The sequence below is a fragment of the Phaethon aethereus genome, assembly GCF_964289735.1.
Source record: "Phaethon aethereus genome assembly, chromosome: 2".
NCBI lineage: Eukaryota > Metazoa > Chordata > Aves > Phaethontiformes > Phaethontidae > Phaethon > Phaethon aethereus.
Genome location: NC_138582.1, coordinates 20,720,009 through 20,780,956, shown reverse-complemented (window position 1 = coordinate 20,780,956; position 60,948 = coordinate 20,720,009). Strand labels below are relative to the sequence as shown.

Sequence of the window (60,948 nt, the reverse complement as noted above, 5' to 3'; positions counted from 1 at the left end):
GTGTTCAGTCAAGCACATACACATCAAGCACATACACATCAAGTATAGAGCAGTCATAAATTCACAATAATTTCCAATGAAAATAAAATGCGTATGAAACCGTTGCTTTTCATCGGCCAAAGCTTTTAACAAACTATTCATTGTAAAACAGATGGGTACAGCTATTCAAGATTTTCAAACCTAGGGATCTAAAGCTGAGGGCAAAGTCATCCAATTGTATTGTACCTGTGACAGTGGCTTCTTGGGCTGGGACTTACTGGTTGCATCACTGACTAGTTACTTTTGGAAACTGGAACTATTAAATGCACACAGTAATCAAGATACTGAATTTCTGTAGTAGATTAGTGGCCCGTGGAGTTCAAAATGAAACAAAAAATCTCACAAAAGAAAAATATCAAGTAAATCTGTTCTCTACAAGTGAAATATTGCAAAAGCGCATTGTAACCGTGGAGCGACTGAAACTGAAAACACGGCGTTACCACGGCAGTGCTGGTGGGGTGGTACGTGTGTGCTCCCTTGTGTTCTGCACACGTTGCTCTCGCAGAACACACAGGCACGACGAGGCCAAGGTGATGCTGTAACCACACTGCTTCTTGTGCATACTAACCTTTTCAAATGTTCGCTGTGTAGTCCAGCACCTGACTAACTGCATTCAGCTCCTGCAGGATTTTCCACCCTCTCCCTCAGGGTAAGGCAACAATTTGGGGAAGAAATTTGTTGTGAACATAGCAACGAGGCATTTGCAATCTTCTTTACACAACTGCTTTTTCAGTCTCGGTTTTATCAAACTCAGCAGATAAATAATACATGCCCTTCCCATTTCCTATGTGAGATCATGAGTGAGGAGGTGCTTCTTGACAGATGTCCAGTGAGTATTTTCAGAAGTGATTTTTCAGTCAAATGTAACCGTTAGAGCTGTCTAGTCAATTTAGCAGTGGCATCTCAGTTTTCAAACTTCAGCCAAGTTTTCTCATAGCTGTGACTAAGGAAGTCCAGTTAGAATTTCCTAACAGGACAAAAGAGCTCTTTTTGTCTCCTTAAAATTACTTCAATACAACTTTTTTTACCTTCAGAAAGCTAAAAGGTGATGTCTCCCAACTAGGGAAGGAAAAACATCAGGATGTTTTGATAGTCTGAAGAGAGGAATGTAAAATGAAAGTAAGCATGGCACAAATCCTAAGGTCTTAGAATTATTACAGACATTTAGGTACAAATTCTTTTGGTATCCATGGGATATCAGTACTCTTTTGGTTCTCCAAAGGATTTTGGGCAGATCCTCTCGCACAAAAACAAAAGGCCCTCATGCTATCGAATAAAGATGGAAAATGTGAACAGTAAAAAGACACTGGAAGAATATCAATGCATAGAAGTTTCAGTTATGTTTGCTAAGAACTCATATCATTGACTGTATGTAAAAATACAAGGAGTAAATCCACACAAATTGCAAACTCTCGAGTTCGTAACTCAAGAGTTACAAACAGCTCTCATACCATCTCCAGCACCCTAAGCTGTTATTTCTAAGGAACTTAGACATTCCTTGATTTTCACAGTTTTGAAAATGTTAATTGTCTTGTTTACTAACAGGAAGTATCAATACAGTAAAACATTCTATCAAAAAATTGCCCACTTTAATATTTGACATGAACTCCCTACAAATGCCTAAATATACCATTCCATCATTGTATTAGTACATAAACTGTACTTGATGCATCAGGATCACAGCAGAACAAAGTGTGACCCATAGGATGACTTCAGAAACTACCTGTGCTGGTAATATAACATGTTCTCTCTTCATAACAAAAATATGGAATACAAATTGTCTGAGGTAGAAATAGCACACTCTATAGCTTTAAATGACTTAATATTAACAGTTTGGGCAGTATCAACATATTGCCTCTTGCTTCTGATTTACTGGAAAAATATATTGCAGTATACTGCAAACTCTTGCCATTTATAGAAGTAGAAATTACATTTATTAAGAGTAGGATCAAGTCCAGTAAATTCAGGACCAAATGCATCACACACATTGTCTGTGGATCTCCTCAATACACTGGTGAACATCAATTATTTCATGAGATAACTAGTGTGTCATCAGATTGTAAAACATTTTACCTAAACTGTCAGTAAATGTAAACCAAAATAATTACTGAGTAAAATGAGAGATGATACTGAAGCTAATGACAAATTCCCTTCATCAGTAGAGACTTTTTCTTTCATTCTGATTTTCAGAAGTAAAATATTTTTCAAGCAACAGCCTGAACTACTCAGCCGAGAAGTGATCCAGTTACAACACTTTATGTATGGTGTGGTTCACAGTAGCTACTTTTTTGACAACTTTTGCACATTTTTAGTTCAGAAATAGTTTGTGGTTCATGTAGTAGAATAAGTTCGTGTTCCTTTCCACTTAATGACCCTAGGGTTTCTAGCAGTGATACCTTCGAGAAGAATGTTGTGGTTGAAACTTTCAATTGGTCTACTAATGTATCTCTGGTACTCATTGTAGAACTACTGTGCAATTGAGGGGAAGACAGTAACAACTATTATTTTTAGCAGCCATCTATTTGCAAAGCAAAGTGCTGATGACTAAATAATTTGTTACACATGTACTGGTCCAGATTCTGCTTGTCTTTTGCAATCAAAGCTCTCCTTGATGCATCTAGGAGAACTGAGAGTGCAAGCATAGCCAATTCATTCCCCAAAACATTGAAGGACACGTTTTTCTACTTTTCTACCCATTGAGTATGAACATACCCTGGAAATAATATTTGTAGGATCAGTCACACAGTAAAAAAAACATTTATTGAAAGTGAAAAATTTTCCCTTATATTTATAACATGCTTGTACAGGCAGAAAACTTATTAAAACTATGAATACTCAAAAAAATTAATTAAAATAAGATAGTGACGATTCATATTATCATCTGTCACAAATCCACTGCAACTCACCGGTCAGTACCTGAGCTCAGTAACTGATTGTCATTCCTTTGATCTCTGCCATATCTCTCAATTTACATCTCCCAGTCGTCTCATTCACTCTTATAAATGGTATCCAATGGCTACGTATAGGTTAGTAAATCAAACATTGTTCCCAGAAGCAGGAAATCAACTGCTTCTACCATTAAATTGCCAAAATAGTCCTTGGGATGACTGTGTCCAAGGCCAGCTAGCAATCTCCAAAGTAGTTCCTGGGTGCAATTCAGGAAAAGGCATAGACCAGAGACCATTGCAGTTCAGACACAGCCACCATGGTTTGGAAGAGAAAAGAGTTTAACAGTAGAGATGCAGACCGTTCAATGTCAGTTTGCTTCAGTACCAAAAAATGGTCCTGTGAACATGGATTTACTTGTATGGGCACAGCCAGTGAGGATCATGTCAGAGCATCGCCTCCAAGACCTCACGTGTGGTAAATGCAGTTCTTTCATCAGGCATGTCAGGATACATAATATGACTGTCTGAATAGCATCACCCACAAGCATGAGCATTTTTGTATTACCAAAGAAGTACATGAAGTTTCAATAACCCTCTTCCTTCTCACTACAAAGGTCATTGACCAGAAAGCTCTCATGTCCTGGCATTTGAGTTTGAGTTCAAGCCCTGTGATTCATTCAATAGAAGCAACTCCACTGCAGGAGTATCATGGAGATCTTTCTCTCCTGACCTCCTGATGGTTGTCATTATTGTTAGAGGTGATCTAGCCATCAGCTCTCACTTCTGTTTCTATATGTCAGTTATTCAAGAGATGTTATGAGTGTAAATGATAACACAGTATGGTTTCTAATGCCTGAGAGAGGCTGTTAAAATGTATATTTATTAAGTGAAGATCAGGTTCGAGACCACCTGAGGAACCTGAACATGCACAAGTCTATGGGACCTGATGAGATGCATCCCACAATCCAGAGGGAATTGGCTGATGTAGTTGCCAAGCCACTTTTAAAAAGGGTAGCAAGGAGGACCCTGGGAACTACCAACCTGTCAGCCTGATCTCTGTGCCTGGGAAGATCATGGAACAGGTCCTCCTAGAAGCTCTGCTAAGGCACATGGAGGACAGGAGGGTGATCTGAGACAGCCAGCATGGCTTCACCAAGGGCAAGTCCTCCCTGATCAACCTAGTGGGCTTCCAGGATGGAGTGACCACATCGGTGGACCAGGGAAGAGCTACAGATGTCGTCTATCTGGACTTCTGTAAGGCCTTTGACACAGTCCCTCACAACATCCTCCTCTCTAAATTGGAGAGATAGGGATTTGATGGGTTGACTGTTGGGTCAACATGAGATGAGGAACTGGTTGGATGTTTGAATCCAGTGGGTAGTGGTCAATGGCTCAATGTCCACATGGAGATGGATGACGAGTGGTGTCTCTCAGGGGTCTGTATCAGGACCAGTACTCTCTAATATCTTCATCAGTGACATAGAGAGTGGGATCAAGTGCACCCGTAGCAAGTTTGCAGATGACACCAAGCTGAGTGGTGCACTTGACACACCGGAGGGATAGGATGCCATCCAGAGGGACCTGGACAGGTTCGAGGAATGGGCCCCTGTGAACCTCATGAGGTTCAACAAGGCCAAGTGCAGGGTCCTGCACCTGGGTCTGGGCAACCCTCATTATCAGTACAGGCTGGGGGATGAAGGGATTGAGAGCAGCCCTGCTGAGAAGGACTTGGGGGTGCTGGTGGATGAAAAGCTGGACATGAGCCGACAATGTGCGCTCACAGGCCTGAAGGCCAAGCATATCCTGGGCTACATCCAAAGCAGCGTGGCCAGCAGGTCGAGGGAGGTGATTCTGCCCCTCTACTCCACTCTGGTGAGATCCCACCTGGAGTCCTGCATCCATATCTGGAGCCCTCTGGAACACCCCTCCTATGAGGACAGGCTGAGAAAGTTGGGATTGTTCAGCATGGAGAAGAGAAGGCTCCGCGGAGATCTTACTGCAGCCTTCCAGTACTTAAAGGGGGCTTCTAAGAAAGATGGGGATGGACTCTTTAGCAGGGACTGTAGCGACAGGACAAGGGGTAATGGTTTTAAACTAAAAGAGGGCAGATTTCAACTAGATATAAGGAAGCAATTTTTCCCAGTGAGGGTGGTGAATCACTGGCACAGGTTGCCCAGAGAGGTGGTAGATGCCCCAGCCCTGGAAACATTCCAGGTCAGGGTGGACGGGGCTCTGAGCAACCAGGTCTGGTTGAAGATGTCCCTGGTTACTGCAGGGGGGTTGGACTGGATGAGCTTTAAAGGTCCCCTCCAACCCAAACTATTCTATGATTCCATGTTTCTATATATTCATCATTTTTTTCCTCTTGTTGTGGAACTAGGCTAAAAACATATGCAGAATATGTTGTTTTGGGTTTCTACAATAAGCAATTTCAGCACATAAGCTGTGTTCCTCCCTGGTCAAAGTTTCCATCTGTGGCTTACTTTCAGAAGCTGGAAGACAAGCAGTTGTTTTTCAAGGAAGGGCTGTTGACATCAAAGCTGTGTTTGAGGCAGATCTGGAGCGCAGCTTGAGATTATAACTTTCCTTATACTTTGGTCCTTTTGAGAAAAGCTGTAGTTAGATGAAAGGCAGTTGATATTTTACATGGTTATAGAAGTGTTTGGGTTCCCTGGTAAGTCTGGAAGCATAGCCAGTCACAATCATCTGGAGATATTAAGATTTAAGACCTGGAGATGAGCAAAGCAGAAATTAGAAAAATCACCATACGCAATTCATTTTGGTGTCCTTCAAAGATGTTAATTTTTACAGATCCTACACCAGCATTCTACTTATCCATCTCTAAGGACACATCATGCCTTATTATATTCACTGCTGCCTTTACAAAAATTGCAGTTCCATAGAACAAAAACAAAATAATAAAAAATATATGAAGAAGAAATATTTAATTTTAAAAAGACAATAGAATTCATCATTGCCCTCAGGATTTAAGGCAGGAAAACTCTCTGTTGGAGAACAGGCAGGAAATTTGGATTATCAGTGTTCCATTTTCATCCTCAACCATTATGGTTATTGCTATTAATGTTTTTGTGGAAGGAAAAGCTCTGCAAATTTGAGATTTGCCATTGTCAAATGTTTTATTTCCAAAGTCAAACATTTCTTTTGACTCAAGGAAACTTAAAACTTAATTTGCCAATAGTGGCGAGTCCGTTAACTAAGGACAACAGCAGGCAGACAGCAGGAGAAGGGAAGGAATTGGGGAGGGTTCTGGTTTTTGTACTTGTTGTGTTGGGTTTTTTACTGGTAAGAGTAGGACATAGGAGAAAAGACAGTATGTGCTAGAGAAATGGAGGGGATCTGGAAAACTGCAGAGATAATGAAGATTATCTGCACACAGCAGTTGTGGGTTGAATGTTTTCCTTGAGCATTCAACAGGAGTCTGTGCCATATCAGGTGACCTGATAGACCCTAGGTAAGAGAAGATCCAGAAATGTGAAGTTGAGAGAGGCACATAATGGAAAAGAGGAGAGAAAAAACAAGATTTGCAGATACATATTGATGAGAAGACCTGAAAAACTGATCTGCAAGTGGTAACAGGAACCCATCATATGACCAGGAGGACAACACAGAAGAAAAAGAATTATTAGTGTATTTGCTCCATGGGAGAATGGAAAGGAAAAAAAAAGGATGGAATAGAAAGGAGAGTCTTTATCAAGAAGTAGAGAAGAAATGTGGTGGAGATAGTTATCAGTCATAACTTAAGCAGAAATCATGATGATATTTAGGAGTTCATCAGAAAGAACAAAAGGTGGACTGATACTGGGAGAACAGAAAAAATGGGACTTAAGATCCACATTAAGAAAAGGCAGGTCTGCCTCACAGAGGAGCCCTTGTTAAAGATTAATAGATGTGCAATGGCAGAGACCAGAAGGATAGGACAGAAAAGTAAGCACACTGTTAGTTTCAAGCCTCGGAAGAGTAGGCCAGCAGGCAAAAGGATCCTTGTGGGACCAAAAAAAGCCCACAATCCATTCTTCACTTTGGGTTAAATATGATGGCGAGGTTCCTGTTACAATAGATATACGACAACTGTATCATCTTAAAGAAAATATTCCCAGGAATGCTGTAAATCAAAGGACAAAAACTAGTCGTGTGGTATGAAGCAACAACCACAGATCCATTAGAAGAACTTCTTAGAATGTGGACCAAATGTTTGTGAGGCAAGCAGATGGTCAGAGAGAAGCTGAATGACTTTGGTGAATTTTCCAAGATGTTCGAGGCCAGAAGATCTGGAACACAGTGACAAAATGTGAGAGATTTGGAACATATGTTGCCCCTAATAATCTCCTATCCCTCACTCAACCTACAAAGTTTACCCATCGCTCTACTGTCGAAGCACACAAATTAGAGGGCTCATGCTAGCAGAAGATCATGACCTGAAAGCATCTGTTCTTGAAAAACCCTTGCGTGTATTAGTACAGATTCGTGATGCTGTTTTAAAATTTGCTAACCTCTGAGTGATAAATCCTGGAGCCTGGCTTTCAGGGGCTTACAAACTGCACTAAGGTCATAGATGGTACAAACTTACTCATTTGCCCTTTCACCAAAGAAGCCAGTGAATAGGTGAACTATAAGAGGTTTTTAAGAGCCCCGAGGACCATGAAGCAAGCTTATGAGCACCAGCCTGGGAGGCATTGGCAAGATATACAACATCTGTGTTTGGAGCAGATAAGACACACAGACTCTTGGACAAGCTGAGATCTTTATTCTCTCCTACTAATAACATTCTCAATAGGGTGCAGGTGCCTCCTGTTATTTTGAGGAATTCCATCTAGCTTCTCCTGCCAGGACTCAAGAAGCCAAATATACACAAAGTGCATCCACCCAGCGCATACTCTTACAGCCTGTAATGGTTGCAGAATGATGGTGGATTATTCACAGGGAAGGCTGGAGGCAAGAAGGCATGGTTTCCAGAGTCACTTAAACGCCAATATTATACATACTATACATATGATGATGACCTGCTTTACCTTTTTGCAACATATGGGAAACTGGAGTTATTTTTTTTTTATTATTATTGGAATAATATCTGGATACTGATGAACTCATTAGCCAATCTGAAAATCTGGAAAGGGCTCCCAAAGGCAATGCAGATCCTAGTTCAAGAGACTAGGGAAATTAGGAAAGTCACACTGGAGCTTTAGTGTATAGTAATTACAAATTTTTCGGGATCACTTTATGGTCAATAGCATTTTTATAGCACCTTTTGTTATTGAAATTCTTCACATTTTTTTCCTGCTTACTTTTTCTGCCTTCACAGAAAAGCATGAGGACAAAAAGTGTTTTACAAAAAAACAACAACACCTGTTTTATTATATGAAATGTAACACATATACTTCTTTCTCCTCTGCATATATACACCAAATAAATATAGCCCATATGGCACTCTGAGTATGTATGTGTTCACATTCATGCCACACATAGTTATCCTTTCAAGAAGTCACCTGCTAACTTATGTGCTATTCTGCAGACTGGAAGTGCTCCTACTGTTGCAATACTGCACTGAAGAAGATACTGATCTGTAGGGCAGATGTTATCCCTGGTAAATTCTAAGTCTGGTTGTGTATAAAACATGGAGTTTTCTGCTGAATTAAGTATTGATTTAATTGGAGCTTTTTCTGCCTGCAATTCTGAGATCACTTTTTCTGAGGCTTGTACATATTGCTTTGTGGTTTGTAATATTTCTGTAATGTCTTGAGCCTTTCTGTTTCATTGCAATTGCATTTACAGCAATAAATTGTTCAACAAACACTGAATTTTATTAAACTGGCAAAATATGTGATAAAGCAAGCTAAAGAAGTCCACAGTCAGCTGTGCCAAAAGCAAACAAGTGTTTTCTTTTAAATGCTAAAATAATGTGCAAATGAGACTCAGCAAAACTGAAATGCAGAATAATCCCAAAATTGAAGTGTGTATAAAATTAAAGTTCAAGAGAAGAATGGCCACACCATCCAGCTGCAGTTCCATAACAGAAGGGATTCATCATTCTATGTGTAAGGAAATTCTTAGCCATTTTTTCCTATCCTTGGCCACAGTGTATTGTTCCTTCAAAATGGTTAACTAAGAGACTAGATTCCTGGCCCTGAGCTGGAGCAAATGATCTTCCTTTTCAAAAGCTCTTTTTGGGTTAATTTTTTCACCTGCCTATATTTGCTGTTTGAGAACCAGCAAACAGTTGTACCAGCACAATTGAGGACACACTGTGTTCTCAGGGATGAGACAAGAGGTTTGGACAGGACAGGCAACTCTTTACACCAGCCTTGCTGCCTAATCTCACATATGGCATAAGCATAGTCCCTCTAGAAGTGATGCCCTCTACCATCTTTTCCCTTTGCTTTATACTTTCCTTCCCACCTTCTCTCTAGTGAACAAGTGTGAAGAAAGAGGGGAGAGCCTTGGCCTCGCAGTTGCTGAGCTTCTTCCGCACCCACGGAGTGACCATTAGGGTTCATCCTCTGGCCATCTGCAGCAGCAGTGCCAAGTTCATGTTGGTCGGCAGGCAGCTCACCCCACAAAACCCTGTGTGAAATAAAATACTTTTCAGTTCATTCAGCGTTTTGTTTTAAATTAAGTACATATAGCTTCTCCTCCTCTCTTATATCCCATCTTGAGTGTTACAAAGCTACAGTTTGCATTTTGTGGTTTTATCATGCCTACACATATCCAAGATAGGTAATTCAGAGGTGAACACTGGAAGGTGAAGCAACTGCAGTCCTATCAGAAGGTAAGTTGTTTTCTTCTTTCTCATACAAATAATACAGGAAGTCATAGAAACATGAAACCCATCCCCTAATGCAATCATTCTTATTTTGTCTGTTCTTACTACCCTTCAGTGACAAGACTCCACAGTCTGCCCAAGCAGTCATTTAGAGCACTTAAATATCTTTAACAATTTTTCCTTGGTGTCCTGTCTTGGTGGATGGAAATTTTCTTATAAGTAGGACACAGTTATGGCTGATAGAAAAGATCTCTTTCACTAGCCTGGGCTCCATTGCTCTCTTTCATGCTGATCATCTTGTTAGGAACATAAATATTTCACACGTTCCTGGCTGGAAAAGCATGGTGGCACTTCACACCAGTGATGAACTTTCTTCAAAGACTCTCTTTTGCAAGCCTTGTGACTGCAAAATATATACATGTACAAAGGGGTATGATTATTTCCTTAACTCACCAACTAGAAGATGTATAAAAACTTGCAAATGTCACTTCTTTACAATGATGAGAGAAAGGAAGAACATTACAGGCGAGAAGAAAGAAGACTCTCAGGAACTTTGTGTTGAGAACTTTAATGACTCATTCCCTACGAGAGAGAGATTTGCTAAAAGCATTGATTTCTCTCTCCCATTTTCCGTGGCTGTAGCAAGGCTCGAGCAAAGACAGGAGATACTCCTCTAGGGAGAATTCATCTATCTAACCATAGACATTGTCAATGAAGACATCTGCAGCTGAGCTAGTCCTCTTGGTTCCCTTTACAGTTAATGGAAAGAGAGTTGCCTATAGGTTCTGGTTTAGCCTATGCCTTGGACATCTACTTTAGGATGAGATGCACCCCACAAATGCATAGTTTGCTCCAATCACTACAAATTGAATCTGAGATAAATAGCTTGTATATAGACATCTAGGCTGTATGCATTTAAAGTGAAGTGAGATGAACCCTTCTGCTGCTGACTTTTAACGTGAACAGTTTCCATGTAAGGAGTCATATTATTTGCAGGCAAAATCAGTCTTGTTTTGATTAATTTTTTTTTTTTGTGAAGCTGCAGTCCATTAACACTCACTCATGCAGATTGTAATGATGCATTGTATATTCTTTTTTAAATCTTATGTAACAGCTCTAGTGTGTAACAATGTCATGGTAATTAGAATCACAGTTTAGATTATTATGAGGCATTTTCTGCTTGGCTCATGCTTTTAAAATGTCATTTCTCTCACTTGGCAGCCACACTGCCAAGGATGTGGCAAGGCGGGGGAGATGTGTAAATCATCCACTAAAGCTTCTATCCCAAGTCAAAGCTAGTGACACACCAGGAAAGTCAGAATTGTCCTTAACTCTGCTTTCATTATCAGTCCATGAGAAAACTTCCTCCCCTCGAAATTTGTCTTCCAAAATCAAGGAAAGAGGGCAGAAATTGAGACTGCCTGGTAACTCGGGGTGCAGCTGAGGCTGCACTACCAAAAGCATCTGCAGAGAACCTCCTGAGGCCATCTCACGGGGTAGGTTCAGAGCAGAACACTCTGCGCTCGCCGAGGGATACCTGCTACTGCAGTGTCCATGTTCTACCACTGCTCTTCTACAGTCTGCTTCTGCCTCCAAAACAAAGCCTTAAGCTGAAGAACTGGACGAAGTAATCAGCAGATTAGTGTTCGGAGAACCAGCAAGTGTCTAATTCAGGTTTTTGTAGCAGTGTATGTAGTCAAGGCATTCTTGGTCTTCTAATGAATTTCTCTTGATTCCCAGCTGAGCTGTTTCATATGTTTGGTGTGCTCATGGCTCTGGTAGAATAAAAACGCAGAGGAGGCTGCTGCCAGTACTGATGTGCATAACTACTGCAGTGGTGGTGTTCACTGTACCCCCTCCAGACATGCGCTGTCCTTTATATACGGACTCTACTTTTCTAACCAGTGACTTGGCATGTGAAGCAATTGGTTGGACTGGCAAAACAGCAGCTACCTGGCAGTGTGGAAACTCATAAACGTTGGCCAAGCAGCCTGGAACAGTTTGTAAGGAAATATGAGGAGTTAGGTGACAAATAACCAAGTATACATTGCTACTAAGCTGCCTAGAAGTCAAGGGAGGAGAAGGGATGGACTACCTAGAAAAATTAATGTTGAATTTTTACACCTCACAAACCTACCCTAATTGCAGCAGGACCTGGCAGCGTACGTTGTGCACATAAAACAAAGGTCTGTGAATACTGAATAGCGATACGGTTAAAAGCAGGAATAAGAACTTTCAAATTGGTCAATTAGACCATGCATGAATAGGGGGTAAGTCCTTTGATTCACTTTAGGAGTTCAGGTAAGTTACATCAGCTCCCTGCATTTTGATTTTCTCATCTCTAATATTGAAATGAGCAATACGTATACAGAGACTTCTTATTTTCCTCAGGATGAGGAGACGCCTCGCTCAAGGAACAGCATGGAAGTAATTTCTGCCTCTGCTGAAGCAAGAATGGATTAGCTACCACTGACAAGCTGTCACCATCATTTTGCCTTGGCAGGTGTGATAACCAGTCCCTGTTTCCACCCCGGTTTACCTTTCTTTTTAAGGGTAGAAACACAAACCACTGTATCCACGAATAAAAGACGCTGCCCTACAAAGAGATCACTTCCCCACCAAGTCCAGTGATTTTCCTGACAAAACCATCTCAGAAACATCGCAAAAATAACGAGATGTAGCTGAACACAGGGAGAGAACTTAGAAAAAGGAAGAAAGTTAATAAATAAAGATTGGGGGAAAGCACAGGAGAATTCTTTGAGCGACAGACACGACATTCAGAAATAAGAAGATTTTTTAAGTGGTCAGGATGTCAGAAGGGTGTTAAAAAAACATTCTGAGAGCAGACTTCAGCCCAGGGAAAGAGCTGTAATTCCCTTAACTTCAGTACAATTTATTTCAAGTCAGTCAAAAAAGACCCCAAATGTATATGACACAGTACTGCAGCTATGAGGAGGTGAGTAACCGGGCTGGGAGCTGGAGAGGAGAGTGCGGGAGGGAACATCCGACTGCTCTCGGCCGCAGGCCTACAGGCATACAGCTGCCTGTCTGGTGGCCCCCACCACCCTTGAAGGAAGTCCATGGGACCTGCTCAGCTGCAGACCCCCGGCCCCGAGCCCTCGCTCTGGCTCTCCCCCATCCGCTTCCCCTGCAGCTGACGGCTCGGGAGCGCTGACAGTCTGCTGCCCCGGGAGAGGGGCTCTCTCCGGTCCTGCCGCTTCTCGTCCTCGTTTCTCGTGCAAGAGAGAAGTCCTCGTCCCAGCAGGCATGAGGGCAAGATACTTATTTCTTCTGCTCTGCGCTTAGAGGGATATTGCTGCTTGCTACGAGCAAGCACGAGACTGCCGAGCCCTGCAGGTCAGCTTAAGGAGAGCGGTGCGCGTGCACTGCCCGGGGAGCGGCAGAGAAATGGGGTGAAAACGGAGAGTCAGCCTATCTCCCGCTCCCCCGTCCCCCTGTGCCATTAGGTCGGCTGGCAGCCTGCACACTTTGCTCCCTCCCACGCCTGGCACCGCTGCCAAGAAGGGCTGGGGTGGCAGGGCCTGTCTCCGCGCATCTCCCAGCCGGCTGGCCCCGTTCTTGGCGCCCAGCAGGAGGAAATGGAGGCTGCAGGCACGCGGGGCGCCCGCGCCAGCCCCCGGCTGCGCCCCAGCCTGACGCCCATCCGCAGCTCACCGCCCGCCCCAGCAAAGGCTACTCCTTACTGCGAATTTGTTCACTTTAGCTGTAGGAAATGACAGCTTCCAGCACCAAATTTGATCTTCTGCAACATACACTATTAATGGATTCTTACATTTAATTAATGCCCACAGGATCTAGTTAAGACTCCAGAAAAATTCCTAATTAAGCACGTGGAGAGCTGTCTTCGGGACAGCAATTTCAAGCTTGTATATAATCAGCTAGTAAATGCTAAAAATGAAGCACATATTACCTTATCATATGAACTCAGAAACTTGGATCTGTGGTGTTTGTTCACTCCACTGCCATTTTATAATCAATCTCGAGAGGCTCTCAGGATACAGTTTAGAGTATCAAGCTGTGGAGGAAGTGCTGTTTGACTTGTTTGAGGATGGTTAATGTTGTCAATTCATCAAGTTGATTTATATTTCTTGCTTTCCCTAGCTTTCCGAAAGTGTCTCCCCTTTGCCTTTTTTCATGGCACGCTGAATGATGTAATCCTGGCGTCTTCTCCATTTGCAAGTGTCGATAGCCAGGAAGATTTATAGCTCAAGGATAAAAAACTCCTCAGGCTATGGTCTCCGCTTGTCCTTTTGTTCAGGAGTCAGAAAGAGGGAATTGATTTTAAAGTGAATTACAAATTCAAAATGTTACTGCTTTGCTATGTATGTTCCAAATATAAAATAGTTTGTGCTAGTCAAAATGATAAGGAAAAAACCTCCAAATTTTTCAAGATGAGTTCCAAATTTTTACTTGGTGTTTCTTATTTGCAGTGATGCTGTGATAAAATTTAAAAACATGTTAAAATGTTCTCCTCTCTACATTACTCCTCATAGTAATCCCCTAAAGCAAATTTATTTATTTATTCTCTTACCTATTCTTCTTTCACGTTGGGAAATTTTAAACTGGATGTAAGAAAATGTCTGAAGTTCCAACACTAATAAATGAGTGCTGAGTAGGATCAGGCTCAAAGGTAGCTACATTAAAGCACAGAGTCTTTAAGTCACATGATTCAAATTTTTTGAATTTCCTGTATTTTTCACCCACTAATTTATCTTCCGGGACTTTTTACCATCGCTACACAAGTTAATAGTACCTGTAAATGCTCCACATATACAATGAAGTTTGTCTATACTCCTGCACAAAGGGAAAGTGCTTCTTAACAAGCAAATGAATCATTTGGTTCACACAGAAGACAAATTAGCACTCGATTCATTCACAGCGTACACGGATCCTACACGTGTACATTCTTCCTTGTGCCACATCTGTTCCCAAGTTGTTTTCTCCTATCTCCTACCTACTTGAAGAATGCCACCATTGTTACATTACTAAACTAACGCCAGCATTACTGAACTAAAATAGGTTCCAGATCCCATTAGGTGATGAGCCCAAATATCTCTATATGCATGTCTCATGCACAGGACAGAGACTTCCATGCTTTGCTGTGTTGGTAAGCTGTACACAAAATGACTATCTTCTTCCTTGGTAGGTGTCACTTCTCTGTACTGTAATTCTGAATGAATTATTATTGACCTGTCTTATGGGTTTCATAACAAAAGAGAAAGATCTTTCAATATGAAACTGAGCAAAATAGGATATTTGTTTGTTTGTTTGTTTGTTTCCTTTTCATCTGGTAAATATGTAAAACTAGCTGTGAGACCTACAAAAAAACCTTACTAAATAGTCCTCTCGAAACACCTTGCATTTAAGATTATTATGTGAGATTTGGATCACTATCTTTCCAGTTGTTTCCTGCAGAAGTGGCGCAAGTGCAGAACATGACAGATCCAGAAATAGATTTTGTATGACTATCGCTTTTTTAGAGCATTTTAAGCTTTATTAGCAAAACACTTCAAATTAAGTGATGGAGCTCCTTGGCATTAAAAAACAGCTTTCAAAACCACTGTTGTAGTTTCCAAGAAGAAAAAGCTTAATACCAAAACCATTTCAGTTTCCAACTGTAACAGTATCTGGCATAACAGGATGTTGTAACAATAATTCCTGTCTCTTGGTGAGTGTCGAGGGTTTTCTGTTCCACAGTAAGAGCAGAGGAATGCAGTGGAAGGGTCAGTTTTGAGCTTGGCAGAACACAGCGTTACGTGATTTCAGGCAAGTCATTCAAGACTACCTCCAAAAAAGGCAGCAGGTAACACTTACAGTGCATAACTTCAGGATCCAGTCTCCTCTTATGGTGCACGTGGAGGGCTGCATGTCTTAGGAAGCAATCCAACATAACCGGGGAGCTGTCTAAGTCTAGCTAGCATGGAGATCAGAGTTATCACTGGGAACAGTAACTGGACCAAGCGCCTGTGAGGTGCCGTCTCCTGCCTCCTGCTGAGACAGAAAGTTGTGGGCAGGTGCAGAAGCACAGAGCTAGACGTCCAGGGATCTGAAAGTCCAAACCTCTCCCAAACACTTGAAACACACATTTCTCAAATCTTAGTTCCTTCAGCATTGGTTGGCAGCTGATGGGGCTTTTAAAAGGATGAAAATTTTGGATTTATATGCTTAAAGGTTCTGTCTGCATCCCACGTCAGGCATTACAGCTAGCTCAGCAATCCAGCAGCACTGAACTCTGCAAGCTAGTTTCTCATTTTACCTCAGCTATTTCAGTGATACCCTGTAATGTGCAGAGCAGGTGTGTGTTTATGGATCTGGCGCGTAACCATTCTGCATTCATTCCTTTACCTGTAAAACAGGAGTAATATTTCCCTACCCATAGGAATACTATAAATACATAAATGTTTTTGGAAGTGTTCAGTTAATACAGACACTGGCATTGTAAAATAAGGTGGAAATACAATGGTGCTATACAAGGTCTAAAGAATTCAGTGACTTAGAAGATGAAAAAAACACTTTTGTGGGAAGAAAAATTAGGCATACACAGCCTTTCTAGACCATCTGAATTCCAGTTGAGGCCATTCAAGCTGCTGAACTCATTACATGTCATTACACTGTAGATTGTGTTAAGAATTAGTGTTTTATTCTAGTTCAGAGGAAGCAACACAATGAATACAGAACAGTTTTCTTGATACGAGGCTACATTTGTTGATGGAGCTAGGGGATTAATTTGGAGTATGAGTCTGAGGCATTTCCCAGAGGAGGTCTTGTCAGAGTTGAATGCCAGACAAGAAAGTTTCTGGTGGCATTTTCTAAAAATCAGTTCCTTTAGCATACATGAAGTTAAAAATCCATTGCCGTTTTTTGAACGTCTTCAGTGGAGATGCATTTATTTCTTAACAACTACACAGTACTGAAATCGGGATCCTTCTTTACTAAGAAACCCGTCACCTCCGTGACTGGTGGTCAGCAGAAGCGGCAGCGTTGGAAAACAGATAGCGGAGGGGAGACGGAGGTGGGCCCGGCCCGGCGGCGGGCCTCTGGCCCCTCTCCCGGCCCTAGGCCCCCCCAAGCGCTTCTCCGACTCATGGCCAGAAACTTGTCGCTGTGGTGGTTCGCTGCGCTGGGGGCGGCCGGAGCAAACGCAGAGAAACGGGTGGTTCACCCTCGCCTCCATAGGGAGAATCTCCGCCGCTCCCAGCTTCTCCGGGTACTCGCGTCCGGCGGGATAAGGCCGGCGCCTGCCGGCCCCGCCTGTGAGCGAGGGGGCGGCGGGAGCCCCGCGGCGGCCGCGGCGGGGCTGCGCAGGCGGGCGGCCCGTCAGGCGTCCCCGCGCCCGTCAGGCGGTCGCGCGCCCCGCCGGGCCACTGCGCCGGGCCGGCCCCGCCGCGGGGCGCCGCCCGCCCTCCCCGCCAATGACGGCCGGGGCCGTCACGCCGGCGCGTCACGCGGGCGGCCGCCAAGATGGCGAAGGTGTCGGAGATGTACGACGTGACTTGGGAAGGTAACGTCGCGGCCAGCCGGCGGCCTTCCCGCTGGGGCCGCTCCCGGGCCGGGCGCCGGCCGGGGGCGGCGGTGCCCGCACCTGTGCGGTGCCCCCGGAGCCCCTCTGCTGGGCGGGCCCGGGGCAGGCCGGCGCCGGTAGCCAGGCGGGGCTGGGAGGTTAGGGCCGTTCCGGCAGCCGCCGGGCTCCTCGGGCGGTGGGTGGCCGGCACAAGCCGGGCGGCGTTGCCGGAGAAGCGGAGTCGGCGGCCTGTGCTCAGCCCCTCGGTGACCGCCGGCTGGTAACGCGCCCATCGCCCAGAGCGCGGAGAGGAGCCTCGTGCCTGCCCCCGGTGTGCGGCGGGGGGTGCGCTGCGGCCGTGCGCCCCACGGGCGCCGGTGCGGCCGGTGGCCCTCCAGCCGCTGCCTCCCTTTGTGGGGACCGAGCCCCGCTCCCCCGGAGGGTGGCGGCGAGGCGTCCTTCCCAGCCCTGCTCCCCGACCTCCCAGACGGCCTCAGCAGTTTGTGTCTCAGTTCAGTCTCTGAGTGCCTGAAAATTACCTGGTGTTTTCCTGCAACTTGCTGATGATTGCGGAGGAGCTCCCAGAGGCTCTGAAGTGACTTAACAGTTTTTGAAAATCCTGTTGCCCAGATCTTTGTAGCTTTCGTATCTGTTTGATCGTAATTATTACTTACTTATTTTTTTATATCAATACTTGAGTTTTATCTCAGGGAACCATTCTGAATGGTAAGCAGTATATGTTCAAATGCAAGTGCATTAGAGCCTCCTGTCAGGACTAAGTTACTGCTTCTCCATAATAATTCTGTCTGTGGAGGAGGAACCTTTAGCAAGGCTGTCCAATACATTACAAGCATTACATAGTAGAGAAGGTAATGCAGAAACGAGCTGTAGGGTTTCTAATTTTTTTTTTTAATTTATTTGCTGCTAATCTATGAAGAAATAATTTATCAATTATGGGAGGGGGGGATAAAAAATTAACAGAATAATTCCCTGCGCATAGATTATTGGCCGGTTTAGTTTTGTAGTATGAAGGTAAGAGGAGGAACATTGCACAGGCTGTATTTTAGCAATGTCAGTAACTTGCCCATCGGAAATTGTGGCCGTGTTGTCTTTTCTGCACCTTTTTCTAGAGCACTCTAAAGCAAAACAAAATCGAATTTGAAATATTCCATTTTCAGCTCAAATTGCACTAATCTTAGAAAATATTTTAGCTTAGTTATTGAAAAAAATAGTGCTGTAACTGAATGATTAAGGATGAAAAAGAGGGCGGCCTTGCCAGCATCTCTAATTGTTGGTTTTTAGGTAGTTTTGCTCTGATACTTGGTTACATGACTGTGATGTCGTTAGACTGTATTAGCACTTTGGGAAAGGATTTGTTGCCCGTTCTTTTGTATCTCTTGTGAGAAAGTGTAGTGGTTTTGAAGCTCAGCTGGTATAGGGAGCAGACAGGCCACTGTGTGGGAAGGGAACTTCTATGGAGCATTACTAGTGTTATTGTTAGGCTTTCCCAAGAGTTGCTGTAAAACAAGCTTGTGTAAAGAACTTTTCCAGTATTTATTTTGCTTGAACAGAAATTGTTACAGAAAGCAGAGGCTTAAGGTTTTTTTTTCCTCCTGTTGTCAGTGATTGGAAAGAGAAATGAGATTTTTCACAGGATAGGTAACATGCACTGTGGATATGTTCTCTCTACATTTAGCCCAAGATTGTTTTGGCTGAAAGTATTTCAGACAGAATTGGTGTCTTTATCTTGTAATATAAAGGCCAGGTATAGGATGCTCAAGCTTACTGCTTTTGGACTCTGCTAATTCTTACTAAGGTGAGCGTCCTACTCTTTGAAATAACCTCCATATTCTATTTCTAAGAGTTCTGATTGACATTTCTGGCATTGTGCTAGGTGTTTGGTTCTGCATATGGGTATGCTGAATAGGCAATTTTGGGGACTAGCTGAGGAGTTTTGTTATATCAACTTCTAAGTTTGTATCTTCCAGTTTATGTCCAAATTAAAGACTTGGAGTGTAAGGGAAAAGATTGGTGTTGGTACAAGCAGCTCTCTGCGCTTTAGAAGCACACATTTGAAAAATTACATTTTTTTTCCTCTATTTTAAGAGATGCAAAGTAAAGTAAAAATGAACAGATTCCTGCAACAGACTGTGCAAAGACTCTTCTCAGAGAAGGTGGCTCTTCTTGCTATTCCATGTGTACTTTAACAGATCTGTAGTGAGGCTTTTCATGAGCGGGGTGATCCCAGAAGTGTTGTGACCAAGCAAATAACTTGGAACACAGCTCTAGGAATTGAATGTAGGTTATCTTGAATTTGTCTAAAGCACTTGATTTCTATGAAACCAGGTGTATGGTTGGTATTTATCTGAAAAATGTCCTTTATATACTCAATCCTTTCAGAACATGAAGGTTTTTTACTTACGTATTGATCAAAGATGAAAATGTGATTGGAGGGTAGGGAAGAAGAAGAATGTGAGGCAGATGAAATCCAGCTTATACCTTGCTTTGTTTTTCACTCATGCTCTGTGTGACAAAGGTGTGAGTTTAATAATGATTAAATTGTACATTATGTAAATGCACTGCACAGGTGGTTCAGAAAGATCACTGGAAATAACAGTGATTTCTACTGTTGGAGCTGGTTTTATTTTTCTTTCTTTGCTGCTGAGTCTTGAGCTTTAAAGTGTATTTTGGAATCTGTGGAGCAGGAAAGCCTCTCATTTAATTTCAGGGTCTTGATCAGTGGACTTAGATGATCCAATCATGCCTTCAGGGTGCTATGGTATTAAAAGAAATGCCTCCATGTGGGCATGTGTCATATATTTTACAGCTTCATTACTTGAGACTAAGTAATTGGGTTTTTTTGCTCATTGTTGCTAATTATCCCATGGATAATTATGGTATTGTATTTCAGGCTTCCTTCATATTTACAAGAATTGGAAACAACGTGGAGTGACAGGAACCAAAAACTGCAGGTTTGGCAAAGAAGCATGATACAGTGGGTTAGGATGTCAGTCATAACTGGTGATGTGCAGCCTCTTACAGGAGCCTCTTAAGCCATGTAGAACTTTATGGAGACCATTCCTTAGTATTTAGCATGGTTTCAGTGATACATTTCAGATGACTTTCTGGCCCATGAGTGGAAATATTAAATAAAACCCAACACACAAAACCAAACAAAAATACCTGTATAATGTCATTTTAGGAGTAGGTTTTGTAGCACACAGGATAGTTTTTGTGTGCAGAATTAGTGTGATCTGCAAACAAGAAGCAGTCTTGATAGTCGGAAACTAATAAACTAACAGTTGGCTTTCACAGAAAACTTGACTGACATAGTTAGAATTGGACAAAATAAACCAGATTTTCTTTTCTTTCTTTTCCTTGCACAGAGGCATAATTGCATTGACATCTCAAACCCAGCTAAAATGCAGCAGTTGACTTTCAGCAGGTCATAGAATAGTTTGGGTTGGAAGGGACCTTTAACGTTCATCTAGTCCAACCCCCCTGCAATGAGCAGGGACATCTTCCACTAGACCAGGTTGCTCGGAGCCCCGTCCAACCTGACCTTGAATGTTTTCCAGGGATCTGGAATGTTTTCCAGGGATCTGGAATGTTTTCCAGGGATCCATCTACCACCTGTGTGGGCAACCTGTGCCAGTGGTTCATCACCCTCATTGTGAAAAATTTCTTCCTTCTATCTAGTTGATCTGCCCTCTTTCAGTTTAAAACCATTACCCTTTGTCCTATCACACCAGGCCCTCCTAAAAAGTCTGTCCCCGTCTTTCTTAGAAGCCTCCTTTAAGTACTGAAATGTGTACTAACAGTCTGTATATGAGAGGCCATTTTCTTGCAAATGTATGTATCTATGAATAATATATACAACACAGAAAATCCCAAATGAATTTTAAAACTGAACACTTTATCTTTAGTGTATCTAGTCATTAGGGTCCACTGTATATGACAAAATTGGTTCCTTCCGCTATAACTTGGAAACTGAATTCATATTTACTTTGTACGGGAAGACTGTAGGAAATAGAAAAGTCTAACATTTTATATCTGTCATATTAAGTGTTGGTTCTTGTTGTGTTCCATCCTTTGTTTGCTTGCTTTTGCGTATTCCCAATTTTCAGTTGTAATCAAAGGGACAGATCAGTTTACTCTGGATTTTATATATGAATTTACAGGATTACAGCAGGCGAAGGTGAGATGCTGAGATTTTAGTTGAGGCCACTTTGAAGGCTGAGTTGTTAGAGGCAGTGTCCGCAGTGCCCTGCTGAGCTGCCTTTGCCTCTGCCTGCACCTGCAAAGTACCGGTCAGGTGTCCGGGTAAGGCTGGGGCTGGAGACCTGCAGAGAGCAGTTACCGGACCATTGTGCACCCTGTGCCTTTAGGTAAGCTTGTTGAACTGGTGGATTTGTGGGTTTTTTTGGTTTGATTCCTATTTTGTAAGATGACAGTGGGTGGCACAGAGGTGTGGTAGAAGGTTTGGTGTCTGTAAAAGAAGGACAATACACAAATGAGCTCTAGAAATACTATGGTTTTGGGGTCCCCGAGTGACTGCCCGTGGAAGCAGTTGTTATGTGTCAAGTTAACATCAAAATTTGGGGTGTGCAATGTATATCTCTACTAATAGGGGTAATCTCCTTTGTTTCATCAGGTGCTTTTAGATATCGGGGACTTGAAAACTCTAATCCAACTAAACAATCAAAGTATAAGTAGTTACAAGAGGATTACTTCATATCTGGTTGCTCAGGCCAAATTAACTGACGCCTTAACAGACTCAAAAATAAGCAACAGGTTATTTCTTTTGGCTTCTTGTAGTCTGCTTACATGTTTTTACGGAACAGCAGACCTTGTGGCAAGTGTGTCTGCTCATTTGAACTTGTAATGTTTTGGTTTGTAATGTGCAAAGCTTGCTAATTTAAGAAAACCTAAGACTAAAACAAATGTTTCCATTGCTTGACCAGCCTATATATGTGACAGGAGTAATTGTTATTAAAACTAGACATTTCTTTAACAATTTTTTTTTTCCTAAAATGCGCCGTTGCTACTGCCCAACCTTGTATTAAGTGCTGTATGTAGATTTGCCTTCAAGACTTAAATTATTATTGGCTGACTCTTTTGATCGCTTTTGTAGTAAAAAATTCATTGAGTTTTGACAACACTGTAAAAAGCTTTTTGTCAGTTTTACTCAAGGTTTTAGCATTTTCTTTCTTCCACCTTTTATTTAAAATTCAGTATGTCTAAGACTAACAAGCCTCTTGATAGTTTCACATGAATGAGAACATTTATTTTTACTTTGTTTCAGTCATCGGCTGATACACTATTCTCTGTCCTGCATCTTTTTTCCATCGCTGTAAATGCTGTACTTGGTTGATGAATGGTGGATGTGCATTCTGTTGTACATAATTCAGACACTGTTCCATTTGGAGTCACACTGGAATGGAGGCATTGATAATTTCCAAGTAAATGAGTAGGTAGAAATCGGACAGTTTATTTATTTTATGGGTTTAGCTTGTCAGCTTTTGTGAATGTTTGTTTTCTCTCACATTCTTGCTGTCTTAACTTTGAATTTCCAGGGACCATCATGTGTCTAGAACCATTTAATTTTACCCATGCATAGGAAATGTAACCCTGTGGTGGTTTTGGTTGAATGTCAAAATACAAAACGTAGTGTAATAGAAGTCTTATGAGCGATCCAAGATCACTTCAGGTAGATGGAAGAAAGTTCAGTGCTTGATTTTTACTGTCAGTTATGTTAACTGTGTGTTTTAAAGTGTGAGGAAAAACTGACAGTGTTTAGATCTATCATTGTGTTTGTTTTTCCAGCAGTTGTGAAGTTTAACAAAAAATACTGGCAACAGTTGTTGTGGTCCCTTCATATTAGTAAAGCCACTATCTATTAAAAAAAACTATTTTTCTTAAATTTCCTCAAAATTTGTTGTTGTATATGGAACATCTACATGTATATAAATGTCTATGTGTATATAAAATCACATTCTTAGCAATTTCCTCATCCAGAGCATGAAAAAACCCTAGGCTAGGTAGTGCGCTCTTGTTGACTTCATGAGTATGCTTGCTGTCTCTGAGATTTGATCCGTAGTAAATGTATTCTTGAAACCAAAATCCTAATGCTAAAATAAACCTGCTTTTTTGTCTTACCTAGATGGTGATCATTTTTATACCTTTAGGCACTTGCCTGGTGTAGAAAACTTTCACTTCCATGTCTGCCTTTCTTACAGCTCCTTTCCATAGGAGCACGTAGATTCTTTTTAGAGTGGAAGTTCACAGCATTTTGCTTACAATGATAAATGTAACTAGTGATTGAGTTCTCATATTTTTTCTAATACATAGTTTTTCTAATAACTCTATTTCACCTGGAGCAGAAATGCAGTTTCAGTATTGTTTGTAAGTGTGAAACTACTTGGGAGAAATCTCTCATAGCCTATTTTTCCTAACCATGGGTAATGTCTGTTAAATTTTATTATTTATTGGGTAACTAGGTATAAAATTTTTTTACTGCATATGTTACTAACCTGAGAAAGTGCAAACTTAGAAGTTGAAATTATTATATTAGAGCATGAGCACGGTTTGTGTGATATTGTTTCAGGGGTCTGGTACACCTATCTGTTCTCTAGTAGTTTTCTATATTAGTAGAAGTCACTTTTTTAGATTTATTGCTCTCTACACCCATTCTTCATATGCATATTTTCCAGAAATAAAGTTCAATTTCCATTTCTATCTGGTAATCTCAATATTCCATTTTTTCCTCCCCTTTGTCCCCAGATATGCGTGATAAAATGAGGAAATGGAGGGAAGAAAACTACCGAAACAGTGAACAGATCGTGGATGTTGGAGAAGAGTTAATTAATGAATATGCATCTAAACTTGGAGATGACAGTAAGTAAACAATCATTCTTTTTAAAACTTCCATTGTCTGATTTTGTTTTCTCTTTTCAGCCTCTATTTTGTACATGTGTTGCCTTTCTGTATCTGCTGATGTTGATTAAAAATATATTCCTTTCTTAGTCTAATAGGCTGCCGGAATTCCTAGATTTTCTTTCCCAATTATGGGCTACAGTGAAAACAGATGGAAAAATTACTTACTAGAGCTGGCTGTTTGCTGTATCAGTAGTTATACCGTTGTGTGAAAACTTAGTGTGAAACTGTTACCTAGCTGTCATTTGGCTGATTTTTCTGTTCCTCAGCACTGTGGCAAAAATTGAAAAGTATCTTTTTATAACAGAGAAAGCTATTTATTAATTGAGTCCTGCATACTGCAGGAATTAATATTAAGGCTGTTTTTATTATAACATTACATTGGTAATATTATAGTTGAAGGTAAGCCTAAGTTTCCACTAATCTTCAAATTATTATTTTCAGGGGATTTTAACTACCTTACACTAATTTCAGTAGATGGAAGCTTGGATATAACGTTTCTTACTAAAAGAGAATTTTTTAGAAACACGCCACAATACAACAGCACTCTTTACTATAAGCATGAAAGAAAACAAAGTATAACAAAGTGCTATCAAGTGTATAGCTTTGTATATTAATCTCACACAAGCTTTTTATTTTAATGCTCACTCTTCTTCTTTTTCCCGTTTTTATAATTCAGGTAATTTAATATAGACATTCCTTAATGCATTTCTCTTGTTCTTTCATTTTATTAACTGCTGTTAGATAATCACAGGTGGATTTTAGCAGCCACAGTAGTGCATGGTATTTACTTATAAAAGTTGCAGTATTACATATGATTAACTTGGTTCAGCTTTAGTAAGTTAGCTTGAATTTCAAACACCTAACTTCACACAGTGTCCCAGGAATTAAAATTCACATAGTCATTTCAGAAAGACACTTTGCCTTCCTTTCCTGTCAGGTGAGGAATGTTTCAGTATTGAGTTTGGGGTTCTGCAGATAGGATCTATGTCGATGCTTTGCTGTGGTTCTGTCTTGCACCCTCCAAGCTGTAATTCTGTTCTGGGGTTCTTTCTGTTGTAAGGAACTTGGCCACTACAAATGTACTTGTTTGGATATAAATACACAGATAATCTACCCAAAGAATCATGTATTGAAGACGCCTCTATGCATAGCAGTGAGTCATGAAGTGCATTTGGAGATTCAGTGCCCAAGAAGATCCTGTACTGTGAGGGCATCTTACACTGTAACTGTGAGGAACAGGCTTGTTTTTAGACTGCATAGGCAGGCTTAATAGACCCACCTGCAAGAGAGTTGTGATAGGTTCCCTCTGCTTTAGAGGAACTTTGAGAGCTAACCTGGATTTTACTTTCTTCTTACCATGTTGCTACTATTTTATGAGAATTGTATTTTAGTAAGAAATTGTTGAGGAGCTTGATATTCCTCTTGGATCTTACCAATGCCTTTCTGAAACACTGTTCTCAGTAATATAGGCTGAGGCGTTCCTTTCTTGTGTTCGGTTTGTCCTTTTCAAGGTATATGTGTTTTATTCTTTCATAAACTTGACATTCAGGTTTCATTAGATAAATTAGTTGCAATGTTCCTGAGGTTCTTCACCAGTGCATAAAAGTATCTGAAGCTTATTTACATATTTGCATTATTTTTTTTTTTTTTGGTAGTATCAGAATGACAAATGCATATAGTTTTAAAAATAAACAAATGAAAAACAACCACCAAAAAAACCGTAAACACCTACACTAGACCTAGAATTCTTTCTTGGGGAGCCATGGAAGGTGAATGAATTGTATATGATGGATGTTAGTCTTGTTGCTTCATGTGTTTTCAGAAAATACCTGGATATCACAATAGCTGATTTCAGAATGCCTATAGAAGGGAAAATAATGAATGCAATGGGGTAGATTATTTGGGTATCTCTGTAACTTGCATCTTCAGGCAGAAGACTGATTCCATTGTAACTGGGGAAAAGAAAGTGATTATTAGAGTTTTTAAAATAAAATAACTTACTGAATATTCAGTCTAAGGGGCAGGGATACTGTTATCCACATCACAATTTTAATGAAAAGTTGGGATTTTCTAATGGACAATCAGTAATGGAAAGCTATAGAGTTGGACTTCAAAGTAGAGGCATAAGACCTTTGTTGGTGTTTTTTGTTTTGGTTTTTTTTTTTAAGCTTGAACAAGAAAACCCTAGGACAGATGAGAAAAACGCATCCCTCTGTACTGGTTACTTGATTCTCTTACAAGTGTTTTTTGCCTAATATCGGACACTAATCTGTGCTAGGGTTAGAGTATCAAAGTAGAGGTTTGTTCAAATGGGGAGAGCCATTTCATAAACTATAAAAGTATCTTATTCTTGTGTTTAGAATTAAAAAAAAACCCATAATGTATAATTTATATCATGTATCTATGTTGTCTGTATACATGTATTTGTTTTTACAGTCATGGGAAAAATGTATACGTCATCACAAATAGAATAGATGTCTTACAAATAGTTCCAGTGGGGAAGAGGGGTTACAGGCAAATTAATGCTCATTTGTTTTCTTTTGTATACTTAGAAAGAAATAGTATTTTGTTTAAAATATAGTGGAAATGCATATCATAGAAACTATTTTTAAAAATGAGAGGGCCTTTGTTGGTTTTTTTTTTATTTTATTTTATTCTTTTATTTTGGATGGCATTTGCTTCTGTTTCAATTCAATGAAGTATTGAGTGCACCTAATTGGATTTACACGAGTTCAAAATACTTAGTACTTCTAATACTCGCATTACATACTTCCCTCTGCCATAACCTCTCTTTTCTGCTGCTTGTGTAGCCACATTGTGAAGTACTTTACATTCAAGAACTCGGTAGGCCTAGAAGAGAAATAATGTAATCTGTCATTGATTTAGAGAAATTGTTAACTCCAGGAAGAAGACAACATCTGTAGGACTTTCAGCAGTGAAACGGTTAAGGGAAATTTGTTTTCTTTCTAGCCCAAGTGACTGTTCTCCAGGTCCAATCAGAGAGCAAGTCCTAATGGGGATCTGCTTAGAAGACTGCAGCTATAATGTTAGGAAAAGCAGAGAATTAGAGCTTTTTTGCCTTTTAAGATGTCAAAAGGTGCTTTGTTACTAAAAGCAATAAAATTGCTTAAATGCATTTTTAATTAATTCCAGCAGTTTCTTAAAATGTCCCTATTTCAGTAGTGATCCATGGGAATAGAAGGGGAAAAGTATACAGACGAGTTCATTAATCATTGTAGGTGTTTCCCATTATCTTAAAAAAAAAATCAATTATCTGCATTTAATGTTTCTTTTGTGTCTAGTTTGGATAATATATGAACAGGTGATGATTGCTGCCCTGGACTGCAGTCGAGATGATTTGGCATTGGTAAGTTCTCAAGTTGACTTTCCCTCAAACCTTAAGTTTTCTTCCTGGGTACCTCTTCCAGATAGTTCTTTGGACAGTTATAGGATATTCTGAACTCCATAACTTGTACTTGTAGAATATCTCTCAAGAAATACACTGCTGGGAAGAAACTGCCTCCACCCACCTTCTCTAATGTGTAACTTTTGTTTAGACAGATCATGTCTCTTCCAATAGCCATGAAAATATTTACAGCTACTCTGGTGTGGGCTAAATGTCAAGAATAATATTGAAGTTGCCATATTGTACAGTGTTTGTTTATCGAAAACCTCTCAAATTATATTTGGTTTTTGAATGTTTTGAGGTATAATGTCCTCTCATATCATATGTCATGTTGGCTATCATCAAAGAAAGTCATTGACATATTGGAGCAAGTCTTCTAGATTAATAAGGAGCTGGACTGCATAATGTATAAGGAAAGGCTGAGAGATCTGGATTTGTTAAGTCTTGAGAAAGCGAAGAAGGGATTTATTGCTATCTTTGAATATGTACTAAAGAAGGTCGAGACAGATTTTTGCAGATGTGCAGCAAAAGGCAAGCGTGAGAGATGTAAGCTGCAACAAAGAAAACTCCAATTAGATATTAGGGAAAAGTTTTTAACAATGGGGTTAGTAAACAGTTTGGGATAAGTGGCACAGAGAAGCTCTGGAATCTCCTTTGGCGATGGTTCAGAAATGGATTAGGATATGGCCCTGCACTCACTTGGAAGCTGTCTCTGTTTTGAGTGGAGGAGCAGGTGACCTCCAAAGGTCCCTTGCAACCCCAGTTACTCAGTGACTCTTCATAAATATATTTTTATTGTATATTTGGGTTTAGTCAATTTGTATGCAAATTTATTTGAATTGTACAAATAACAGTTTAGCTAAAATGACTTTTTTTAGAAATGCAGCACCTGTTCACTAGATTAAAAATGAGAAAACACAACAAACAAAAAAACAAGCTTAGCTAATCCTTCAAAGGCAACAACTGAAAAAGGCAAAAATGTGTTTAGCAGGCAAATTTTAATAATCTTTTCATCCCTCCTTCACAAAATGCTGGAAAAAAAAAAAAAACATGAGCTTGTCTTGCGCCCTGAAAGGCAGCAAGCTTGAGCTGAAAGATATTTTCAGGAGTCCAGGTCTTTCATGGGGATTACCTTGTTCTCTGTCAGATGGCAAAATACCCCATAAAGTCTTTGAGCTTCATGTGATGTCATCTGGGTGAAGCTTAATGGTCTGTGATATACAAGGGGTCAGACTAGAGGATGTAGTGGGGAGAAGGGCAATTTGAAAGTAGGCAGAACTATCCAACTTTATCTTGCATCCCATATGTATATTGTAGAATGGAGTATGCTGGAAAATACAGCACAACATGCTGAACTTGTCATGAACCCACTGAACTTACCTTTCTTTTGTTCCTCAGCAGAAACTATTGTTGTGGTGTAGCTGTCTGTTTAAAAAAAACAAATAGACTTACTTTTTAAATAAATAAATTTCTGTGTTCTGATTTATATCTAAAACAATTTTGGCCTTTATTTTCAGGGTCTTTTTAGGAAAACTTTCACAAAATTGTTGAGGGAGCCAGTGTTGAAAGATCAGTTGTGAAAGACTATTTATTTTTACTAACACTGGCAGGGATTTTAAATTTCAGTTTCTGTGCCCGCTAGGGAATATTGCTTGAGATGAGGGAGTGCAAAATTTTATATGCAGCTCAGAAAAGAGGTTAAAACCTTAGAGGGAAACTTAGTTGTTTTGGTTTTTTTTTTTAATTTAATTGATTTATAGTAAAGAAGTAGTTAATTCAAACAAGTCAACATAATATGTGGCTTTTTGCTACAGCTGTATCCCCAAAGTAGACAAACAGCTTTGGAACTTCTGTTTTTTAGCAGTGAGCTTTTGACAGCTGTGATGCATTTTGCTTAGGGGATAGGTCTCATCTGCTCCAAATGAGGAGGCTGAGGAGGTTTTCAGTCATTTATCTGACTTCTGTTCTTGCTGTTTCTTTCCTGTCTTTATTACTGTTGTCCTCTTTGTCCTGCACAAAATGACTGTGTGTAATGCACAACTGTACTGCAATCAGCTAATTCTTGCAAGTTTTTGTGCAGTCATCTACTGTTGGCAGGCATTTGCACTATCAGTGTTTTACATGCTGAAGCCCAGGTTTATATTTCTTTGCCTTTGTCAGACCTTTAAAATTAAAAACTCTCGTGATTAAAAAGAATCGGAAAGCAAATTAACTGCAAATTAAAGATTCACATACAAATGAGATTTGCCATTGTAACTGCTGGGTTTCTGAGAGAATCTCAAAAGTACATTATTGACATAGTGCGGAACCAGTCCTCAATAACATAAACTGTTATGAGATTACAGGTTAAATTTAAAAAAAGGAGATTCGGTGCTGCTGAGTCCAGAACATTTTGAAAATACAGCTACTATAGTTTATTCATGCACTTTTGTTTTCGAAAGTGTTGCAGTGAGTTGTTCGTGACTGTCTCACAACTTTTCATGTCACTTTGTTGTGTCTGATGTCTTAATATATAGGAGTTTATTTTGGCCTTGTGGCCGCTGTATGCGGTTGAATAATGATCGTGTAGTCAGATCTAACGTGAACAATTTTGGTCTTGTAGTACTCCTGCACTTGAGTACTACTTCATCAGCTTTTTTTTATATTTTTGATGAGGTTTTTCTAGGTGTAAAAGTCCATCTGTAGATTGTGGAGTTTAGTATTATCGCGAATGTTACGATTTTTGACATTTAGAAATTTTATTATAGAAAAGCCGGGCATGTTTTTATACTGAAAATAATTGTCCTTCAGGATTCCCAGATCACTGGGCCACAGGCTGGATTTATTGTCTGCAAAAGTTCTTTTTAAAATCTAGAACGTTGTTTGTATTGTAAAAGCTGCAGTGAAACTACTTTTCTGGAGTTTTATGTAAGTTTTCCTGTCTCTTAAGAACGTTCACAGATGAGTTCAGATGTCATGTAACATGCTGCTAAGTACATGTTTTTATGACAGTTTGTTGTCCAGAGCAGCAGCAGTTCACCTAGACATTACTCAAAGTGCCAGTAGACTGTTTCTGTACTAAACCTGAGTCTTGCTGTGTCAAATGGCATTGCTGAGATCTTGTTTCATTGGAAACTTAGATGATCATAATGCAAATATTCTGTGCTTACTTGAGGCTACACATTGCTGCTTTGATTACGGTTTTCCTTTCTCTCTTCCTTCTCTATTTTTTTGCATATTGAGAGATGTGAATATTTCTCTTTGCTGTGCTCTAGCAACCTGTTTATTTACAGAAACAGAGAGGTAACATACTAGTTTTTACTGATTTGCTTCTGTATTTTTCCTTTGACCAGTGGGTGTAATGAGATGGAACAGATTATGTAGATAGGCCTCTTGTAGAACCTTAGGTCTGAAGTACAAATTTATAAGCTTGGTGGTGTAAATAAATGCCTGGAAAAGGAGAGTTCTGTGTGAAGCTTTTAATGTGATTCAAACCACTGGTCTCTTTGAGAGCCTGGGGACTGTCCTGCCTCCCACCATAATGAGTCAGCTACAAACTTTGCAATGCTATCTAGCCACATTCATGATATGGTTACAGTTAGTTTGCTCTGGAGAAGTTGTGACTCAATGCCTCTACCAAACATCCTCTTTTGCTAATCCAGAGAAATCTGCCTGTGATGAATTTCTTTTATCCAGCCCAGGTGTCTCATTGATTTCAGGAGTTAGAAGCTACGCCTCTTCTGCCAGCAGGCTTAACCCAAGCCAGTGACAAACGTTTTCTTTGGATTTCAATGTTTATTTTAAAAATAAATACAGAGCATAGTATTAGCATAGTTTGTTCCATTGTAAGATATCCATTTATTAAAGAAGCTTCACATAAGCTCTTACTGTCTTTATTTTGTTTTTTTTTACTGTCTTGTGTTACTATGAGGCAACGAAGTAGACTAAAAGTTTTAATAGTATCAGAACTGTTTTAGTAGGTGAATTTAATTTTCTAGACAAATAACCTTTTCCAAGAAGGCCTGATGATCTAATGACCTGTATTGAAGATATTTCTTAGAATTAGTCTTTTAACAGACAAAGTTTCTGTTTCTGAGGTTCTCTTTATCAATAAATTTTATTGCTTATTTCAAAAATTGTATTGTCTTTTACTTAGAAGTGCCATTTCAGGTGGTAGAGTTTATCAGCCAAGGAGTTTTGTGGTTTTTTTCCTTCCAGCTTCCATGTAGATAATTATATTCACAATAATGTTTTTGCTTTCATTTGTATAGTTTTGTCTTCAGGAACTAAGGCGGCAGTTTCCCGGGAGCCACAGAGTTAAACGATTAACTGGAATGAGATTTGAAGCTATGGAAAGGTAAAACCTGAATTTAAAAAAATGTACTTTCTGTCTGGAAGGGTGCTTGATATTTCTTAGAAAGGAATTCAGGCACTATAAAAACACAGCAAAGCAATGCGGGGCAGTTTCTTTGTAGAAAATGACGAAGTGCATGATCATATAATAATGTTTAGACATTTTTGTTGCATTTTTGCATGCGCTATGCGGTGTTATATTTTTGCAGTCTTCCCATCAGACTTCATAGATTAAAAAGATTGCTTACTCAATAACAAGTCACTAAACAGTAAAACAGAAGACACTTTAACAAAGTCTGAGGCGTATACGTTTCATCACACAGAGCTAGAGTAGCATGTGAAAATCAATGCCAGCATTTTTTTGCCTTCATTGTTCTCCCATCCTCCTGATTACTGCAAGCTGTAGCTCTTTTCCTTTGTTTTCTGAGTGTGGATAAATTGAGTAGAATTTAATAAGGTTTAAATCTATAGAGCTAGCTATAGAAAAAACTCAAAAAAACCATGTGGAATAGAATGGCAGAACCTAAAAGTCAGACTCACCTTTTTGGAATGACCTACAGAAGGGTTATAACATACTCAGTTTAACAGGAATTGTTCAAATAATGAACAGCTTAAAACTTTACAGTTTTCCAAGAGGAATGATCCTCAGGGCTTGAGGTTGACCTTTATTGTCCGCCTTTCTCCTTTGGGTGCATCTTTGATACCAACATTCTGTTCTAAAGCACTTGTCTTGGGTGTTAATAAGGACTTCCAGCTTCCAGTGCCTTTGAATGCTAGCAAATCTGTTCCATGCCACATATTGCATTAAGAATTGGTGAAATTTGGAGCTTGTGGGCCATTTTGATATGAAGGATTTGGATCTTAGAAGTAAACCCCTAAATGCTTTTTTTTGTAATTTATTTGTTTAGCAATGTTCTTCATTCATTGCATCCTTACAAAATTAACTTTCAAAATGTTACTTGATATGAGCCACCAATGAATGTCCATTGCTTGGATCAAAAAGAGTGGGTAACTGGACTCCTCAACTACAGGATCCATCTTGGGGCAACTAGATGCTCCACGTTCCACACTTGCTTTATATCAAATACACATTTATGAAGAATTTCTGTTAAACTTAGCTTTCGTTCTGTCTTCATTTGATGGAGCGTAGGATGACAGTGAGAGAATGGCATCAGATTTTCCCCTCTTCCCGAAACCTGTTCAGAAGTGCAAAAGATCATAGCTCTGTTCCGACTTACATGACTGCATTGAAGATGTTATTGCATGGGAACAGATCTTTGTGGGAGATGACTGCTGCACAAACATTATGTGTTATTTCAGCAATGAAGTGAGATTGAGCCACAGTTTTCCAAAAGTGCTCATAAAAATTCTTGACAATTCTTGTCAGGTTAGATCCTTGAGCTTGGAATATCAGGGGAGCAGAGGCATTAACAAAAGCTGCGGTTTCGTCTCCATGTATTTTCCCCAGAAGTCAGAGAAGAAAGAGGCTTCAGCTCTGGCTTGTCTTGAACAGGAACCCATCTGCAGGTGCTCTAAGCCATGCCCTGGGGAAGCCTGTCTCTCTCCACTGACTATAAATGAAGCCTAGGGAGACTGGAGGGGTTACATTCTCAGTTGAACTAGTGAGCTTTTTGTTAAATTCTAAGCGACTTCTAGGAGTTCATAAGATCCTGTGTTCTCTAGCAGGAAGACGAAACAGTGAAGGACATCTGAGACATCCTTGTAGACACTTGCTAATCAAGAGAATAGTATTCTGGAACTTCACCGTGTAAAGCTGGTTATATCATATACATTATGGCCATCATGTTCAGTCTTATACATTGGATAAAGTAGCAACAGGGAACATTAATAGAGCATTTTACAGCACATCTGCTCAAGTCTGTAGCAGTCGCCCTCTACTCATTTCTGCTTTGTGCTTCCTTTCACATTTGTTCTCATACCTTGTGGTAACTGGACTGGACAGCTGAGGTATGCTAATGTCGGCAGTGCTTAGGGAGCAGTGAGAGTACGTAAATGGGTGTCCAAGGTGAGAAGGGGATGTGTATCATCAAAATCAATCAGTGGTACCTCTGAAAAACTACTTGTCAAACTATACATGAAGACACAAAGTATGCCCTAGTTACGTGGTGATAGCATAACAGCTGTGTAGTCAAATGTGTTTTGAATTGAATTCTTTCATTTGCCCAGTTTGGGTCATGTACACAGCTGGCTGAACACACGGACCTGTTTCCCAGGAGGTTTCAAGCATTTATAGCAGCTGGAGTAACCTGTTTTGAGCATACTGCAAACAGAGGAATTAATTGATAAAACCTATGTAGTGATGATGGACAACATTTTATTTCAAGTTTTATGGTGTAGACTAGGGGTGGACTCTTGTGTAAATCCCAGCAGTTTACTGTATGTGACTGCTTATACTTTATGAAATCATAGCAGAAGAAACTTAAGTGATGCTTTAAATTACAATAATGAAGTGAAAAGTCATTATTTTGGATGGCCTTTCAAATTTGGGGTTTTCTGTTTGTTGGGAGAGGTCAAAGGGAGAATTGGGATGTGGTGATTGCAGCTATTGGGTACAGAAAAAGAGAGAAAAGATACAAGAGTAAGAAATGGGGCATAAAATATATAAGTTGCTGCTGAAACTTATATATTCTTGCTTAAATATATTCAGTATAAACAGTACGGGGGTTATTAACTATTGCAAGGACAGTCAAAAAGTCAGGAGTTCTCTTTTAGCAGAAATAAATGTGAATTATTTCTTTGAACAGGTATGATGATGCTATCCAGTTATATGATAGAATTTTACAAGAAGATTCAACTAACACAGTAAGTTTAAAAGATTTTTCTGAACTGCAATGGTTTATTGTTTAAAACTATGATAACTTTTTGTGGAAAAACATTGTCTGTATTACTGTATTTGTGTCCTTCAGTTTACTAGTATAATAAATTACATTACCTTCATTAGAGCAAATGAGATTCGTTTCATGATATAATACCTGCTTAAACACTGAATTTAGCAGATAGTATTAAAACTAGCAGCCTTTCCAGCTGTCTTAGTAGGGTTTAGATTGGGCCTTTCAGCTTTTCCATTTGCCCTGAATATTCAGTGTTTAAAGGACCAATATAGTCTGCCATGTGTCTTGTGTCTTCCTAATGCTTAATCTTACTTAAAGATTAAGTATGAATACACTCAGGTAGTGCTTCGGTAGCAGTTTTGATTTATTGTCTGGGACATTTTACTAGCTTTTGAATCAAAATACTACAAAGCTTGCCAATCATAAAAATCTGAGACAGACTGTGCTTTGCTTTTAAGCATTTTTTGAATACTTGTTGTGTAAGCCACCTTGAGCTATTAGATACCAAAATGAAAGTCTAGGGAAACTTGTAGCAATATATTTTCATACATTTTTTTTTTCCACAAGGATAAAACTAAGACACTATGCAGTTCCAAATTTTTCTATCCCATGTTGCAAAGTCAGTCAATTATTATTAGTCATTGTGTGTTTGAGGGTGTATGTTTGTTGGTGTTACTTGGTTTCAAGGAACTAGTTCTCTTTATTGGGTAAATTTCTATGTAAATGTAATACTTGGGCTATTGCAGATGTTTTGCTAGTTTCATGTAAATGTTCCTTAGTGTGTTTTGAACATCTACCTTTCTTCAGTTAGCATATTTGATGTCATCTACTATTCAGGAGGGGCAAACCCTCAGAAACACAGATAACTGAGGGTAACTCGGGTATGCCAGAGCTGCATATAGATAAAGTACCATCACTTAAACTAAGTAAACCATTAAAAAACAACCCACAAAACAAATTAAAGGACAACAATGCAACAAAAAAAAAATACCTCAAACCAGCAAACCAGCAAATTATTTTCAAGGCAACACATCTGAAAACATTAACCAAGCTAAGCAGTCAAACAACAGCGGTAGGTTAAAGTCTATGTCTTTTAGCAGTGGTAGAACTCATATTTTTTGTGCAAGGGTAAAAAGAACTGTTTCAATTCTTCGTGCTTTTTTTTTTTTTTTTGCTCTCCCTAGAGCAGTACTTGAACGATGTTCTGTGAGACAAATATAGGTGATTTGCAGTTGTCTTTTGAAAGTCTATAGCATTTTTCAGAAGTATGAGCACAAGGTACATAGCTGTCTGCAGTAAATGTTGATGGATTTTATCAGTGTATGGTCCAAAGAGTTTCAGAGACTCTGAGTCTTCGGAGCCATGTTAAAGCGAGATCTTCATCTATAGTGAAGCCACAAGAATAGGTCACCTAGGTGCACATTTTATGACCTTTTGCTGAAGCCAGTGGAAGACGGAGCACCGTATTACAATGAATTCTGTAGGCCACAGGTCTTTGATGTGTGCATTTTTGGCAGTCTTACTCTTCAGCTGTCTCAACATGGCTAACGTCATCCAAGTGGTTTGCTGGATAGTTTTATAGAACAAAATGATATATTTAAATAAGTAATATGCATGGCTATTACCTAATTTGGATTTCCTCCTTAACAAAATCATAAAGATCTGTAAAATGGCAATATTTAGAAGCATAAGATGTAAATATTAGAACAGCTGCATGATCTATTTGATTTCTTAAGATCTGAGAACAGAAATGGAGTGTTAAATGAAAAGCAAAGGTTCCTTGCTATGTAATTATAGAATAGGTTGTCTAAGCCTTGCATGTGAAGACTGGAAAGATAAATAGAAAATTTTGATAAATTGTTCTGTGCAGATATCTTTGTGTCTTTTACCTGTTAATTATTTCCATGCACACATGTGGCTGCTGTAGGAAAATAAATATTTTCAGATTTTAAAAAAGAAACTGTTGCTGAGTTTGTCTTGGCACTGACCTTACCTTATAGCAATTTCTTCTGGTTTGCTGACACATGGAGTTGCTTATATATGTACATCAAACGTTTTGGCATGTGCTGCAAGTGAAACATAGACATTTGTTCACAGGAATCATGTAAAAATCATGCTTTGCATTGACTGACGGTTTCTAATAGAAGCATGGAAAAAGCTTTTTCAAAAAATTACTTATTTTAGACACCTAGCTGACTTTTCCATTATGAAAAGTGAACTTTGAACTCAAATTGTGTAATGGACATTTATACTTTCAGATGAGGTTTTGTTACATGCAAGACTCTGAAATCAAGATAACAAAACTTAGAATAGAATTCAGAGTACTCTGTGATCATCTCTCAATGTTTTATCTCACTGTGACCTTACTTGCTGAAAAGATGACTCATTTGACAATGGAGCAATGTTAATGTTGTCACTTCAGAGACCATGTTTCATTTTTCAAAGCATGTAGGCGTTGTGTAAAAGTCTGTCCCTTTTCTAAAGAGTTTAAGGAATGAAATGTGACTCTTGTGAAAAGCACAACTTGTGCTATTATGTCCTTTAATAGCATAAGAATGGGAATCTTTTCCATTCTTGTCCATATTTGTTGCAATGAAGGCTTATTAGAGCCACAGCTGGCAGATTACTCTGTTATTAAGGCTGTATAACATTTTCCATTGTAGGCACTTTTTTATTAATTGAAATTTAATGTAGTATCCAACTGAAAATCTGCCAAACAGTAGCTGAGTTGTTTGTAGATCTTCAGATAAAATGCTTCGTCTGTTTCTCGGAACAAAATAAAGGGGATGGGGGACTTCTTTCTTTTTTTTTGAGCAGGGCTGGTAGAAAGGACTTTTTGTTAGTTTTTACTGTTAATGTATTTCACTGAGAAATCATCATCCTCTGCTTTGGAGGGAAGCCTTGGATACCAACAGGAAAGGAGCTCTTGGTAGAGTGCAGCTTTTATTATACTATGAGAAAAACACCCAAACTGGCTCAGTTACAGGCATTTGAAAATCTTTGCTTCATGTTCTCAGTAAAGACTGCTGGAATTTTTATTAAGTACATCTTTTTAAAATCCCATTTGTATTGAGCATGACCTATCCCAGGCTACAGGGACTAAGCAGGACTTCCTTTGCAGTTGCTCCTCATGGCTGTAGGGCAGTGAAAGGGGCAGAAAGTAGGGAGACTCCTTCTTTTCTGAGTTGCACCCAAGTGATGGGCAGCAGAAGGAAAAAAAACCCCACAGCCAGAAGGAACTGAGTAAAAAGAGAAGGAAGCAGAACTGTGAGGACCAAAAGAGAGAAAGGGACAGGTAACAGAGGGTTAGGTGGTTAGTTAATAGGAGACGTCAGGTCAGGTGTAGGGGAACAGATGGCTTGAAGAGTGGGTAGGAGATCAGAACAGAGGGATTTGTATTAATGTTTAAGTCTTGGGTGCCTTTTTTTTCTTCCCTAAAAAAAAAAAAAATTATTAACATTTTGCCTTGAGGCATTGTATTTTCTGCTGTCAGTAAATAGCTTTGAGACCTACTGGTAAAATGTCTCTTATTCCCTGTAGTACCTGGTGTATATTAGTTCTGTCAGTAACTGTCTTAGCTCCAATAGTGAAGGCATATACCATTTGAATGCTGCAAGTAATCAAACTTGTGGTTCTGCAAGATGGAATTTTTCTGTTCTTTCACTAAAGAAAACCCAGGTACACTTCATACCTTCTGGAGATAATAGCATGCTTGAGCATTTAGCCTTTAAAAAATGACAGAATCTGCCTGCCCTTAAAATGACTGCTAGTCTTTTGAAGAAAGTAGTTATTTTTTAGCTCTATCCTTTGTACATTCAGCAAATACAAGGCTAAACTTTGATACAATATTGCAATATGAAATGTAATGTCACATTCAAACTCCAGGCATTTTTAAATTGCAAGTTGATCTTCAGAGTGTTCTCAGTGTCTTTATTAGTGGTCTGGGTACTACATTAAGGTTTATGTTTTGGATGAATTGCTTCTTGTTGTGGTTTAACCCCAGCCAGCAACTGAGCACCACGCAGCCAATCACTCAATACCCCCCAGTGGGATGGGGGAGAGAACCGGAAGGGTAAAAGTGAGAAAACTCGTGGGTTGAGATAGGCAATTTAATAGGTAAAGCAAAAGCTGCGCATGCAAGCGAAGCGAGGAATCCATTCACCACTTCCCATGGGCAGGCAGGTGTTCAGCCATCTCCAGGAAAGCAGACTCCATCATGCATAACGGTTACTTGGGAGGACAAATACCATATCTCCAAATGTGCCCCCCTCCCCTTCCTCAGCCTTATATGAGCATGACGTCATATGGTATGGAATATCTCTTTGGCCAGCCTGGGTCAGCTGTCCTGGCTGTGTCCCCTCTCAGCTTCCTGTGCACCCCCAGCCTTCTCACTTGCAGGCCAGCATGAGAAGTCAGACAGTCCTTGACTACTTAGCAACAACTCAAAACATCAACATGTTATCAACGTTTTCTCATCACAAATCCAAAACATAGCCTTATACTAGCTTCTATGAAGAAAATTAACTCCATCCCAGCTGCAACCAAGACAGTTGTTTAAAATTTGGTAGGAAGTTTGCATGAAATTGATATATCTGTATTTTCTATTTAATATGTAAGTCCTCATTTCTGGGAATGGGGCTCATACATAAGAACCTTACAAATGGAAGTAGTATCTTGAATGCTTTTTTTTCTCTCATTTGTCCCACAGCAGCCATGTGAGAGGAAATAGTACTGACATTTTACATACGGAGAACAGATGAAAGCCCAGCCCAGCTCTGCAAAATTATTTAGGACTTAGTTCCTAAGTAGGCAGTTAGCTATCTGATTTTGCTATTCAAATGAGGAATTTTTAAACTATGTGTATATGTCTGTATCAGGTTAAGTTGAATGCCTTTTTGCATTATTTTACCCTGGCAAAGGTTCTGCTCTTGGGGAGCAATTTCAATTTGAATGCCTCTATTTTAATTAGATAGCTAAATATTTTTGTTAGTCAGGCCCTTCCCAAGGTGGCCTGTCCAGGAGTGTAAAGAAGATTGATGCTGAGAGAGGAAATTTTGTTTTTGTGTTCAGGATTTAGGTTGTTGTCTAATCCACTCCACTGTCATCCTAGTGCACCTGCAGTATCTCCTAATTCTTCAGCTCAACCATCAAGATAACTGCAGAGCATTTGGTTAACACCAGGGGAAGGTGAGATAGGGCACAAAGTTCTGACTTAATTCTAATCCACGGAAAATCTGATGTCTTTATTGGGATAATTTTTCTCCTGTTTTTCATGCCACTTTTTCATCTAAGCTTTTAATACAACCAGACATGGTACATGCTTGCTTAGCTTAGGGCATGTGGCTAATCACATTAACTTCATGGGTCTAGTAATATAATTGTGTGAATGAAGAATTAAAAATTGGAATTTTCAGAACAAGATAGTGTTCTGGGTGAAGCTGTTGTCTTCAGGATTAGTAAAATATTTCACTAACTGCTCTGTTTATGGCAGTGGGCAGAAACAAGTGTATGCATATGGTCACATGAAGTTACACTTTCCCATACTGTTTTGAGATTCTTTTTTTAGCCAGGCTGGACACATTTCAGAAGAGGCACATGGTTGAAGATGTGAGAATCCAGGTGCTAGAAAGATTCAGAGCAAAATCTTAGTACTTAGTATCATGTAAATAGGCAGCAATTATATATCATGTATATTTGAGTTAATTCTTCCTAGCATCTCTTTATCACTGTGCATTGACTTGTGATACCGTCACAAGGTACTTGTGATTTACCGTCTTGACTTACTGTAGGTAACTTTTTTTTTCCCAGTTCCTTGTCTCTAGTAAATAAGATGAGAATATTATGAGCAGTAAGTCAGAACATTGGATGTCTATTTATCATCTGTGCAGTAATAATTCTTTAAAACTCCTGCAGTAGCTGTGCATTCATTTTGAATAGAGACCTCCTGTGAAGTTCTTGTAGCTTTGTACATTTATCTACAGGATGCTTCAAGTTGCAAAAAGGAAAATGGCTCACCATTATTAATTAGTATTTACTAATAGGGGGAATTTTCTGAGGTGCCGTGTGTATGTTTCATTAAGTATATTCCTAGCACTGCCAGGAAAGACACAACTAGTCCTAAACTTAAATATGTATAGTAGTAATTTTAAAGGGAATCAAAAAAGATAGTTTGGCACTGTGTCTGATGCAGGATGGAGTTGGTGAGAGGTGTGAAAAGCTACAGCTGCTGCTTCAGATGGTCCCCAGGGAGGACTGATGTTCAGGTTGGGGATGCACTACGTGGATCCTAAAGAAATGTTTTTTTTTTCTTTTGACAGTTAAAGCATCATTTACCTTTTGTGAGGTGTGTTTTCAAGATCGGTAAAGCGAGAGAGTAGATTGCATCCCAGAATTTTTCCCATGTTTTACTTTTTGGAGTGTAGCAATTTTAAATGTTGGTGGAGATTTTTTTCCTTGAAATTAAGTATTTGAGAACCTAAGAACAGCATTACTGCAGTCATGCCAAAAGTCTGTTTTACTTGTCCTGTTTCTGACAGTGACCAATAGCAGATACTGGGAGAAGTGTATAAGAACGGGGCGATCATAGTATGCTCTGGTCTCTTCCACCAGTGTCCATTCATCTTCATGTTATGATTTTCCTGTACCAGAAGTGGTAACTCTATTTTTAATAGCTCTTCATGAAATTTCTTCTTTGATTTTTTTTTAACTGCTTTTTGAACTTGCATAAGTGTGCTGTCTGTGTGTCTACAACATAATTCAGAAATGAAATATCATAATTTACTCCTGGACTGGGCAAATATCTCTTCATTTTTTTTTCCAAACCTTCCATCTAACAATTTTATTGATACCCCTAATTTGTCTATTATGGTCAATAGTTGTTTTCTGTTCACTTTATTCATTGTCATGATTTTAGGGATCTTCTGCGTTTTTCTTCCCTCCAAGCTGAGAATTTCTAATCTGTCCAGCAGTTCTTGTTGCCATACTATGCCCTGAAACCCTGCTACTGTTCTGAGTGTCATTTCTGGTTTTTTTTCTATAGTTGGATGAGGAAGGAGAGGACAGAACCGCAGTCAGTATTAAAAATGCAAGAGCATTATGGAATTATACAATGGTAAAATGATGCCACTGATGTGTTCTCATGTGTATTCTTTTCTGATAATTCCACTTGCAGAGTGTTGTGGGTTTTCATTTTTGGGGCACTTTTTTTGTTTGTTTTTTAAGACCTCTTCTGAACACTGAAATGACAATTTATAGAACTGTTTATTGCAACTCCAGCATCTTCTTCCTAACTGGGCAAATTCAGACAGCTTTTCGGGTACATTAAACTAGTATTGTTTTACCCTATATGCAACCCTTAATCTAGATTAAATTTCAGGGGCTCTTTTATCATGCTGACATTCACTGTTGTGAATGGTATTCTTTACAGTTGACTTTTGTTCTTTATCCTTACATAACTCATTATCATCAATTAACTTGAGCATATCACTGTTAATTCCCTTGTTAGGTGACTTATGAAGATGCTGAGCAGTAGTTTTTAGTACAGGCAACTCTGGGATTCTCAGTGCGGAGAAGTCACTGGTAGACAAGAACTCTTTTCTCTCCATTTTGTATCTTTTGACTAATTATTTATCCATGCAAAGACCTTCATCTCTTACAGTGTGGCAGTTTACTTTCCTTCAGAGTTTTCAGCTTCAGAGATCATGTTGAAATTATTTTCGAAGTTGACTTCAAAATGGATCTTTATTCATCTGCATTCTTGGTGACTCCTTTGAAGAACTCTAGTAGATCAGGGAAGCCTTACTTTCCTCTGCATAAACCGTTCTCACTCTTCTTTGGTACATAACATTTTTAATGTTTTCCAATTCCAGGAATTTTTAGTCTATAGCTTCTACCAATTTGCTGTGTGCTGGTGTTAGACTTTATGGAGTATTGTTTATTGGATTCCTCCTAGAATCCTGGAAAAAGTTACATTCACCATTGCTACTTATGCTGTTACATTATCCCTAAAGGAGCAGCTTTGACTCAGCAGCTCTGTGCCTGCATAGATTCATTTGTAAGATTTGGGCTGATTTAACTATCTTCCATGGTTACCTTTGAAAAAAACTCTTGTCTGGTAAGAGTACATTCGTTATTGTGGTTTTATTCAGATTATGTGGCATTTTTTGACATCTGTGTAATTTGTTCCCTTTATCTTTGTTGTCTGTGATAAAAACAAATTCCAAAAATTTAAGAATTTCTTTTTAAGATGCAAAATATAATTTAATGCTGCAGCAGTTATACAGATATGAATTTGTTCCTTTCTTAGAGGTGTCAATCCCTGAAATTTCTCCTACTAATACTTTCTTTGCACCATGAAATTTAGAACAATCTTAGCCTCTCTCTTGGTATGTTTTACTAATCAAGTGCAGAAGTTGATAAATGTTAAACTCTTCACTTTGAGTCTACTTAATGCTAATTAAAAAGAATCATGACAAATGGAGGATTAGTTCTTGTGCCAGATTGGGGATTATTAGTCTTTAAAAGAAAAAGCTTAGAAAGGTTCACTGTTTAATAAATGTGACATACTGAAGTACCTTACTCCATATGATAAGCATTATGGTATAAGTGTTTCTTTCAGATGCATATATCTTTCGATTTAAGAATGCTGGATTTACAGAACCCCGCCAATAACCATTCTAGTGTTTTGTTTTAAATTCTGGAAAGTTAATGGGGAGAGTTCCATGTCATAGGTTCTGCATGGTGAAACACTGCAGATCTTGTTGCAGCATTGAAAGTTTTGTCTTTTCATTTTGATTTAATGTGGAAGAAGAAAGGAGATTGAGCTCGTTTTTGTGTCAGGCTTGTTCTTAAAAATCTTACCGTTGTGATGCAAAGAACCAAATTGTAACTCTTGAACATTATTTTTTTATCTTCATTAACATATTGTTACAACTATTTTAGTATGCTTCATAGATTTCAAAATAATCTCAAATCTTGTAGTTAAAAATATGTTTCTCATGAATATTCTTAGTGACTTTGAAATTAATGACTGAACAGATTTGTAGTCTGCATTTTGCAGTTTTTTAGTATCTTGCAATAGGCCCCCTAAAAATGAGCTTATATTTTGAAATGTGAGATTTTTACTGAAAAGAGGGCCTGAAACATAATAAAACATATGAAATTGCCTGGTTTTGTGTTACAATTTTATTTATGTGCTGGAGAAATGTTAGTAATTGCTTTAAAAAAAAACCCTACACCCTCATTGACTTCTTCCCAGAAGAAGAGACTTTCAAAAATTCTGTGCTACTATACAACATTTTGTTCATTCTCTGAATGTCAGCACTGTTTTGAGTGGCTGAGCATCTGTTTTGTAAACTAAGAGTTCTCTGTAAATAAACTTGTCCCAGCATTTGTGGAGGTTTATTTCAGGATGAAGAGAGTGCAGATTTCAAGCCCAGTTGCTGCTTTATTTTTGATGATAAGGAAGGTGGATAAAAAAGGAAGTTTTCCTCAAATAAGAAACAAAAAGTGTAATTTTGAAGGAACATTATGGGATTTGGTGCAGTTCCGAAGCGGATAAATTCCATCAGATGTGTATGTAATTCATTTAACTCCTAAGCGCTACCATCAGAACATGTTAATTATGTCTAATCCTTTTACCCTCATTATTTGACTGCATTAGGTGACATGCTGCTTACAGGTAAACATCAGTTTATATTTGTGACTAGAAATAGTTGTAGCTTTTCATAAACTCATGTCTTCAGGTTCCGGTGATTTATGTTACTTGGGAATGCTGCGGTTAAGAAATAAAGCAGCGATGGAGAAAATCTGTTTCCAGACTCTTTTGGAGGACTGACTTGCATGCGATTGAAGGAGTTACATTAGAAACAAAAAAAGAGGGTGGCTTATGTAGACTGTTCCTGTTTGCCATTGCAAATTAAGTTGTCAGATGCACTGATTGATTTAATATATAAAACAGATGATTTCAGTTCTCAAGCAGTTTAGTTTTGATCAGTCTCTTGATTATTTTTTCTTTAAATTTTGGAAATAACTACTGAATTTTTAATCCAAAAGCTACATTTTAACGTAGATAGTCTGTTACCTGCAAAAAACCTTCTGTCGTCGTAAGCTGTAATTGCATGATACGCCCCTTTGGCTGTGGATTCTGTTATCCCCACTTCCCCTTCTTTCATGTTTCGGGCTCAGGGCGCAGGTCAGTAGGCTGCGTGTACTATCAGCCTTGGGTAGTGAGTTTATAACACAGCCCTGGTGTTCCCACCATAGCAAGGCTGCTGACCTGCTTTACGAAATGCTTTGAAACCTCTTCATAAAATGTGATTGAGAGCAATGGGGTTGTTTGTTTGGGGTTTGGGTTTTTTTTTAATATTTACTAATAGTAGCAGTATGATAAGCATGTGGGATTATGCTTTTTATATTAAAAAATAACTTTAATTACATTGTTATCTTTATTTTAAAAACTCAAAACCAAAATAAACTGTGTGTATTATTGTTGCAGTGATAAATGTGGTCAGCCGTTAAAATTTCCAGAGTCAGTTATGGCTTTTAGCCAAATGTCTCCCAGTAAAAGTAGAATGATGAATGTAATTTCATAGGTTGCAGTTTGACAAAGCAGCAGTGGAAAACAAAATGACTGGGTAAACCCACCACGCTGCCTATGTCCTCATTTGTCTCTTCTGATGAATTTTCTTTCTGCCTGTGTCTTGCATTTAAGCAGAAGAGTGAAATATTTTTTCCTGACTTGAGTAATTTTCACTGAATTTTCATTGATTATATGTTAGTGCAGGAGGTGAAGGATATGAACTCAAAGGAAAGAATAAATCTACAGTTAGTCTTAACAGCCTTTCTAGCTATGCTGTTTTGGTAGGTTTGAGCTAGGTTACTTAGATGGTACATTCTCCTCTTCTTCCAGAAGCAATAAATTTGTTTAAATGATGATCAAAGGATAAGAAATTATTTATGAGAATAATTATGTTTAAAATACTGTAAAAATACAAGAACTCTTTTGGGGTATATGTAACTGTGATCTTAGGAAGGTACATCATGAAGAAACTAATTTCAGAGCTATCTTAAATTCAGTGGTTAAATCGTTTAAGGTTGTGTTGAAGAATTGTCTGTTCCTGTGCTGTCAAGGCCCCCGTAAGGTGATACCCAACTGTATAACCTCTTTACAAGATGTGAAATGGGATGAGAGCTGTGAGGGGAATAAGCAGTGGGACTTTGTTACTGGAAATGTGTGCTGTTGCGTTTTTTTTTTTCCCATTAATATTATCTCATGGAGAAATGGCATGTAAGTGTGTGTGTACATGCAGACACATCACACACACCAGACCATCTGTCTTCTCGTGTCTGACCTTGGCAGTTGTGATGGCCCAGGAGAACAGGGGTTATAGGCAAGGCAGGAGGCTGATGGCGTTCGTTCTTTGAGGCATGTTGCACTGGAATTTGGTTTTACTTTCATTCTGTTAGATTCCTGATCTTATGACTTTCAGGCTGGCTGAGGTGTAGCGGTGTTTGCTCCAAACTCTGTCAGACTGCTAGGAAGATGTCTGTTGTTTTGTATTACACATCAAGTGTATCTTGATTCACAACTCCTAGAGGTCTGCAAACTTTTAGAGAACTGTAACCAACATAGTTCAGAAACTGGAGTATTGACGTGCAGAATAACCAACAGTTAAAATTCTGTGTATCTTTTCTCCTGGTTATCTGTAACAACTTCTGCAGAGTTCAAAATTTAAATATAGTACAATTCTTACAACTCATTTTTATATTGTATGTTGAAATATATTTTCCACTCGTGTATCGAAGTACTGCTCAGTTTTGCCATTGAAATAGCTATTTTGTATTCCCCTTACATTGAATGGCCTACTTTGTGCTCCAAGAATGATGTGAAACTTGTTTATGAAATTGGTGTGTATTCAACATTAATTAAAGATGGTATTTGGCACTCCAGCAAGAATCTTTAAAAATGGCTGAAAGCCATATCTATACAGTGGCAACCAAGATGCATCTGTGGGATTCTCTAAGATTCAGTCACCATCTCCTCTATAGTCATGAATCTTGTGAATGACAAGGTGGGGGTCTTTGGAATGGCTGAAGATTAGCATTCCCTGCTGTTTTGTAATTATTAGAATCTGGACAGTCATTTATTTGAGTGAAATAATGCATACAGTTTGTGCCTGCAAAGAAAAGCATACATAATGTGATTGTAAGAAGAGGTTTTCAATCTCTCAGTGGGAAGTCATAGGGTATATTTATAAACTTCAACCTAGCAGTTGCTCTGCAGTGGAATTCCACTGGTATTGAGATAATAATTTGCACAGTCAAATTGCTTTCTTTACAAAAACCCAGGGAATTATGAGACCCTAATCCTTTATTAATGTCAACCCATAGGCAGCAAGAAAGCGTAAGATTGCCATTCGAAAAGCCCAGGGGAAAAATCTTGAGGCCATCCGAGAGCTGAATGAGTATCTGGAACAGTGAGTGTCTTACAAGAATACAGATTGTGGTTTGCTATTCTGATAAATCTTTTTAATTAAAATGGAATTTGCATTTGATTTACGCTTTTGCTTCCATGCAGGTCATTTACAGAATCCCTTGCACATTCTTTTTTCCCTTTTTTCCTCTCTTGTCTTCTTTACACAGATTTGTTGGAGACCAAGAAGCTTGGCATGAACTTGCAGAACTTTACATCAATGAACATGAGTAAGTTGTTTGCTAAGTCCACATAAAAACTGTTAAATCAAAACCTATTCTGTGTAAGTCAAAGACCTCAGTGATTTTTTTTGAAGGACTAGTGTTAGAAAGTATGCTGTCTCATTTCCAATATAACAAGCATCAACAGGAAATAATTACCAACCTTATTTGACTGCCAGATGCTTTAAGAAGGGATTGACTTTAAAAGAGAAACCTTTCACTTAATTATCTGTATGTTTCAGTTATTTTTTTAAATCCGATATTTTAAAAGAGGTGGTTTGTGTGTAGCAGGGAACAGCACTTCCCATAATATTTCATTCAGGTGATGTTTTTACTAGTTACAGATTTTAATTTCTTTACTTCTAAAATCAATTGGTCACAGAAACTGATATTCTGATTTTCTTTTAGCCTACCTCTGCAAGAACTTTTAGTAAACTTTAGAAAAAAAAAAAAAAAGAAAAAAAACCCGAACAACCAAACATGGATCCAGAGTCAGAGGCATCTGGTCACCTGGGTATAAAACCAATGCAATCAAGAATGCTGAATGTTGTAGTAATTTGCTTATTGGATATTTAACGTTTTCGTTAGCTTTTTTTTATTGCTGTAGTGACAAGAGGAAATCCCAGTGTGAGAGGATTAGCTCAAAGCCATAGTGCAGGTTTTCTAATATCCCAGTATTAATTCTAACCTCCACCCAAAGGCGTATCTTTCTCCCCTCGCCGCCTTTAGTCCTTCAGCCCAGCCTGAATTCTATCACACTGTTTCCTTCCTTCCTTTCCAAAGAGTAGTAAAAGAATAAAATTCTCAAGGAAGAAATAGCCATTCTCACTGTGATGAAAAGGTTCCCCCATCACCTCGTCTTCCACCCCATTCTCAAATAAAATAATTATTAAATTCTTTATAATGCTGACTTAAGGAATAATTTAGAATTTTGATATCCAGATTTCCATTTGTTTGGGGAAATTCACCAGCTACTTTTCCAAGAAAATAGCTTGCCTTTTCCCCCCCCCCCCCCCCCCCCCAAATGGTTAGAAAGATATTTAAGCTTGTCAAATCTGTCGGTACAAAAGTGAATGATAGAGTGGTGCAAACATACGTATTCCATTACTGGGTTTTTCTGTGGGTTTTTTTGCTGTAATCTTTATTACAAAATTGTGTAATAAAACCTGAGAAAGAAATTACGTTTGCTTCTATTTGTCTTGGTCTGTATGTCCAACAAAAAATAACATGTAGAACTTTCTGCAGTTCATTGAAAAAATTGACTGCTCACTGTACATTTATGAGCATCATTATAATTATTTGGATGATTAAATGGGAAAAAATTGGAATCTTAGCTGAAAAGCAACTAAAATTTAATTTAAAAAACAAAACAACAAAACAGTTCATCAGCTTATTTGTTTTATTAGTGTCACAGGTTTAATCTCGCTTGTGAAATCACCATGCTTTTACCATTGTTCATAAACACACTTAGATGTACAAGGTTTCAAGGTTTATATAGTCCTCAATTCTACACTGTGTTCTGAGGACTGTGGCTTCTGCTTTTGGAGAATGAGGTGTCTGTCCTTTCATCTCCAAATTAATATTTGAAATACATACACGACCATCATAATGTGCAGAGGAGAAAACCACAGTATATTCGTTTTAAGAAATAAGATCTTACAGATTATGTGGCTTAATATTGTTTCATGATTGCTAAATTGCTTTTGCTCTGATATTAAATATCTACCCACACTGTCATTATAAACCTTGCGTCTCTGAATTTTGGAATCCTGTCATGTAAACTCTGTGCAGCAGTGCTATCACATATCTGTAGAAGATAGAAATTCTGCAGGAAATTCTATTAGTTGAAAGATATGAAGCTAAGGTTTTTATAATTAAATAAACCTACATTTTGAGCTTGACTTCTTAATTCTTTTTGAAAGCTTTCATTTAAAGAACAAGTACTAACCCTTTCTTTTGCAATGGTAAGTTGTTGCCCATTTGGACTAGTATGATGCTCTTTTCCTATATAGATTTGAACTGTTTGATTTTTAGAATTGTTCTTGGTATGTTTTTTTGGTCTCACTTCTGTGGTTCACTGTGAGCAGCTTTGCATGAGGAAAAAATACCTAGGCTGTTAAATTTTTGTATATTTTTCACTGTCTATGACGTAAAAATAGTAACTTGAGGTTTCAAACATGTAAAACCAAAACATTTTCCTTAATTGTGAATCACATGAAGTTATAAGGGAAAAGATTGTGCTGTAAAGAAACTGAAGCAAAGAACTTTATGCTCTGTTCATTTTGTCACTGCTTTTTATATTCCTCAGCTATGCAAAGGCAGCCTTCTGCTTAGAGGAGCTTATGATGACTAATCCACACAACCACTTATACTGTCAGCAATATGCTGAAGTAAGTATTTGCAGAAAAACCAATTATGTTTGAATACATACTCTGTTTTTATGTTACTGAAGTGGTGAAAATAGAATAAAAATGGTTACTTTAATTTTTCCCCAGGAGATTTAAGAGAGCACACAGAGAATATTAACATCTCCTAGAACTTAACATAAGAAAACTGCGTTTTCTTACTCAGTGTGACTAAGCTAAATGTAAGAGTAAGGGTGGGAATTACTGAAGGTAAAAATTCATTTTAAATGAGCTATTCTTGTTGAAGTGTTTATGCACTTCTCAAATTAAGTTGCATGAGAAGTTAAACTTTTCCACAACAATGCTGCATAGGAGGTTATGGTACATTGCCTGTTATAGTGGATCCGGCTCTTGGAATCCACATAGGAAATTCTGTCTGAAAGAGCACTGGGGGACAGAGGGCCCTTAGAAGTTTTAGCTGATGGTTTTTAGCCATTTGCACTTTTTTCAGATGTATATTATTTTTTTCGTAAATTCCACTGTTAACTGCTTAGAATTGATTTAATTTGTTTTGTTAAAGTGGATAAAATTGCGTTAGCATTAAAACTTGAATGTCTAAATAGCTTTCTGGTAGGAAGACTGTGAAGCATGTCTTCTAGTATTTATCCCTCTTTTTGTTGATCAAATAACAGTCAAAATGAATAGAAAACAATGGAGTAAATCTTCTGAACTTTGTGTGCTATTTTGCAGTTGAATAGATAATGAAAAGCATTGTGTTGTCTTGTGTGCTGGTCTAATGCTGTGCTGAAGGAATATAGAGGTAGTACAGATTTATAGCGGTCAGAATTGAGGTTTAGGGTTAAAGGTTGTGTTGCTTTTCATAAGAGACTATCCCAAGGTTGTAAGTATGTATAGGTGCAAAAATCACTTTCTATTCTTGTAGCAACAAATTAATTAAATTAATGCTGCCTTTTTTCCCCCCTATCATTAAATACTTTAAAACATATATTGAAAAGAGCTCGGATTTCTCCCAAGCCAGTATTTGGCCTTTGGTAGGACTCATCTGGTTTGAAATACCATGTGAAAGAAACCTGAAGTGAAGTTTCAGAATATCTTTGAATAGTGAATGCCTGAGGTATGGATGACATGTGCAAGTTTCAGGAGCGTGTAATTTTTACAGGTTAAATATACTCAAGGGGGACTTGAAAACCTTGAGCTATCAAGAAAATATTTTGCACAAGCACTGAAGCTTAACAACAGAAATATGAGAGCTTTGTTTGGACTTTACATGGTAAGCCTGATTATGTATTTTCTATGTCATCATTTTGAATATGTATTTATGCATGTATATTATCCTTTATCATTTGCTGGTTGTATTTTGGTTTATCTTAATAGTTCAGATTATTAACACTGTTTTGAAATACTGAGTATGGACAGTTTTATGCCAGTAAGTACTCCTTACTTTTGAAGTGCTCTTAACCTTTAAGTCTTGCCCATGTTTTCCAAAGAATTGTAATTACTGGCACATGAAAGTAACTTCTTGAAAAAAGATTTGAAGTCATACTCCTCTCTGCAGGATGGTACCTGCTGAAGAGTACCAGCACAGTATGATGGCTACTTTTTTTCCCATTCTCTTTCCTATTCCCATTCCCTTTCCTCAGCAGCCTGTTTTTTTGTTGTTTATTTCTCACACTATTTCTAAAGACAACTTTCTACTTTCAATTTCAAAATGAGCCTTTAGATTGCACACAACATTGTTGCCTTAAGTGTGAGCGTGACAGTAACTATGGGTAGCATATACTGGCACATTGTTCAGTTTCTCCAAAGATACTGAGGCCTCTTGTTGAAGATCTTCCTTTAGATGTTAGATCTTTTAAAAGATCTTTTTAGGGACAAAACCAGAAAGGTTCAATTTTTTAATTTATTTTCTTTTAATTCTAGGCCACCCTTTTGTCTGTTGGGAGGGGGGCAGTTTACAGAGACACGTTAGGCAGATAACTTTGAGGCGTCTGATAACTACCAGGCTATAGGAGTGTCCTTTCAAGGACTTGTTAGGCATCATCTTTAAGACTCAAAGAGAGTTGGAACTAATCTTCTTAGATCATCTGCAGAGATTTCTTGGGTTGGTATTGTGTGTTCAAGAAGGAGAAAAGACTGGCTCTGTGCTGTTCCATAGGTCGTTTAGCTTTTTAGGAGTAAGTTTTGTAGCAAATCTGTTTATTGGCCTAAACTGATTTTTAAGATGTGTGTACATGCAGGCTGCTGCATTGATTCTAGAACAGGGCTGGGGTTTATTATGGCCAATCTTGGCTTGTCCTCTGTCAGATCTTGCATCCTGCCTGTTATTTTCAGCCTGTAAAGTAGGCTGGCTTCTGTAACATTTCACTAGGTGGTTTTTGAAAGCACAGCTTGCCATCGCTGCTTCTGTATCTACCCTTTGGCTCCTGATTTCTTTGTAATGCTGTTTCCAGGTTTTAGGATCTGTTTTTGCTGTGGCTGCTGCTTTTGTACTTGAGAGACATGCCCAGCATTTGTAGTCCCCAAAGAATGTCCATAACACTGGTAAATTCTTCATAAAAGCTTTCAGCCATATCTGCTGAGGAAACTGGTCAGTACTTCACTGAATTCAGGAAACCAGAGAAAATGATGCCTCGTCTTAGGACTGTGACCCTGTACTAGATCACAAATTCAAATTCATGCGGGCATGACTTCAGAGAATGGGTTCCTGAGTTTGTGGAGGCCTTTGAGAATCCCACTCCTCTCCCATTTCTGGTGTAGTTTCAGGGGAATAGCCGTAAGAGAATGATTTTTTAGTTTGAAATGTAGTATTCATGTAGACGTTTGCTTCCATGCTCCTTTTTAAAATCTTCTCTGGAGGTTCTTCATTGATCTGTGAACCACAGGCTTCTGTGGTTCTTTGTATTCAAGTACTTTTGCACTCAGAAAGGTGTTCTGGGAGAGAGTAGCAATGATTCCTTGTGAAGTGGATTTATTTATATAAGTGGAAAAGTCACTAAAATGAGTTTGGTTCTTAAGTATGCTTTTTTATTTTTCAGGTGAAGATGAGCATAATTTATATAGAGAGTCTTAGCTGCTTTTAAAATGTGTTTTCTGATGCCACAGAGAAAAATGTCATGTTTTTAATGGCAGTTTGGACACACAAGTTATGTATTTTATATTGTCTCTGGTAACAAATTGAATGGGGAAAACATATTAATAACTCTCACTGTAGGAAAACCAAATTGGATTAACTGATTATGTCCAGATTTGGTTCTTAACTCGGTACAGAACTGAACTGGAGACTAGTTTAGCTTTAATTAGAACAAACAATTCATAGAAACATAGAATACCAGCTTGGAAGGGACCTGAAGGATCATCTGATCCAACCTTTCTTGGCAAAAGCGTGGTCTAGACAAGATGGCCCAGCACCCTGTACAGCTGAATCTTAAGTGCCCAGTGTTGGGGAATCCACTGCTGCTGTGGGGAGATTATTCCCCTGATTGTTCTAATTGTGAAAAATTTTCCTCTTGTGTCCAGTCAGAATCTCCCCAGGAGTAACTTGTGCCCATCAGCCCTCATCTTTTCCATGTGACTCCTTGTAAAAAGGGAGTCTCCATGTTCTTTGTAGCCACCCTTTAAATACTGTAAGGTGGTGCTAAGGTCTCCCCTAAGCCTTCTTTTCTCAAGGCTGAACAAACCCCATTCTCTCAGCCTTTCCTCATACAGCAGGCTTCCTCGTCCTCTGATCATCTTTGTGGCCCTTCTCTGGACCCTCTCCAGCCTGTCCACATCTTTTTTGCATAGCGGGGACCAAAACTGAACACAGTGTTCCAGGTGTGGCCTGACAAGCACTGAGTAGAGTGGGATAATGACTTCAGTTGTTTAAAAAGTTTAGCTAATTCTTAATTGGTTATGGTTTACTAGTAACTGTTTTTATTTTTTCTCTTTTTCCTCTATCACTGTGAGTGGGGCTCTGAATGCAAAGGTGTTGAATGCTCTCAGTTTATTTCATGCACATATATTTTATACTTACACTGGTTTTATTTTTATATTCCTAGTCTGCCAGCCATATTGCTTCCAATCCAAAAGCAAGTGCAAAAATGAAAAAAGATAATATGAAATATGCCAGCTGGGCAGCGAACCAAATAAATAGAGCATACCAGGTTAGTACATCATTGTTTTATGATGCTTTTAACATGCTCTGTAGTTCTTTTCTGCACATCAGCTGCTGTTCAAGAGGTTAGGTACGATGTGTAAATCAGCATAATTTGCTTGGATTTTTTGCATGATACATCTGTTTGATTTGCTGGAAGCCTTAATTTAGTATAAGGTTGATATTTTACAGTTAGTAATTACTGTTATTTACTTACTAGCTTTAAACAGATTTTTTTCTGCTAACATTAGTTGAATGTACACTTGTATAATGTTGACCTCCAAGGCTCAGTTCTACAGCTAAGTATTTTAATAAAACTTGGGATGTCTTAATTCTTAAAGTGACTTGGTCGTCTCTTTCTATTTTACTAGAAAAAAAATGAAAACTCCTAGAATTTTATCTTCCTTCAATTTATCCTGACCTTTCAAAATCATATTTACTGGTGTTCCTAATAATTACCTTAGTAATTGTGACTGAAGTTGGTTTTGCGTAGTTTATAGAAAAATGCCCGCGGAATTGTGAAAATGTAGACTTTGTAGGCCACAATCAAAGCTTACTGATGTCATTAGGAGTCTTTTCAGCTGTTTGAACAGTTATGCATAGCCAACTATGTTTGCTTTTGTATTATAAGCCTCTATATCTTTTCTGTAACTATGAATGAAAACAGGTTTTAGCTCACAGGTTCTGCTGTCCACATATTCCAAACATAGTATGTCTGTTTGACTTCCTTACAGCTATTCTTCATGAGCTGCCAAACAAAGTTTATGTATAAGTAGTCCTGAACATCAACATCATACTGTCCAGTTCTCTCCATAACTTTTTCTGAGCAAAAATGTTGGTATTAAATGCAAAGACTTTGTATGCATGTAATGCTCCTTTCTCTCTCTAATATTTCAGAACCTAATATTTAATTTTTCTCTTGCTGCTACTGTTTCACAGTTAGTACTACCAAATGGCCTTTTGACCAGCTCCATCTATTATGGAATTAAATTAGGATTTTCTTTTATGGCCAATGCAGTCTTCTTAATACACTGTATGTTAATTTATTGCCAAGAGTGCAGCTTCTTGTGGCTGATGTGTTTTTGATGTTTTACAACTTTGAAGTATTTTCCATTTCCTCTGATTGGCCCTGTAGCTTCTGACTACTTTACAGTGAAGAATATTGTATCCCTGAGCACATAATTAAGCATTTTATACTTGTGTGCCTAAAACTGGTTTCTCTGTTTTGCTGTTTAAATGACTCCCTGCTTTTCATTAATAAACCTGCTCATGACAGTAAGATGTGTATGAATTACAACTTTTTCTGATTTCCCAGAAATAAGCAGGATTTCTTTTGACTTCAGTATGTATGACATTCCTGTAAGCACAGTATTGATAGAAAACCAAAGTATTGCAGGATTTAAAAAAACCCTAAAAACATCCCCCCACCCCTTATACCCACCCCCCCAAAATAAAACAGCCTTGAAGAACAGAATACAGTGGATTCACCATTGACAGAACAAAACAGGTTTAAAAAGATTTGTGGATTTTGAGTTAACTATTATACCATGTTTTACATCTTAATAAAATGAACTGCTTACATTAGAGGGGTTTTGAACACGTGTTTTAGGTGTATATTATTACTGAAGTTTCCAGTTCAAAGGAATGGGTTACCTAGCACTTCTGGGACACGGCTCCTTCCACAGTGCATCAGGATGGAAATGTAAAACCAGTGTTGGTTGTGGAATGGTGGCATACCAAGATTAAGGCCTGGAAACAGACGTCTCCTGGTTCTAAATATAATGAAAGCTTAATTATGACAGTTTGTAGTTACTTGACTCAGACAGATAATCTTGCCTTTTTTTTTTTTTCCTCTTTTTTCCTCTCCACATGGCTTTCTGTTAACATCACAATATCTCTAACAACATATGACTTGTATTGGGAGTGGTGGTAATGTTGGGGGAGTTTCTGGGGTTGTGTGGGGGTTTTGAGTTTTTTTGGTTTTGTTTTTTACTGGAAGGTACAATTCCACTGTTTCTGTGAAAGTCTTTTGGATCCTATGTTAAGCATTTTTGGTTGATACTTACCAGAACAGATCACGTTAACACAGCTAACATATATTTAAAACACATGTCATAACTTTTGTGACTTCATACTTCTGTGATACGTTGCATACTTCAGCTGCTCTTTTTAGCTGTTCGGGACATAAAATGACAAACACTGTATCTGACTGTAATCATAGGGGAATTTAGCTATACAGAAATTCTAAGTGCTCTAGCTAGGATTTGGCAAGTAAATGGCATGAACACCCCCTTCCCTCTTCACCAAAGTACCACAAGAAGCACTAGTGACTAGAGCTGGACTGGACTGCCCCAGCCCAACCCTACCGAGCTTGTTACATGCCTGCAGAAGGGTTCAGCCACTCCAGTGTATATGTCAGAGACATACAACATCCAACTGCTACAAGCAAGTGGTGTTTGATGATGTAGTAGGTGGCAGTTTCCCCTATGAGTCAGTATTGATTTGTTGTTCCCTTAGCACGTTGAACGGTTGGAAATTGTCATCTTTTGGACCTAAGGATGAAACCTTGGTCGCTTGTGCCAGTGGAAGCCCTTACAGCATTCCCCCATTAGGGGAGAGTTGTCTAGCCAAGTTTTAAGCTAGATGCTTATATTATCTCTATAAATCCTCTCCACTTTCCTTGCATTATCCAAAGTGCTTTGTAAAGTGTAATAAGAGCCTTAAGAGCTTGTTGAGTTTGGCATTGACTTGCTTTATTAGTTGGACCTTCTTATACTGTTAAATGCAATTTTTCCTGTAGGCATGTTCTAGAGAATAAGACACATTTAGAATTCTAACATGGGTGCCTAGGCAAATTATATGAACTTGTGACTTTAATATATGATGTTATTAATTCAAAAAGTTACTTTCAAGCAATTGTATTGCAGTGAGATCTTTCCCTGTTTTCAGTCTGGATTTGAACTTGAGTTACCAGCAGTTTGCTCTGTGATTTTGGAAAACTGCCTTTATTTTTTCAAATTCAGCACTTAGTTGCTTTTTTTTAATTTTATATGCAATTTACTTGAAAGAAGAGGACCAGTAAAAACACTTTGATTTATTCTGTCATTCAGGCAGTTTGCTTTGGCACTTGATTTTTGCTTTTCCTGTGCACTCCCGTATGAAATCAGAAGAACTTTTTACTTTATTGTCATTTAAAGAAAACAGTCTTTGGGTGTAGAAAGAAAACCTTACTTTCACCAATGTTGGTTAGCCTGTACAGCAGATTCTTCACAGGAAAATATGGTGATAAAGAACAATTTAATTAAATAATTTTCTGAAAACCACAGATATTTGATGCTCCATCTGGTTAATATACTTAATTTGATGTTAAATATGTAATCCTCCGTGCTGATTAGTACTTCTCATCTGTGCCTAATCTAGGGGAAACATAAACTTTCAAAGGAAGACAGAAAGGTTTTGTAGCTAGGGCTGTTGCATGGAGCTGGAATTCCTGGCTGCTAAAACATGCTCTGAAAAAAAAAAAAAGTAATTTATTCTCTAGGCTATTTAGGTTTAATTGACCAGGTGGAAAAAAAAAATTAATCTTTTATTTCAGATGTTAGAGAAGTACTCATTATTCAAAGAATTATTATAAGTTTATTATTATTATAAGCTTAGTTTTGCCTTATCACTGGGAAAGCGGATTATTCTCTCTGTGCAGACCCTGTGAAGAACGCCTATCTGTTCTGACTGAGGACATGAGTCACAGTTACTTTAACATCGAAACAAAATATGGCAACCTAGTGCTCTTCAATTAAGTAATTGGTTTAGCATGTCCTCTGGTAGAAGCATTTCAGCAGAGGCAGGCGAGTTTGATTAATGCTCACAAAAATCTTTAATGTGATCCTACTCGTAGTAATTTTCCAGATACATGCTTCTTGGGTACATTGCTAAATTCTTCTGTGTTAGCAATCCACATGTTATTTATGGTTGGAGAGGTGATTCTGTTACAAACCATTTGGGAAACAGAAAATTAAATCATGATTTTAAGAAATGGATTCCGGCTCAATCAGTCAAATTGCTGTGTAATGGCAGAATAGACAAAATAATTGTTCGTCAGGGCAAATTTGAAGTGATTACATTTCCAAGTATACTTCTGTTTGTTATGACGCAGAGTTTGGTTTTATTTGTTCAGCTTAAAGTACACGTCAGTATCATGAAGGCAACCACTCTTGAAATTAGCAAGTAACATTTTTTAAACTAAAGTCTTATGTTAGTTTTACTTTCAGTGTCCCTGAAGAGAAGTAAAATAAGTAAAATTCTTCTTATTTTGAAGCTTTCCTCTGCATGCTCTCTGTGTGTCTTGCCAAGTGTGCTTTTTGACCGCAGTATATTCAGACTTCTGCGCTTTTTATTGAAATCTCTGTGTGCTTTGAATTGAAACAATTTTTCGATTGAGGATTTTGAGTTCTGTTTTTTCATTTGCTTGTTTTTATGAAAGGATTTGGACTCGCCAAGTGTCTGCTTGGGACTATTCCTGTTTAGTGTGGACATAAATAAGATACTGTATTAAGTCAGATCTGAGCAAAAGTTACTTCTTTCACCTGGGAGAGTGTCAAGAATTTTTTTATTTTCCTCTGAAGTTGACCATTGCAGGTCACTATGGAAACTGCACAACCTGAAGAATGGATTTGTACATACTGCTAGAGTCAAAACATGGCACATCAGTTCCTCATTTGGAAATAAGAAATATGAAAATACGATCTTTTCAGTATGTCTCTTAACTATGAAGTGTTGTCACAATAACAGCATTTCGTTTTCCTAACTATTTTAATTCGAAATAGCATTTCATTTACTGTGCCAAAATGTTTTTTTTTTTTTTTAAGAACTCAGTACTGATCAGGAATCCCAATGTTAGATTGTAGCCTGGGGTCAAAAGCAGGTTAACGGGTCCTGCAGCTTGTTGCTGGTGTGATATTACCTGGGTTTGATGACTTAATCTTTCTTAGCAGGTCATGAAGAGATTGCTAAATTAAGTTAATTACAAGAGAGAAGGGACACGTTATAAATCAAGGACTAACTATGCGAGACACCAGTGGTATTTGAAATAAAAAACATTGAATTGAAAATTTATGGAGTGCTTAGATGTTAACATTTAGGTAGAGAATGGGCTATTTTACTAGCAGCAAGCTATAGTTACTGCTTCTGTAATTTCTTTACCACCCCTCCCAAGCCCAAATGCAAAACTTGTTAATGCAGGTGTATTAAAAATAGCTGCCAGTTTAATTTGACTGAAGACCAACCTAGTCAATAAATCCACAGTGTTGGATATGGCTGTGAGTGACGGGAATCATCAGTACAGTTGGAAAAACCCTTCTGAGGTCAGCATGGGGTGATCAACATCTCCTACCCTTCTACCCCTTGCCTTCCCAAACTTGGGTCCATGTGTCTTAGGGAATCTAAAGCCATAAGTAGTATTTATTAAGCTGTGTCTTTCTTTCTTTGTTACCAAGACAAACTTTATTTCAAATGCTCTCTAAAATCACTGTTGTAGCAGTAGGTTACAATCAAATAAAAGGTCAGTATTCACAGTTACTTTGAACCATAAAGTGTAATTCTATGATGACTGGATTATTATATAGTAGGTTTTAATAAGTAGAACTTTCTCTGTCTCGCTATAACAAAAATGGAAAATATATTAGCTTCAATAACAGGTCCAAGTCTTGCTACTGTTTAAATTTATGAATACAATCTAATTTGGATCACACAAAAAACTCAAGTCTGAAATAAAAATTATGTTAAATTTTTCAGAGCAAACAACAGGAAGATCTCTGTTCAAATAAATGTTAAATTTCATAGTGGAATATTTATTAGTGTGAGATATGCAAATTCGGAGCAAATGAGTGAAATCAAGGAGTTCTGTTGTATAGCTTGTATTCTAATAAAATGCTGAGTTTTAGTGAAACAACAAAGAGGCTGTGCTTTTAGGTTTGTAGTAATTAAAGTATTGGTACTTAATGTTTAGAACTGTTATTTGTACAGGATCTGTGCACAGAATTTCCATTATATGACAAATAACAGTCCTTTTTCATTGTTTTTTAGTTTGCAGGTCGCAGTCAGAAAGAAACAAAATACTCTTTGAAGGCAGTGGAAGACATGTTGGAGACCTTGCAAATCACTCAATCTTAGGTTGGCATAGAGATCCAATATTAAATTTTCCAATTCCGTGATCAGTCTGTAATGACTGATGGGTTATGTTACTCTAGTGCTGTTAAAGGTTAATTTTGTATTGATTAACGTGCTATCTAAAATAATGTTTTATGAAAAGTAAAATGCCTATTTATTGCTGCTATGAGAAATGTGATGAATACCAACTGAAATGAATACTTACCTGTGAAGACAACATAAAGAAATGACATATGCTGCTTATCAGTCTCTTTAGATTTTTTTGTATCTGCAGTACCTGCTTTTAAGCCATAATTTGTAGAAATAAACTTGTTAAATGATTGAAAAAAATGACAGTGATTTATTCAACTTGCAAATGGAAATTACAAATTTATATATTTAGACAAATGATGCATCTTAAAAATTTTTATCTTATTTGCATATTTACGAGTAAAAGCATGCTACAGATGTACACTTTCTGGTAAATAGTACTACACGGGAAGGAGTGATTATAAATACACTTTATTAGAGAAAAAAAGTTGATGTTAATATGCTTTTATTAATGAGTTGATATCCAGTGCTGTAGAAATGGAGAAAGCTTGTTCATGTACTTTGCTTCAGAGGGGCTCTTTGTACTGGCTTGAGGCCAAAGACGTTCTTCTCTGTGGCTTTGTGGGCAAATGCTTCCGTGTTTACGTAGTTCTCCAATCAGTATATGCATATGCACTTATTTCTATTCCTTCTGTGTGTCCTTTGTTGTACATGTGTTCCACATCATGAATTTTAAAACCATCTGAATGCAGGACTGCATGCTGGTCCGTAGTAATTTTGTACCTACGGTATGGGTACCCCTTCAC

General features: G+C 38.5%; 1 protein-coding gene across 1 annotated transcript; it reads left to right on the top strand.

The window, feature by feature from the left end:
* Nucleotides 1-17,138: 17,138 nt before the first annotated feature.
* On the top strand, nucleotides 17,139-60,115 carry EMC2 (ER membrane protein complex subunit 2; the record flags this gene model as incomplete). The annotated part of the gene is made up of 11 exons (XM_082015192.1): nucleotides 17,139-17,227; nucleotides 24,011-24,124; nucleotides 27,469-27,533; nucleotides 31,823-31,908; nucleotides 34,670-34,727; nucleotides 47,147-47,232; nucleotides 47,399-47,458; nucleotides 49,758-49,839; nucleotides 50,975-51,085; nucleotides 53,853-53,957; nucleotides 60,029-60,115. Exons 1-11 carry the CDS (start codon nucleotides 17,188-17,190, stop codon nucleotides 60,113-60,115), a joined length of 894 nt encoding a protein of 297 aa, XP_081871318.1. The 5' UTR covers nucleotides 17,139-17,187.
* Nucleotides 60,116-60,948: the final 833 nt, after the last annotated feature.